The 72089-nt window shown below is 39.2% G+C and overlaps 2 protein-coding genes across 3 annotated transcripts in view; both read right to left on the reverse strand.

The window, feature by feature from the left end:
• Window positions 1-32533: 32533 nt before the first annotated feature.
• Window positions 32534-59500, reverse strand: LOC125692370 (ADP-ribosylation factor-like protein 8B). Of its 2 annotated transcripts, XM_048942819.1 has the most exons (7): window positions 59102-59496; window positions 54765-54845; window positions 40760-40833; window positions 39866-39959; window positions 37615-37682; window positions 35926-35996; window positions 32534-32983 (listed from the first exon to the last, which is right to left on the reverse strand). In XM_048942819.1, exons 1-7 carry the CDS (start codon window positions 59288-59290, stop codon window positions 32934-32936), a joined length of 627 nt encoding a protein of 208 aa, XP_048798776.1. In that variant the 5' UTR covers window positions 59291-59496; the 3' UTR covers window positions 32534-32933. The 2 variants fall into 2 exon arrangements, with proteins under 2 accessions (XP_048798776.1, XP_048798853.1); XM_048942896.1 differs by lacking the exon at window positions 35926-35996 and having other exon boundaries at window positions 59102-59500.
• A 9178-nt stretch (window positions 59501-68678) lies between these two features.
• SPAM1 (sperm adhesion molecule 1) overlaps window positions 68679-72089 on the reverse strand; it is a 5407-nt gene continuing 1996 nt past the window's right edge. Inside the window, exons 2-3 of the mRNA XM_048939577.1 lie at window positions 70636-70725; window positions 68679-69615 (exon numbers count right to left, since the gene is read on the reverse strand). Coding sequence (XP_048795534.1) covers window positions 68956-69615; window positions 70636-70725 — 750 coding nt within the window. The 3' untranslated portion in view covers window positions 68679-68955. The remainder of the gene's footprint in view (window positions 69616-70635; window positions 70726-72089) is intronic.

Raw genomic sequence — 72089 nt, forward strand, 5'->3', positions numbered from 1 at the left:
TGGATGGTACTATGGATTTAATATAACAGAATTAAAAAATATTACAGAGGGCTTAGAATCACTGGTGAGGTACAGAATCAGTGGATTACAATACAAGAGCATTTAGAGGAACACAGTCTGTGAGGATCTGAAGAAGCTGAATGCTGGTGGCATAGGACGGAGGTATTTGGGGCTGTACAAATTCCTCATGGTTTGAGCAAGGCCAGAAACAGCATGGAATCTGAAAAACAAGCAGTTACCAGAAGCAGTGCAGAGGTGAGGAAAAACTAGGACCAGCAACTTGTAAGTGTTTTGAATGAGTCACTGACTTGATATAGATTTTCATATGTGTTGTATTAGAATAACCTGGTCATTCATTTTAGTATTTTTAAAACGTGTGGAGACATATCTTAATAAACATTTTAGCTATAACAAATGACTACTTTCCTCATGCTATATATTACTGATCACTTCTTTAACATAAAAGACAAGTTTTTTGTTTCTTTAAAATATGCCTTATATTTATTTTATCAGCCATAACAAATTATACGATCTTCTGAAACAGCACTGTTTAATCAGGTACCACATAAGCCATACCTATCTATTGACTCTCATGTTACTGCCATGTGAATTTATAGAGAGAATGCTTCTACTGAAATATTGATATGAGACAGGTGATCACACTGATGACAGGTGCTAGAAAATCATTCTCATCTCATCTTCTCTCTCTGATTACAATTCCTCTTTCTAAGATTTTTCTGATTGCCTTTCATTGTTTAGCTTTATCTGACAATTGATCAGCATGATTATGTATATCAGTACACATTTAAACTCAATGAAGTCATGGCACCCCTACTTTAGCTGAAGTGACCATCAGATCAGGAGTAACATGGGTCAAAATAAAAACACCAAGGGATCCTTTAATTAAATTCAGACTCCTACCTCATGATCTGCAAACAGAACTGAGTAATTGCAAGTAAAGAAAGTAAAGCATAGCACCCTGCAAAGGAGGTTATAGACTCACTTGTATTCATTGTTGGTAGAGGACGCAGCTAATTCATCAAGAACACCATGGAGCACACATTCTTACAACCCCCTTAGCTGACAATCTTCCCCATGTATTCCAAAGTTTCTTCTGTGTCCCTACACCAAAGTAGAGTTGGAAAATTAGAAAGGTGATCAGTGCTGCTGAAAAGACTCTAGAGCTGACTGATGGGCTGGTCACAGCACCAGTATATAAGCAGGCCATCCTGCCGCAGGCTGACAGCTATGGAAACTACGTGTAATAAGCCACAAGTATTTCTATTCTTTCATGTTTTCAAATTGTTCCTTACTTATATGAATGTGGCAGATTTTTGCATCTGCAAGTGCACGTTTCTCTCTCTCAAATATGAAACCGGTCAGAATTACTGCCCTGAAACAATGGGCTGTCTGGACAAATAAATACAAAATGAGTGCCTGGCCAGAAATCACCCAGAAGGCTGATGACAGGACTCAGGTTGCCCCAACCCTACACCACTGCCCAATCCATTATACTGTCCTGCCTCCTGTTATCAGTGCTACCAGCGGCTCATCCATTTAAAATGAAATGCTATGCATGCACCAAATTTCCAAAGTGCAGACTATACAGTCTTTAGTGTCTTTACATACACTTCCCTCTAGCGTTAGAAGGGAGCAACTGAACGTACTTCCTGGAGCAATTAGCTTGCCTTCATTCATACACTTAATGTGAACGCCAAATTTCTCTCTACAGTGAAATAACATCAAAATAAATAATGCCTCAAGCATCACAGAAGAAAAAAAATTGAAAGAAAGGTACTATTCTTCACTGTCTTTCCTGAGCTATTTCAAAAAGTTGTGGGAAGCAATACAAAGTCAAGGTAAAAGATTCAGAGACAATACATTCTTTAAATTCATTCAGGAATTTGTGCACCACAGTTGTGTATTAATATTGGTCCTGACTTTCAATCATCAGCTAAAGGCAGCACTACTGATATGAGGAGTATTCCTAAAGTAGAATATGTTCATGACTGAAGATAAGTAAGGATGTGCTGACAAGTAATGCCTTCAGTGGAATAACCTTGGCAAGCCAAATTTAAAGGACATCCTTTGCAAGTCTCTTATTCTAGTGATAGTCAAAGAGGACACTCTTTGAGAGGAATGTGTTAAGCCATATGTTGGCTTCAAATTTGAGACATCACAAGATAGTCATGCTAACCTAAATATGAAGTGAAAAATAATTGCTAACCAAAGACTGAATTGAGAACAAGATTTGAATATTATGAATAGGGCACTTGAGCTAAAAGAGCCTCTCTGAGCAAAGTCAAATTTTCTGATGGGTTAGCAATATTCATCTAACACTTTCTAAATTTTCTCAGTAAAAAAAATAAAAATGTTTGAATCATTGCACATGAGACCAGACTGATCCCTTTCTGCAGTAATTTCTAGTTGGGAAAGGTTAACTAACACAAAAAAAGTATCAGCTCAGATGCTTGAAACGTTATCCTTATGCAGTGTTCTATATTTTTACATATTAATAATAATATAAAAGCTCTACTTAAGCACTTTTTAAAGTGCCTGTTCTCCACTTTAAGGTCAATGTGAAGTGTCCAGTGTTCTGCTTTTCTGCTTCTATTCCTATTTGGATTTCCTGTTATCTTGAATCCCTGCAGACAAATACGTTGATGTAAATTAGTGCAAAATATTAACAAGCTAGTGCTTGCTTCATCCACCTCATATAGCTAACAATGTCCAAAGAAGAACAAAGGCACATGAGATTTAAGTGCTCACACAATTGTATCACTTATGTATTCAGGAACCTGAATGCAACTGCTGAGTAATGCAGTCACAAGGAAAGATCTCTGGGATGTATTAAACCAATAAGGCCATAGCCCTGCAATTCTTATGACATGGATGCTTTGATTCCAGCTTTGAGGCTTTGGGAAGCCACACAGATACCATTTAATTGACAATTCAGAGTAGGCAAAGAAAGATCCAAGTTTAGGTCCTAAGCTTATATAATTTACCTGATTTTAAAAGCTGAAACGGTAAATAACTTTATTTGTGTCTTCTGAAAGAAGTCTGGGCCATAATTCTTCAAGTGAAAAATGTGTTTAAAAAGATTAAAAAAAAAACAAACAAAAACAGCAATTGAAGTCACTAATTAATTGAAGGACAAGGATTATATCAGAAAATATTTCTCATGAAAATCAGGGAGAGAATTCCAGACTTCAAAACACTGAGAGTGGCATCTGCTGCCATTTAACTTCTTTAAAAAAAAAATCACAAAGCACCTAAAACTAAATTTAAATCTTGGATTCCAATCACTTTTCTGGATTTTTGTTTTGACCATCAAGTCAAAGTGCAGTCCAGGGCTGTAACCACACAACTTTTTGTGCTTCTACCATTGCTGTTCCCCAGCATATCCATCAAGATTTCACCAGTAATTGGAAATTCCACACAGTTAAAAATGCAGATTTTCTTTCTATGAAGTATAAAATATGAAACTGTCATGAATTCTACAAATACTTGAAGCTGTTTAGGGAAAGGAGGCAGAGCTAGAGAAATTCATATTATACATTTGCACTTTTATATACACATTTATGAATAAAAGTGAAAAGGAACTGCCTAAAAAATATGGTGTTCCTAGATGGAAAATCAAGATGTTCACTTCTAGACACCTTCATGAATTCTGCCTAAAAATGCTACTGTCATTTCATAGTTTTCTCTCCTTACACAAATTGTATGGCATTTTACTCCAGGAATAATTCTCTTTGGAGGAACACTACTTGGAGGAAAGCCCTCAGCAATATGACGCAAGGCAAAACCTAGTGGACTACTGTGCATACACGTCAACAGTTAGCAAGGAAAACTGCTCTTGACAGTTTATTGTAGATCTTTTCCAGTTAATGACAAAATCTTTGGCCTTCACTGCATCTACCTTTGTTTTATGTGATGTGTGTACTCTGAATTTCTAATTTGTGAACTTCTGCACATAACTGGGACCATCAAAACTCCAAAATTTGTTTGAAGCAGTTCAGACAAGTTGATTTTTGCTTTGTGTAGTTTGCGTTCAGGAGAGATTCAAAGAAGACAAATGTCAGTTTGTTTTTATCAAACTTACTCAGATCATGTCATCTGCTGCATTCTGCTTAAGACATTAGTATGCTTAAAGTAAGGGATGCTTCTGGGTAACAGAGTATAAAAGTAGGTCAATACAGAAAGACATCCTCTAAGTGACAGTTTTATGACTTAAAGAAGTAGTAGATCCCAGGCTACATTTTTGGAATTCTAGTATTGAATTTATCAAGAAAAGATAGGAAAATAATGTTTGATCTCATTGGATTTGTTACCAGTAAGTTCATTCTTCATTCATTTTAGCTAAGATATTTTCTAAAAGTTTGGAGTGGGAAGGATCACCTCTGTATTATACCTTCTTTCCTCTTAAGGCAAGCTCTTGAATGATACTACATCTTCATCAAAGAGGAGTTGAAAATGACAAGTTTAACTATCTCTGCAAAAATTGTCAGAAGCACAACTGTTGTGTAATTAATGAGTTAATATTAATTTACGTGGTCAAATATAGGCATTGGAAAAGCAAATATAATGTTTCCAGTTGTTAAAAAACCTGCACTGGCTTTGGTAATGTATGGTTAAGGCCAATGGAGAACCAGATGGTTAAGTTACCTAGTTAGTAAATAATGTCAAGTTTTATTTCATCTGTTTTCAACTGCTAAGAATTCACAATGCCACCTCTTCTCAGTACCTATGGCATATTTGGAAGCATTACTAAGGGACTAGATTTTTAATTTGTTGACTGAAATTAATCATTTTAATTATACATTGTGCTATGAAGCCTCTTGGTATTGTTCTTGCTTTCTGCCTGTGACCATGATGAATAATGAATAGTGAATGACAGGCACCCATCCAAAATTTTAATCACTAGCAGAAAAATAACACTGAAATGTTCTAGGGATTCACAGACATTTGCATGCAATAGATTGTAGTCACAGTGACATTTATGCACAACGGACCACATAACCTCACTCCGCTCCACCAATTTAGGGTAGCCCCAGGCTGCAGTCTCCACTGCTTCTCAGAAAAACTGTTTCCTGACATTTGCAGGAAGTGTTACTCTGACCACTTCACCCACCTTTGGGCTCTTTTCAAATCAATCCATTCTATGAGTGAAAACAACAGTAGTAGAATCTCATTGTTCCTTCAAAATCCTCGTGAATAAGAGGCTTTCTTGTACAGTAGCAGAAAATTGAGACCGCAGGAAAGAGCTGTTGTCATTTCTAATGGCTATTTTTTATGTCGCATCTGGGTCATGGAACTTGCGTGATCTGTTCTCTTTCATTATCTGTAGTACAGTAAGTTTTCAGGGCTTGAAATAGAGCTTAATCCCACTGTGCTAGGAATAGCACTGACAGAGAAGACAATCATTTTACTTCAGAGCTTACAGTCTAAAGAGATAATTCTAAAAAGAAAGAGAAAAAAGGAGAAAGGGGAAAAGGGGGGAACTAGGGGAAAGGTGAGAAAAAGGGAAAAAGAAAAAAAGAGGAAAAAAAAAAAAAATTCTTTCCAAAGTGCAATTCAATCAGCTTGACAAAATGAATTAACAAAGAATTTTAGGAAACTTAAAGAAAAGTCAACTTCTGAATTCTTCTGTGACCCACTGAGCAGCAGAAGTTTTGATTTTGATTTCCAGTGTCAGAAAAAAAATGTCAATGGTTAGAAGTGGCTTCATTAAGAACTTTAAAAATTGAAAGTTTATGAACTACATTTGAAAAAAAAGTAACAAACCATACCATGCTACATAATGTGATCCTTTAAAAAAAGATAAATCTCTGAAGCTGGAGCACTCTATCCAGTGTGGAGTGCAGTATTTCTGGGGACAAGAAAGCCACAGACCACTAACAAAGAGTCCACTGAAGAGCAGTCAAATAAATATCTGTCAAACGCTTTTGGCAAAAACAAATTGTTTAAATCGACATTGACACTGATGAATTGTATGCAGGTTAACACACCGTTGTCTCACATAATGACCTCCTCAAACTGATCAAGTACAGCAACAAAATAAATACACAGAAAACGAAACAAGGCAAGCATAAGCTTTTTCCTCTGAAGAAGAGAAGGAATAGGCAGAACATTATGTTGTGAAATCCTAGAGGCTTATCTTGCCTGCCTGAGGAACGCAGGAAAAGGGTCTGGAGATAAGAAGCCAGAATAAACCTTCATCAAAAATGCATTGAACTGTGATACTGCAAGAGCTGAAACTTGGAAAATATTAAGAAGCAAAAGTTGTCAGAGAAGAGTTTTTCTTGCAAACTGCCCACTGGTGAGAACGTGTCCCTGTGAACTGAATGTCTATGAACCACAGATGTATTTTTCCTGTAGATTTTTGTCTTTTGCTGAATTGGTTTTCCTCATTCTGTGCTCTTGTCATTTGATTATTCTCATTAAAATATAAAGACAAGAATAACTGATCAATAATAGGATCATAGCAAATAAAACAGATATTTAGCAAAGTCAAGTTTCTTTTGAAAGCGGAGGAGGAGGTTCAATCTGAACAGCCTATGTAATGAGATTGAAAGACTTCTTGCACAAAGTTTTTGCTGAGGATGCTTCAGTAAAGAATTGCAGAAAATGATGCTGTAAGGGACCTTAGGCAGCCATTTCCTTTTCCCTCTGTCATATCCCCAAGCATGGTCCACAACATATAGCCCTCAGAGAGATTGGCTTAAACTGTTCTTAAAACCCTCAACAAACCTTGATTTCATGCCCTTCTGACACAGCCTATTGAATTCTTAACTCTCCTGCCTGATAAAAAATTTTAATCAATACGTATGTTAAATTTTATTTCCTTCAGTTTAAACTTCTCAGGCCTTGCCCTATCTCCAGTGTATACGTGAAGATCTTACTTTCTTCTGCTTTACAAAAAATAAACTTTAAATATTGTCATAGTGTAGCTGTGTCTCTCAAGCTGGTCTCTTCTATTTATCAAACAGACTTATCTCCTTCATTCCTTATCCACAAGTTGTGTTTTTCTGATTTTCCTTAGGATTTTCTCTGAAATGTAATCCAAAATCTCCATGTTTCCTTGGCCTGCAGTGCACCAAATGGATGCAGAACTTCAGTTGAGCTGTTATTTACTGCTTATTGGAATGAAAGCAATATTGTGTTCTCCAGTATACTTCATATTTATATAGCCTACTAAAATCTTTTTGTTTCCTGTAGGACTATGAGCCTTTCCTTATCTTCATTTTGTGCTATTGATTATTTCTACACTCATCTAATATTTTCCACTTTTCCTTACTGAATAGACTCCTCCTCTTTAAGAACATTTTTCCAATTTGATGAGATCATTTCAATTCTAGATTTCCAGACAGAGTGCCTTCAGCTTCTCCCAGCCTCAAGTTGTCTGCAGATTTCTTTAAAAAATTCTCAGTTCCTACTTTCAAAATGAAAATATTGAGTGAACTCAGGACAGAGCTTCATGGGACTCTACCCAGTCTGACAGTCTGACAGGTAACTATTGATAAATGCTCCCTGATAGCCTAAATCATCTTATTGTAGATAAGTTATCAGAGAATAACCACTGAAGGAAGAATTACTGAACAGACTCTGTGAAAAGGATAATAGCCTAGTATTTATGTAGATGTAAAGAAAGTTCTACAAAGGAACACCTGTTGTTATTCATATTGATCTTCTGTAATTCTTGTTTTACATCTCTAGGGTGTCTTACTTGCATTACAGTTAAAAATAAGATGCCACTGAATCAATGTATTCCTTTATGCATTTTCACCCTGTATACACGATAGCCACGTTTATTTGATTTATTATTCTCTCTGGTGGGCACAGCTCAGCTGGGAATGAGGTTTTAAGAGTTTTTATCCACTGGCTCTGCTGTTATTGTTCTAACCAACCTCCCTCCTGCACCATGAGGTGCAATTCTCGCAGGTAACATAGAGGGTGGCAATAAATCCATGCACTAGGAACTGCTTTTCGGGAGAGAATGATATCAGCTTAGCCATTACCCTTACCTGACTCCTGAACTCATAAGGGAGTCCTTCTGTCCGGCTGTAGTTTGGCAAACTGGAGGATGGTGTTTTGACACAAAAAGCCTGACTGGAAGTAACACAGTCCCAGAAGGAAATACTTATCATAAATCCCAACGTTCAACACTACCATGCACCCCCGTGCTAGCAAATCTCACAGTCCACTCAAAAAGGCAGAATTTTGAAATACAAAATTTTATCATGACACATGAAAGGCCCACAGGAAAATGCAACTCAGATAACTTTTTTTTGAGCATATTTTCTGTGCGAGGTTTTTGTTCCCCCATGAGAGAGCATGGATGAACCAGACTGAACAGGATTCAGACTAATGAGTCCTACTCACCTGTTCTTCCATCTCCTTCATATGGCTTCTTTTGCTACACAATCTGACAACAAGAATTCCTTTTCTATCCATCTGACTCTACTTTTCTAAGACAGTACTGCTGTTCCCAGTAACAGATGGGAACTGAAATGCCTATCTGCAAATGGGCTTAGGTGTTACAATGCTGAAAGCACCTAAACAGTGTGCAGGGAATATGAAGCATCTCCAAATAGGATTGACAGGAACTATTATAATGAATAAGAGAGCTGCCTAAGATAGCCGTTAGGAAATGCTAGAGAAAGGTTTGCATAAACTCATTCTAGATAGAGTTTAGATATCCAATTCCAGTCTCAGGGCAAGAGCTCAAATGTCTTCAAGACAAAATATCAGTCAGAACAGAAGTTCATATCCGAAGCTCTCTCATCAAGAGATCATCCCATACTGAAGCTAAGAGGGAGATGCAGATTTGATGCTCCCCTTAACCAACATCCTTTGAGATGACCAGCTGCCATACAGATCCCCAGGACTGTGCGGGACTGGGAAACTTCATAATTAAAACCCACATTTCCAAGATGTGAAAACCTAAATGTTTCACAGCTCACACTCTTAGACTAACATTGAGTCTTAAAGAACTTCATTTCAGTGCCAATAGCATTGATGTAATTTGGTGTTTTCCAGGCCTGTGTGACTAGCCTGAGACCACACAGCACTACCTAAAGGATTTGAAGTGTGTGTTATAAGATTAGCAGCAGTGCCTCATCCTATCTGACCTTTGTTAATATCAGACAGTTCTTTTATGGACACTGTAAGAGCTATCACAAACAGGTGATAGGTCCTCCAAATCAGAGTGCAGATGCAAGGGGCTGCCTATGGCATGGCAGATCCCAGTCCACGTGGCACCAAGGTTTCCTCCAGCAAAGGAAACAACCAGAGGAATCTCACAGGCCTCACCGTGTACAATTGCTCTCCTTCCTAGGACTGGTTGGCTTCCAGATGCTTCCACTACATGGCATATTGACCAACAAGCAAAACATATAGACATGAAACATGTAAAAGGAGAACTTGCTTCAACGGACAATGAGAAGGCTGAGGTACTAAATGAGTTCTTTGCCTCAGTCTTCACCGGTGGACAAGATTCCAGAACTTCTCATGTTCCCGAGCCCTGCATCCCTGAACCTCTAGGTGGGGACCGGGGCAACAAATCCCCCCCCACTGTGAGGACAGAGCAGGTCCAAGACCGCCTCATGAGACTGAATGTGTATAAGTCTATGGGGCTGGATGGCGTGCATCCCAGGGTTCTGAAGGAGCTGGCTGAGGTGGTTGCCAAGCTGCTCTCCATCATTTCTGAAAAGCTGTGGCTGTCAGGTGAGGTCCCGGATGACTGGAAAAAGGGTCACGTCACTCCCATTTACAAGAAAGGGAAACCCTGGGAACTACAGGCCGGTGAGTCTCACCTCTGTGCCTGGGAAGATCATGGAACAGATCATCCTGGATGACATGCTCGACCACATGAGGGATGGGCATGTGATCCATGACAGTCAGCACGGCTTCATCAGAGGAAGGTCATGCTTGACCAATCTGGTGGCCTTCTATGATGGAGTGACAGCATCGGTGGATAAAGGAAAGGTGACCGATGTCATTTACCTGGACTTGAGCAAGGCCTTTGACATGGTCCCCCACCACATCCTCATCTCCAAATTGGAGGGATGTGTATTTTTTGGGTGGACCACCCGATGGATAAGAAATTGGTTGAAAGGCTGCAGACAGAGGGTGGTCATCAATGGCTCTATGTCCAGGTGGAGGCCGGTAATGAGTGGTGTCCCCCAGGGGTCTGTCTTGGGACCGGTGCTCTTCAACATGTTTATCAATGACATGGATGTAGGAATCGAGTGCACCCTCAGCAAGTTCGCTGGTGACACCAAGCTGAGTGGTGCAGTAAACATGGTTAAAGGAAGGGATGCCATGCAGAGGGACCTCAATAGGCTAGAAAGGTGGGCCCGGGGGAACCTGATGAGGTTCAACAAGCAAAGTGCAGAGTTTTGCACTGGGGCCGGAGGAATCCCAGGCATCCATACAGGCTGGAAAGAGTGGTCCTTGGAAGCAGCCCTGTGGAGAAGGACCTGGGGGTCCTGATAGATGAAAAACTTAACATGAGCCAGCAGTGTGCTCTTGCGGCTCAGAGGGCAAATGGTATCCTGGGGTCCATCAAAAGAGGGGTGGCCAGCAGGACAGGGAGGTGATTGTCCCCCTCTACTCTGCTCTTGTGAGGCCCCATCTGGAGTACTGTGTCCAAGTATGGAGCCCACAGTACAAAAAAGACAGGGAGCTGTTGGAGAGGGTCCAGAGGAGGACCACTAGGACAATCAGGGGACTGGAGCACCTCCCCTATGAGGACAGGCAGAGGGAGCTGAGCTTGTTCAGCCTGGAGAAAAGAAGGCTGCGGGGGGACCTCATTGCAGCCTTTCAATACCTAAAGGGAGCCTACAGAGGGGAAGGGAATCAACTCTTTGAAAGGGTTGATACATGTAGGATGAGGGGAAATGGTTTTAAGTTGAGGGAGGGGAGATTTAGGTCAGACATCAGGGGGAAATTCTTTACCCAAAGAGTGGTGAGGTACTGGAACAGGCTGCCCAAAGAGGTTGTGGATGCCCCATCCTTGGAGGTGTTCAAGGCCAGGTTGGATGGGGTCCTGGGAAGCTTTGTTTAGCATTAAACACGGAGGTTGGTGGCCCCTGCATGTGTCAAGGGGGTTGGAGATTCATGATCCTTGAGATCCCTTCCAACCCTGGCCATTCTGTGATTCTGTGAAACATATTGGTGAATAATATCAGTGTTCACACATGATGAAAATGCAGCATCCCCAGTACACGGCTTCATGTCAGCTACAAAAAGGCACACCCTGGAAAGCTCCTGTTGGTGATCTGTCTCCAAGTAATTCCTCTCCTTAATTACCATTTTGAAGCGTAGTAAGACACATAGAAAGTACTTCTCATGTCCAAATAGATTCCTGGTGGCTACATAGAGGTTAAAATTCCTGTTTGCTAATTGCTCAATTTAATATTGTTAGCAGATGCATTTATGGTTTTAAAACTCATTTTATGATATCTAAGTAAATGCATTAATTTGGCAACTCTCTACTTAATTTTAAACAGCCTTAACAGAGTGCTTACAGTTGAAAACAATTCTTGTCAATGCTACATAAATTGGCTCATTTAAACTGCTATTTTTTGTGAAAGGGGCAATTTCAACAATTACTCTGCATTGAAAACAGCTTTTGTCACTGCTAAATTGAGTCACTTGAACTGTTACTTACATGTACTATAAAATTTTATTTACTGTCAAAGGATTTTTCAAGAAATTGAATTTTCATTGTAACTCCTACATTTTGTTTGGAGTGAAACGGTTAATTTATTGCTCTTTATTATACACTTCTAGTCAGCAACAAAGTGATTAGAAACACTTTTTTAAAAATAAAATGAATCACTACCTAGCTTTAAGTAAAAATCACTGCCATTACTCATTTCTGGTAACAAAAGAACTTTGGTTTTTTGAAAGGTGGAAGAGCCATTTATTGAGCTTTCAACATCTTCCATCTCAAAGCCCAGCTTCCCTCAGCACTTTGTAGCCATTTCCAGCAGGCAGACTTTGCATTCACTGTTTTTGACAGGTTTTGTTATTGACTGAACTGCCAGGGCAGCTGTAGATTCAGCAAATAATCCCAGACAAGATGCAAAATATGCAGTGTTCATTAGTGTCTAGTTAATCCATTAGGAAAGACAGCCCCAACAGCACTGACATCAGTTGTGTCACTGATACCTTACATCTTCACAGATGAATTCCAGTGGTTGTCAGAAGTGCCAACTTGACAGCTTTGGTGCCTAAAATCCTATTTGACCAGAAAGCAATAGGACACAGGCTGTTTTCCCTGCACTTCTCAGCCCACTTTGCAGACCAGAGGAGAGCTCAACCTAGATGAAGGATTTGTCCTCTGACAGAAGAGGGGAGCTTATGGCAGTCATGTGGTGGCTGTGCTCAGAGACATGCCCAAACTAGAAAAGGACATCTGAGGAGCAGTTATTTTGTCTGACCCTGGGGCTGGAGCTGAATTGATAATTTACAAAGTGAAAAATCTCAATAAAGAGACGGATTGTAGCAGCAGCATTTTGATACTTAATATCAAGTAGCCCTCCACTGTAATGCTAAACAATTATACTCAGATCAATGAAAGAGCCTGTATTTCATCTGAACTACAGAATCCTTACACAGACCATAATGTTGGATTTGCCCACCTGTACTGGAAGACAATGGGAAGATGCCTTGATTGGTGCATACGAGGATTTTGTCACCCTTCTAGGTCCCCCTCAATCTGATTTCCTCTGATAATTATTCAGATTATTCTACCTCCATACTGTGTAACAAGTTCTACTTCTTGCCCAAGGAGGTTGTAGATGCCCCATTCCTGAAGGCATTTAAAGCCGGGCTGGATGTGGCTCTGGGCAGCCTTGTCTAGTGTTTGGCGACCCTGCACATAGCAGGGGGTTGAAACTAGATGACTGTTACAGTCCTTCTCAACCCAGGCCATTCTGTTATTCCTGCTGTTTACACTCAGCCCTAAGAGCATTTTATCCCTCTGCTCCAAATGTGCCAGGACTCGCTCAGCCCACAGCTGTTCCACCTCTCCTGATGGTCAGTTTAACAGTTTGCTTCCAGCCTAGATATTTCCTGCAGAACCACACTCTCATTGATTTTCTGATCACACGTGCATTCTTCTCATATAGTAGCTGCAGCTTGTGCAGGGTACTGTCAAGCCTCTTTGTCCTAATCTTTTTGAGGCTGCTGTATCAGGGTTTTGCTGCAAATTAAGTACAAGTCTGTGTTTTCTTCAATGCTGTGGTATGAATGATTCTCTTGTGCTAATGGCAGAACTGTCAGAAACAGAAGAATCTGTTGTGTTTACTCAACAGCAATGGCAGCAAATTGCTATTATTCTGGATGGTTTTACAATTCTTTAATGCCATTATCTGTTTTGCTACCAGAATACTAAGTGCTTTTCATCTGGGTTCCAAGGATTTCTTTGACCTTCTTTGACATTTCTGGTTTTTTTTTTTTGCAACTGTGGCAGCAGAATAGCCAGATGCAGTCTTTCTTTCACTTTAAAATACATCAGCTTTTTCCTCTCACTTTGTAGGCATTCTGAAATAGGTGTGTTCAATTTATTTTTACTTACTGTGCACATTCAGGCATTTTCATAGGGTCAGACAGTTGTGTTTCTTTTTTTTTTTTTTAAATCAGTGTTTACTTCAAGATAACTACTAAAGTCTTACACTGTATTATGCGTATTAAAAATATTCTGTCATCTCCCATTGAAGCCATTCTACACCAAACAGAAAAGCTAGTTGGCATGGAAAACTTTTACATTAATTCTGAGTCACTAAGATGTCCTGCAGTTCCACAGTTCTCCTAATTTACTGAAGATACAGCACTCCTTTCCAGCCCATCAAGTAGCCCACCTGCATATCTCAGGTATATAGATTCCAAGCACTACTCATTAAGAAGTAATGGTTTCAGCAAGAGAGTAACTTGCATCAGAGCTGTGCTAGAGCGTGAGACAGATCTGAAGGATAAACCAGTTCACAATTTCAAAATTTTTTTTATCAGAGTATTCAAAAGATTCTTTTACGCTCTTATTTTTGATAAAAAGAATTGCATTGCAGTATCCCAAAGTCAAAAACCAAACAAACAAACAAAAAAATCACTTAATCTGCCAGGCACAAGACAGGAAGCTCTCTTCAAATGATCCATATATTCCTGAGGCCACAAGCCTCAAGAAATTCCTCTACTTACCCTGGTGCTAATCATCATCTAACTCCTCTGTATCACTCCTTCTGCTTCTAAATAATTACTTAAAGGTACCAATGCCTTCCTATTGAAATCTAGTAACCCATGTTTGTTTGTCCCAGTCCAGAATGCAGGCAGGGCAAGACACTCAGACAGCTTCAGCAGCACTGGAGGATGACCTGTAGCTCTCCACAAACACTGTGAAGCTACTCCTTTCCATCCTCCTGACACTGTACGCTTAATGATATTAGAACCATTGCCTGGCATGAGGAAGATGAGAGACCATCCCAGGCCATTCCCAGCATAGAGTTGATAAAGCTTCCCTAAATATTACGTGCTTGTGTAAGCGAAGGCTGAACAGAACTGAAAAAACAGTGAGTGCAAAGGTATTTTTGACACTGTTCAATTCAGACTACTTAGTTTGTGGTTTAGTACCATTACAGTACTTCATTGTTTCATATACTTATATCTAATTTAGATGAGGCCTTTCAGAGTTTTTTGGGTTTTTTTTGTATCTTTAGCAAGGTCAGTATTTTTGCTTTTAAGCATTAATTTCAATCTTAGCATTTAAGCTAAGCATTTCAAAAAGCAGATAGCTGAGAGCTTGTAAATGAAGGACTTTGATTATTCAATGGTTTATCTGCTGTATCTTTATTGGAAGTATCTATATTTGGAAGCCACTTCAGTTAAACAGGTAATCCAAGAATATGCTGGAAAACTCAAACAGGGACTGAAGAGACCAAAGTAAAGGGCAAAGAAGCTACAGAAATAGAAGTCCTCTCTCTGTCCTTGTCATAGCATACTTAAATGGTAAATGCTTTTACATCTGCATGAATGGATTTTAATTAAATGTATTCATAAATAGAATACTGAGATGACACATCTTGTTGCAAATACAATCTGTCAGCAAACAGCATCTGGAAGAGATGGTGCCCTGTCAGCTAAAGCAGCTCGAGGAAGCTTCAGCTCATTCCCATATGAAGACAAGAAGAACATTACCTCTGCTAACTGAAGGGATCTATGTGGTCCCACATTTCCCCGGGTTACACAGAAGAACAGAATCTCTGATCATACAGCCAGGCTGACTGCACAGCATTCTGGTAACAAATCTCTGATATCCTATGTTTATACCTACCTGAGAAGTCATCCGTCAGCATCTACAAGCTGAGGTAGGAGCCTGTCTTCCATTCATCATGTGCTAGACATGGTTAATTAAAAGAAGACGCAGATAGATATCAACAGTAAAATAAGGTGTCCATCTGGAGTGATTCTGCTTGCATTTTCACATCATGGACACCTGTTAAAGAACAGGATCATTCTGAATAATAAATGTGAACAAATGAAGAGATGGCACACTGTGTTCCAGTACCAGCACTGACTGTCACACTGTGCACACACAGCCACCTGCCACGCATGATGGGGGTGTTTTAAGTTGTGCCAAAAACAACCTATTTTCTATGTTGGGTTTTATTTTTTTAAATCATTCTTCCACACAACAATATTGTTTGTCTGACTGCTTGGAATTCTCTCAAACATCTAATATCAAACACTGCAGGTCATTCACTGTTAAGCACAAAGCTGTAGCTTTTCCCCTCAGTACCTGGTTTGATCTACCGTGCGTATTACCCCAGCAGGCCTTGCAAACCAAGACCTCTGAGCCAAGCAGTACTGCAGTAATGGCACTCACCATATCTGCATGGATAGAAGAGAGGGGAAAAAATAAAGCATGAACCTGGGCCAACTAGGGATCTGGCAGCTTCATTCATAAAGCCGTGAGCAATGAACAGTGACACAAGGGTTTTCAAGATTACTTCAACAATAAAGCTGCACCATTTGGTGGGTGTATTTAATTAATTCTAAGTGACACAGGCAATAGTTATGCATTTTCCAGAAGAGAGCTATTTACTAGGTACACCAGCTGTTACACATTACACAAATTCTGAGGGGGAGTTGCCTAGATTCACCACTGTATTCCTCTTCTCATTAAGAGAAGCAAGGTCCTTCCTGAAGGCTTTCTGAACCTTTCATCGGTTCCATTCTCCCTGGGTGAGGGCAGTGAGAATTTATCAGTGCTTTCACTTCTTCTTAACAGTAATCACTCTCCTAAATTCTTTGGGACTTTCCTTGTGTTCCCAAATTGTTTGACTGTCTTTCCTAACAAAACAAAAACAGAAACAAAGGAAACATTTGCCATATATGCCATACATCCAACCCTTGAAAAGATTGCTGTATGTTTTCAGAAGCATGCACAGATTAATAAATGCTGAAGCCAGAGAAGCAGGAATGAAAGATGTCATTCTGTCATCAGTGTCAGGAGAAAAATAAAGTAATCCCACAGATTTTAATCTCTTTTCATTAAGACTATTTCTTAACAGTTATAATGATTTACCCTTAGCCCTTTAGTAGGCTTTTATTATCCATCAGAAGTGTGGCTAAGTACCCATAACATTACCTGGAATCTAAAGTACTTTCAACTGATTTCTCTGTGGCTCATAAAGAGCATATTCTTTAAGAAGTAGGAAAAAAGCAAAGATCGCAACCTTGAGCAGCATTACATGAGCATGGCTATGTGTGGTTATGCTGCGCCCATTCTCGCAGTGTCACTTAATGCTAGAGTAAAATGCAGGAGTATGTGCAGTAGCTTTGAGAGACATTACTACTTGGACCCTGCATTACAGAGATCCTCACCACATGAAACCACTGAATTCAACTACAAAGGCAGTGTTTATGAGAACTGAGCCACAATGTGTATTCTATCTCCAGTTATCTAGGCACATCCCATGGGAGCTGGATCTTTCTATATTCTTTATTCATCTGGTGAGCTGCCAATTTGGTTCCCGGCTCCCATTAAGGATTGCTAAATGGCACGTGATATTTTTTCATGATTATTACAGCAAATAGAATTTTAATAGAGAAGTTATTTTCCACAAATTATACATTTCACCAGTAACCATAGATTTGAAATCATACTCCCGTTTCATTAAGTTACAGGCATACAGAAGTTGGACAAAAGTGATCCAGGCCCTGGGATGAGCAGAGAAATAGAAAGCTTCACTGAGCTAGGAGTCTGAGGAGGTTCAGTCTTGGATGGAGATAAAAGTATGATAGGAGTGATCTTGGTTCCTTAATGTTTAGAAAAATACACAAGTTCAGTGCAAGGCACTGTCACTTCCATTTCACATGTGGAGAACACAGGCAGATTATACCCCACCCTGAGTTTATGTCCTACAGTCAGACAACTGTCCTTTTAACTATAGCTCAAGCTATGCAGAAAACATGCCTACCTCCCTCAAATGTACAGTGCAGAGAAGAGGACTGCTCTGAACGCTTACCAAGAGCAATTTAGACAGCATGAACTAGAAGCCTATGTTTCCCAACTTCTCACCATGTACAAAGTAATACTACTTGTCCCCACAAGGCTAAGCAGGTAGTGACAGAGGCAGTCAGCTGCAGGCATCAAGCATCCTGCAGCCATTTTCTGGCCACAAACCATAGCAGGGCTGTGGCCCATCATCCTGTATGGCTGCCTCACATCAAGGAGCCCTTGCCTGAATCCATGCTGCCTCTAGTCATGAGGAGTACCTGCCCGAGTTCCCCAACCTGGGGTTGCTACCCAGCTATTGCAAGACAAGGCATTCCTGATGTGAACACTTTCACAGCTCCTTGTCTGGTTTGGACCATCAGAAAAATGGTGAACATAAGGTTTATGTGGGGAGGATGGCAGCTCAATAATCTGGCTTTTATCTAGAGGGTTACTTTCATGCTAGATGATGGCAAAGTCATGCAATATCTTGCACTCTTTGAGTTATTTCTGCTTCTGTCCTACCAATTTAACATTCATAAACACTCATACATGTAAATTATGACTCTGACCTGCAAGCAAGGCACGAGGCTACCTCGTACATCTGGTTAGTTCTGCCTGATCATTGCAAAAAATATGACTTTCCTTGACACATTGCAATATTTCCTCGATTGCATACTTGAAGTAGGAGGATTTGAGACTGTAAATAAGATCTTTAACATCTTTAATAAGCTCCTTCAGAGACTAAAATATATCAAATTATAAAAATTAACATTGACAATGCAAAAGTAAGAAGTAGTAAAATTAACTACTTAGAACTAATTCATATCAGAAATAGGATATGTCTCATCCCATAAGTAGTCAAAATCTTTTTAAGACAGTTTCATAGATGTTGAAACGCTAATTTTGAAGAGACTAAAAGAATCCATTTCAAAAAGTTAATTAGGTTATTTAGAAGTTTAAGTTGGGCATTTGTTTAATTCTTTTTACTACTAGAATAGTGGTGTTTCTCAGATCAATTTAATCTCGACTAACTGCATGCATAATATTGAAGTCCTTGCAACGTGAACCCAAAAATGTAGTTGCTTCTTTCTCTTATTCTTTTCCCCTACAGCCTTCTACATACAAAATTCCATAGACCTCTCTGGGGCATTTTTCCATCCCAATCTGCTCTGCCGACTGCAAAGTTTCACCTAGAACCAACAGGAAAGATGCAATTTCCAGAAAACTGAATCCAGTCGGTGAATGATAATAGGTCTCTGTTGCAGAGCAGCACAACCAGCAGCAACACAATGATCTGATGGCAGAGAAGCTACAGCTCTGAAAGCAACAGTTTATCAATGATCAGGTAAAAGCCCTAACTTGCATGATGTAAACTCTACTATATTAGCAGCCCTTCTAAGACCAATGGATTAAAGACTCTGCTTTTCCTGCCTAAGGTTTAGTTCTCCTACTAAAGGTGTTACTCTTATAAATAGACACATAAAGGAAAGGTTCCATTCTTTCTTTCCAGACTTCCATACTATTGCCTTCTTCCCTTCTCCACACAGAGAAGAGAGGAATGAAGCTCTTTCAGAGCTTATATTGGTTTTATTTTCTTTTTCATTTTCTGTATTGCAGCAGAAGGAATGCAGTTTGCTATTAGCAAAGGATGCACTCTTTTTAACCTACAGATGTAGTATCTCTCAAGAAACCTGTCTTTCATACAGCAGTATCTGACCTGGCTTGTTACAAACTGCACTGCGGAGAGAGTTGAGAAGAAAGCCACTTTGATAAAGTAAACAGTTACTTCCTTATGAATACTAACATTAAACAGAAAAAAAAACAAAAACAAAAAACAACCAGTTCTAACAATTGCCAAAGAGAACAGACGGATGCTCAGCCCCTACCAAATGTAGAGCTGTGAAGTATAACTTCCTGGGCAAATCCTGAACTCCATCTGAAATGGAGTTTGGTTACTTCGCATAACAAAGTTCGTATGTTTTTAATCTTTGTTGCTAATATACAAAGGCTTATCTGAAGGTAATGCCTTCTATTTTATGATGTTGGCCAGAGCACAATATCGAATGTTGACATTAAGGTTGAATGTTTCCAATAATACTCCATTATATTTAATTCTTGCACTCCATTTGTGACAGATAGCAGCTGAGAACTAGTTCTATCAAATAGCATTATTATACTAGTTGTATCAGTTCTAGTTTCCACAAAAATAAATAGGAGGCATTAATTACAGAGCAACCTACATATATTTAAAAGCCTACAGAACACCAAAAGCTTACCAGAGTGTCAACCTGATTTCTTTGTTGAGATAAAAAAAACAAAAAAAAAAAAAACAAAAAAAAAAAAAAAAAAAAACTTACTAGCTATTTGACTTACATGATAAGACGGGAGAATTTCAATTGCTCTCATAGATCTTGGCAAAACTGAGGGGGGTTTTTTTGTGTTTTTTTTATTTGTTTGTTTTTGTAGGCAAAGGCAATAGCAGATAACCAATTCTAAATTATCCATAGCTACAAACCAGCTAACTATAGAAAGATTTGCTCACCTATCCCAAGGATCAGGACTCACCAAATACTCCAAAGGAGAGATCTACAGGTAGAGACTCTTCCCTTTTGACTGCCAGCCTTTAAATGAGGCTTAAGGAGGGATGCAGCCTGGTTCTGGTTGCACAGGTGAATTGCTTTCATCTGTGCTCCCAGGGTTGGCTGTTTCCCTTCACCAGCTGCTCAATCATTGGTTCAGGCTGTGACTTAGTTGTTCCCACACAGTACCTTTTTGAAAGGAGATTTGTTCAATCTTGAAGCATTAACTTGGTGTCACAGACTTCTCAGAGAAGAGAGGAAAGTTAATTTCTCACTCACAAGACTTAAAGATATTCTATTCTGTCTGCTGGTACTTTGCTACCTGCTCACTTGGAGCAGTGGTTTCTGTTGTAATCTCTGTCTCAGTTTGTGGCTAAGTGGTGTCCCTGCTGGCTTCCCTGTTGGCTTCCCTGTTAAGGAAGGATCCCAGCCGTCAGCAGACACAAACTCGTGGGCCTGAGCTGATCAGTTACTGCCCTCAGTCACCATTGGCCCTGGGCTGGTTGGAAACAATGAAATAAAGACTGTGTTTTATAACCATTTATTATTTAAAAATATAATAAATGGCAAGTTGATATTTTGGAGTTCAGGAAGGGTTGCTTTGTATTTTGTATTTATGTCTTCCTTTCTTGGTTTCAAAGTGAAGGGTAACAGAAGTGACTTAGATTTGGAAAAAAAAACAAACAAACAAGCAAACAAAAAAGTAGTTGTGTGTACTCAATTTACTGGATTGGATTTCAAGTAACTGGAAAAACAGGAAGAAACAAGCCCTTTTTCTAAAATTCTCTGAAATATCCTTCCTTAGTGTTAGATTTTGTGAATTAATTCTAAGTAACATTTAAATAAGATGTTCCACTTCCACGTGCACAGTCTGGTACACAGATTCGCAAAAAAAGGGGACAAGAGGATACTTCAGTAGAAGTGAAAATTTTAGTAGTATTTCTGGTACAGATTTTATCTCATAGTCTGTTTGCTTGTTTTACCCACATGAAGAATTTTTTTCCCCAGTTAATTAGCTTCAGAAAACAGGAAAGATATTTTCTAATATATATGAAAGAAAAACTGAAGATGTTTCCCAGATGGAAACTTCTCAAATTCTGTGATGCCTCTTAGTTATTGGCAACTTCTCCATTTTCCATTTTCGAACAATTCCACATCTTCCCACCCACAGCAAAGAATTTTGACAGAGATTATTAAAGACATTTTGGAAGAAATCCTGCCTGTATTGAATTCAGCAGGCATTTTGCCAGTGATCTGAGCAATGTCAGGATATTACCTGGCTGCCTGTAACGCCCAGAGCTTTACAGTAAAATTAAACACATTCATTTCTCCCATCAGAGATAAATCTGCTCGCTATTCAATAGCGTGGTTTTTGGACCATGCAGAGGCTTAGCTTTTGAATTAAAGTTCCCTGTAGCAGAAAGAGAGAGAGATTCAGGCTTTTAAGGGCCCTTGCACAACACCTCATTTGTAGAGTTTACATGTTTTCATGGAACTTACGGAAGCCTCTTACACAGTCAATCAATTACAGTACAATGCTGGGTTCTGCTGGGTTTCATTGCACTGGGGAAGAATATAAGCAATTGGAAACATACTGGAATTCAAATCTACAATTATTATTTTTTTAACCTATATCCCCATTGTTCTTTCTTAACACTCCCAGGCTTATTATTTGTCACTGATTTCTTGTAATACACTGGAAATACATAGGTACTGGTCTCCCAAATTGTAATAATGACATAGTTGTCATTATTATTCCTGATGATATATATTTTTATTTCTGTTCTGATTAAAAGCAAACAGACAAAAAACCTAAGGGAATACAAAAACTCTTGGCCTGTAGGAGAGATTGCCAAGCAGAAGTAAGTAGAAAACACTTGGTCAAAATGAAAGTTCTGCTAGGATAGCTGAGTTCCCTCCTCCCTCAGCCTCTTAACACAGCAGTTTTCCAGAGGTGATGACTCATAGATAGGGACACAGAGGGCAGGCCCTCATGACTTCAAGACTGCCTGAGTACAAGTTAGTATTTATCTCCTTTATATTAACATCGGCGAACCTGACTCGGTCCTATTATGTTAGATACTATACATGCAGAAAACAGAGTGCTAAGGAGATCTTACAGAATAAAGCTGAACGGCTGCATGGAATGGTCACCAGCACGCATTACTCAGCACCAGAGTGACTACTCATCCCAGCTAAAACCTTGCATGTGTTTCTGTGCCCATGCTCAGAAAAAACTACTGCAGATAGATAGATAGATAGATAGATAGATAGATAGATAGATAGATCACCCATTTGGCTCATCTGTACAGCAGGGCACCTGTTGCTACACCATATGTTCAGAAATTCTGACTGAACTTCAGTGTGCATGCAGTATAACCATCCTGTGCACATCTAGGTACCTGTCTGCCATGATGGAGACTCTTCCAGATGTACTGTGCCTGAGGCCTGCAAAGTCCTGACTGTAGTTCTGACAGCTATTCAGAGAATTTATAGCTGTCTGTGAATTCTCAAGGAAAAAAAAAAAAAAAAAAAAAAAAAAAAAGTGAGATTCTGGAGTAAAACGTTGAAACTCAAGAAAAAAGAAAGATAATGGAATTTAACAGAAAAATAAATCTTTGTTCAAATTGTTTCCAATTAAAAGATATCAAGTTCAGTATGATATAGTGGAAGGAAGAAGTGTTAGCTTGAATACATCAGTGATCATAGTTTCAGAATGGCAGTAAAGCAGATAGCCTACATTTCATATTTGTTTATCAAAAATGTTCTGCACACATTCTAAATAAGTGATGAATTGTTTTGTCTGAAAAAGTATATGCAAAGATAATGCTGATCCATCCCAAACCTGTGGGCTTTCATTCTGCTATGCCTAAAGCACCAGCAGGTTCTGTCTGCTGTCTGTTGTGCAGAGTCTCTCACCATCAATTAAATCCTATGCCAAACTTGGAGTGCCACCAACACACTGCAAAAAAAGCCAATTCCATTGAAAGCCGCTCCTTTTCCCTTTCTTTGGTACTGTAGAGTGCTGCAAGAAGAAACAATTGCATTTTAAAATATATTTGTTTGAAGAAACCACTCTACAATTATCATAGAATTATTTATGTTGGAAAAGATCTCCAAGATCATCCACTCAGATTGCAAATATGATTTTATGTGTAAAATAATCTTACATTTTCAAGGAACTGTGAAGAACTAGAAGTCCCATTTTCATTGTTATTATCCAACTCAACTCAGATAGGAACAGACTTTACATAGTAAAAGTACAAGGAGTTCAACTGCTTCTGTGTTTCTCCCAAATGTTATATGTAAGGCTATGGAGTGTTGGTTCCTGTTCTTTTCATGGAAGAGGCAGCAAGTCTGCAAACTTCTGCTCTATCCAATAACCACAGGATGACAGAGTCGTATGCACTCCAACACACTGTCAAGCAGAGCCCAGTAAAGCCTGCAGGAAAAAAGAAAAAAAGAAGAAGAAGAAGAAGAAGAAGAAGAAGAAAAGGAAAAAAAAATAAAAGTAGCCCCACGTCTTAACAGAGATTTATGCTATTTTAAATAAGTTTATCTTGTTACTACACCTGAAATTCAGCTCAGATTCTTTCACAAGCACAAAGGTAGTGGCAGATCTCACTATTAATCTCAGAGGAGAGTGATGAAGGTACATCAGCTGGTGGCAAACAGAACAGAACAGAAGTGAATGATTCTGGAAAACCAATTCATCTCTCTGTCACTCCACCCTCCTAGCTTGCAAATATACAGCTGTAGGATCTAACCTCAAAGCTGACTGCATTATCAAGAGCAGGATGAAGTCTGTTTTACATGACTACTGGATCTGGGCAGGTAAGAATATATCTAAATATCTTGGTTTATTTTTCTCTCCCTGAAAGGAGAACAACACACAAATAACCGTGCTTACTGGGTTTGGTATGGTGCTTTTATCTGGAGAATTTCTTCAGATTAAGTTTTGCTGCATATGTTTTGAAACATTCAGCCTCTAATAGACAGTTGAAAAGAAAATGATTTTAACAAGCAATAAAACTGGCAGTTCATTGATTCACAAAGCAAATATCATTTCGCTGTGATTGCGAAACCACATCTGCTGAGTTTTCTTTGATCTTCTGTCTCTAAGTGTAACCCCAGCTAGAACAAATTAATGGTAAAAGATGTCTTTGGTACGTATCCCCTAGCTACCCCAAAGCTATCTATTTCAGTAATATCCAGGCCAGCAGTTTAATAAACACAGCAGGACACGAATGTCTCCAGGTACCAATGAAAATAAGTTTTTCCAACAGATAGAAAACAGTTCTGCTTGGCTATATCAGCTCTGCACTATATGTACATTAAAAGGACCATCACTTGTTGAAAAAGAGACTGAATCAAGTGGATAATATCCATGGGATGTCAGATAACAATACCAAGGGTATAAACAACAGCTTATGCTGGGTTGTTGAAACTTTCAAAACAAAATGTTTATCTGATTACAAAAGAAAAAAGAGCAAGTTATTGGTTTTGTACTCTGCAGATTCTGCAGCCTTTTTCTTCAAGGTAGACCTGGCAAGGACCCACGTAATGCTATTCTGGACATAGATTTTTGGAATTTCCATATTTAGTAAAAATGCCCGTTGGTTATGAGAGATTCATATTGAAGAGTTTTTCCTGTGGACTGGCAGGTTGATTTTTCTCTCATCTGTTCCATTTTAACTGGAGCCTTTACAAAGAGACTATATGTAGTTCCATGGAAGACTCTGGAGGTCTTACTGTAGACTAAGGCAATATATGCTTACATTATTTTTCACATTCCTGAATCTATTGTAAACAAAATATGAAGCTTATTTAGCAATGGATTTCACAAATCTTCTTGAAAATGCAATAGTGTGACTGCCCGAACACCTCACCTTGAAAATTCTCACACATTACATGCATACCTCACACCCTGATGTGAGTAAGCAAGTTCCTGGCATGCTGGTGGTCACAGGAAGACACGTCTATTTCTCACTCCCACACCAGTGATTTTCAAGCCAGCCAATATGAAAACAAGTCCATCATGTCAACACTCCCACCCTGGAGCAATGCGCAGAGGGTCAAGAAGTTGTTAAGTTTCCCAACCTCCCACTTCAGAAGGTGGTAATATATGCAGGGAAGGAATGGCTTGACATTTGAAAGTGACCTTAAAGAAGCTTTATCACAGGACTGGCTAAGATGGGAGCAAATAGAAACTGTTTACTTGCTATACACAAAACAGACAACATAGTTTGCAAAACACAAATCCATGAACATGCAGAAATGAAATGAGCATGAGTGTATAAGTTACCCTTGAGTAAGCAATTTAGCAAATTATCTGTTTTTCCCCACAACAGCCCTTCAGATCCTGCTGTGAAATGCTCAAACTTCACGTTGAATGTAATTAATACATTATTTTGTACATATAAATAAAAAATGCATCCGCTACCATGTTTGATGCGTGTTTGCATGCATTTTTATATGTGTATATATGAATCCAAGTCTGCTGCTTTAGACTGACAGCATATAGGACAGTAACAAATCATTTTGTAACAATAATGTTTGGGGTGAGCTGTCCGTAAACCTTTGCCTCTGAAAGCTGAGGGGATGAAGGCCTGGCTTTCCCTAGTTCTTGTCCCTTTCTCCCCTTCTGAGTAGTTCTTTTTCTCAAACAGACCCTACACAGTATCAATACCTTCAGAGACACCCACCTCACTTCAAGTAGGCTGCCTGTTGCCAATTGCCTGCCATCCTTGGGAAGCAGCTGATAGCACCATTCCCAGAAGGAAGGAAAAATCTACAAGATTAATTACTCTCCAGTTAAGCGTGGAAAATACATTTGCTGTGACAAATCTATCATCTTGCAGTATTCAAAAAGGCTGATATCTTGTGCTCTAAATGAAATGGCAGGGACTGTTCTGAGAAGTTTGAATCTCATTTTAGATCCCTGGTGCATGAACTTTGGTTGCCACCCATCCCTGTCAAACACGACACCAGGCTGCGATACAGGGTACCACATCCCCACCACCTCTGAGAAGATAGATTCTGGCAGAGAGGTGGAGCAAAGAGCAAAATGCCTTCTTCAGAGGCAACAGCGACCAAAAACCCATCAGCGCTGACCAGGAATGAGAGGCTGGGAAAGGGCAGCCCCCTGAGCCATGAGTGGATCTGTGCACACGGGAGGGCACAGGAGAAGGGCAGATAGCAGGAATTGAAGCAGACAAATGAGCATCATTAGTGAACAGCACAAGAAAAGAAAAAAAGGAAGCCAGATGAAAGGGATGAGGGCAACAGCCACATTAATCTTCACCCCTCTGTGTATCATAAGAATTTTCATGGTTGTTATTTTTGAGAGAGCAAGCTGTCAGTTACCACCATCTTACATCTGACATTGAGCTTCATTTCTCAAATGCACCACAGAGCTGTTTTGACAGTCGATATATTTAATTAGAAATAAGTTATCCAAGATTTCAAATACTGCATTATTATTTTGTTAGCATTTCCCTGTTTTATGCTAAGTTCAGCATAGGCTGAGCTACAGCTTTGAACTTTGTTTTGGCACATGTAAGACTGTGTGACAGCTTCGACTTTATTGTCAATGAAAACCAATTAATATACATCAGTAAGAAAAATCTTAGAAAAACAAGGTCCTTCTGGATGATAATCCCTCCCCTCAATAAAACCTTCCTCATTCCACAAATCCTTTAGTTCTTCTTTTTCATAGAGACATATAATCCACTTGTATTCTATAATGATTGTATAAGGGCAAAAGGGCTTTAATGACCTTACTATAATTTGACATCAAACGTATACTCAAAAGACAAAATTTTAAGCAAAGAAATTGCAAATATGTATACGATTAATTGCTAGATCTATTTAACAGTTTCTTCAAAATGTAAGCTATAAATGTATTTCATGTTCTTGGTTGGTTCTTTCAATATAGATCTTTCTGCGGATACTTTGTTAAATACTGCTTTCCTGAAGCACTGAAAATACAATTCTACCTGCACTTGTGGGCCATTCAGATCTGATTTTTGTGTAATCAATGCAAATGAAGCTTGTAATAGTATTTTGTCAACTGCATGAAAAATTGTTTTAGGACATTCTAGTTATAGGAAAGGTGAGAATGAAGAGAATTTGAGAATCATATCAGTGGATTTCATTCTTCCAATGCACAAAATGTTTGTCTTGTCTACTTCCCAGCCTGAATGGATATGCTAAGCTCACCTTCTGGCAGATAAGATGCCTAAGATGCCTTTTTTTAGAAGACCCAGGATATTAGCATCTACATGGATGATATCTGAACAGGCCATATGCGTTTGTTAATTTGTTAATGGCTGTGGACAAAACACAAAGCACTTCTGAGTGTTAGGCACACATTTAAAAATTGCTGTATTAACAGAAAAGTATCCCTAAACACAGAGATATTATGTTATATCCATTTCTTTTTCATTTATTGCATTTACATGAGAGGCAGACAGCCACCAGACACTTACAGATTTTAAGGTCTCTGATATTCAGTACAGATTAGTCTGTAAGCACTAAGGAAATTTGAGAGCAGGGTAGCCTGCCAGAGTCAGAAGTGAGACTTGAGGTAATAAAAAGGTTAAATGAAAAGTTCACTGTCTGAAATACCAGACTTCTTACAAGCAAAATTAACAGAATCAAAATCTCAGACCCTGGAGTTAGAAGACCAAATTCCTGAATATTTCACATCTAAGGAACAAAAATGTACTGTCTTCATTTCATTTTAGAGCAGACTTGCTTTACTGTGCCAGTAATTCACTGCTTTCAGAGATGAACCAATTTTGTACAGCTAGGAAATCTTACCTGCTGACCAAGACTCCACTGCTTAGGATGTCAACCAGCAGACTGGTAGAGTTTTCTGTCTGATACAAAGGAGTAAACTGCCTGATAAGCAGGTTGCATGATAACACCATTTCCTTTCTCTCTATACAGAAGGTGAGGTTGTAGAAACATGCAACTATCTTAATGTTGCACTTCATTCACCCTCCAGATTAATGCTTAGCCCCTGGATGACCAATGCATCCTCAATTTTCTGTGTACCAAGGAATGCATAGGGTGATGGTTTGGGAACTGACCTTTGGCACGTCCAGGAATGGGACACTGATCAGAGCTGGCACATACTGAAAGCTGTCTGATGTGGAGTGGTATCACAGGTTCTTAATTAATCTGACCTGGAAGCTTAATTTTTTTTGCACAGTATATAATATTGAAATGTTTCTGAGCCATCTTGATACATTCTATATGGAGCACCAACAGACCTCCATATGGCATGAGTACAGCAAAAATACAGGTAATCTGCATTAATCACCACAGAAGAGATGTGTTCTTTTTTGCTTGTGGCTGATGACCTTAATATGCAGGGAGAGGAGAACCTCCATAAGGAATTCTTTGCAATGTTATTCATGTTAGAAGGGATACTGATTCAAAACATGGAATGCTTGTATACTAGGGCTCTGTTCTTGGTCCAATATGGCTGTACCATGCAGTCTCCACAAGTGACAAGCCACAAACTTGAATTCTTTGTTCTTTAATTGATAAATATCTTTAAATACCAGCAGTGCATGTGGCTGCTTTTACACTGAAGGATATATTAGGGAAATGTATTGACTTGTTTTCCACTTCACTGAAAACACTTACTGCACAATTTACAGGTAACAATGAGCAGAGTCAGGCAATGCTGCTTAACAAATCCACTTACTTAAAGTGCACTTAACTGTAAGTACCCTATTCTTGAAGAAGTGTACTACCACATAGATGTATCATAATGCTTCAATTTCTGAATCTGGAAGGCAGATGAGCTACCCTCTTTGGGGCCCATTTTGTAAAATTATGTGCTCTAGGTACAATCTAGTTCACTCACTGTCAAAAAAAAAAAAAAGAAAAAAAAAAAGCATTTTCTAAAGGTATTACTGTGAGCCCCAGGGTTGAGTTGTCTCTGGCAGCGAGGATTATGTATTCAGAGATGACAAAAAAATCACCTACACCTTTCTTCAGCTAATGAGGGCAGGCCTCCATCTCCACCACAGCACATGCTGGACACTATAACACATCCCATAAGAAGCAGAATCTCCCAGAAGAGCTGTTCTTAACTGAGGGACTAGGTACACTAGGTACAAATATTTGGATGACTACCAGATGCCATACCTTGTCCTCACTGTCCTGGCCTTGGAGAGGCATTAGGAAAATCTGGACAGATCCTTCTTGATGCCGTTCTGATCATGGAATGGCACAGGGCTGGATGTCCACCCTCTTAAAAGCTGTCCTGTAAATCTCAACAACAGTGATCCCAGATCCCTCCTTCAGCAGCTGGAGCATACTACCATGCCAGCAACGTGTGCCTGCAAACAGAAATTTACTCAGCAGCTACCAGAGCCTCTAGCTTCCCACCTGCATACCCTACAAGTTTGGAAAGGAAAAATACAAATGTGTCCTGCTCTCTGAAGACATTTGAGTAAGACAGGTCTGTAGAAAGATCTGCATGCTGTATGGACTGCCATGTATAGACTCAACGCATGGACCGGCCTTGACAACATGGAGTAGAAAATTAATCACCAGAACCAGCCCCTCACCTATATATCACCTCCCATGTGTGCTTTTAAGCTGTGAGGTTATGGCCTGAGACAGGCAAAGTTTGTTCTGTAGGGCCTTGCAGGATCACTTTGTGTGCTACAGACTGGTCTGTGTCATACCAGGAGGCAGGAGAGCCTGGATGGAGATGCCACCAAGGGTACAACCTGTTCTATTTCACAAGCTTCAAAATGCCTTTAGGTCATTATACTCAGTTCTAGTATTTGTTCCATGGGCCTGCACAAAACTTGTTCAACAGCCACTATGTACACTCTATCCCAACACACACAGAGAAGGTACTCAGTTTAGTGTGCTGTTCAGGTGAGTGCAGTACCAATGTTTCACAAAATGGCTTATTGAGGAACAAATTATATGAGTGTCACTGATCTCTGCAATAAATGTAGATAGTTTCATAGTGCATTTCATAAAACAAACAAACAACAAAAAAAAAACCCACCAACTTGACTTTTATTTTTCTTTTAATATCACTTAGCTAAAATGTTATGTTCACAATTGCTCTCTACAATAAATTCAAATGGAAAAGAAATGTGAAAAATTAGATCTCTAGCAGGAAAAATAATGAATAAATAAAGAGCTGGATGTAGAACAGATGGATGGCACCTGGCTCTGCATAGCCCTGGGTGAGTTACGTCATTCCTATACAGGAAGGAAGGAAAACACATCTGTGTCACTGTTGCACTCATACTATTTTAGGGCTCCTGAGATTGTGGGGTCTGGAGCTATTAGATGTGTCTAAACCAAACGTAAGTTCTCATTTCACTGTTGCCTACGCACCCCAGCTTTGCTCCCATGGCCTGGAGGACGCTGTCTGTGTAGGTCAGATTACAGCCATCTCATGTGCCTGGGGTCAGGACAGCTGAGTACAGCACATCATGCTGCTCACCACCCCGCAGCAAAGCCAGAACACAACAGCAGCCTCTACTGCTCCAACTTGCAGACAGCTTCTCAAGAATACCAAGAAGCAGAAAGCAATCCCAGTGTGGTCATACCAAATCTTCCCTTCTGAAACACACCTCAAATGGTACCTATACAAAGCACTATGTCATACACTGCACTCAGAGCAAGTGGACACTTGCAAGTGGGCACTGAGACCCCTGAGATCTGTGACCTTCGGTGCAGATTTTCTGCAATACTGCCTCCAGTAGTCTAGAGTGCTGTAACATTTTATGACCATATGCAGTTTCAGAAATAGGATGTCAGAGTTGACAGTCCATCCTTCCTGCACAGCTATTGACTGTGACAGAAAACTCATCTTGAGTTAAGCCCATTTTGAAAGATGATCTGAAGGCAAGTCACTGAAAAACACACAGGCTGTTTCAAATGCAAACAGCGAGGCCAGCGTCTGTGCTCATTTGCCTTAGGTTCAGATACAAGGTCACACAGTAGGAGAAAACAAAATAAGAATCCGCATATGCTGCATAATGAGATGATTTTAATAACAAAATAATTCACTCTCACCTCATATTCAGAGATACATTCAATCAGTCTGAAAGGTAACCTCCGATCTCCATGGTCTACCTTGCGTTTCCCCTGGTTCAGGTAATGTGTACACCACACATAGGAAGTTAACTTCTTTGGTCCTCTCACACAGAAACACTACTTGAAGCAAAGCAAGGGAAACACAGCAGCCACCACTGCCTTTATTACCAGTGCTCGTTCCAACCAACCAGCAAAGACCAAGCTTCTCTATGCCAGAAAGGGCCTGGTATGTCATGTTAGTAAGGTGAATGGATTAAACTGTTGTCAAAAATCATAACTCAGGTAGGACACTGAGACCAGCGGTAGAGAAAAAATAGGCCTTCTGTCCACACTTTTGCAGTAAGGCAAACATTTACAAATAACTGCTATGCCCTGCCTATCATGCTTACAGTACCACAACCCTGTCACATTCAAGAAGGATTTTATCAAGGCTGTTCTGTTTTTAAGCAGCTTATCAGAGTCACCTATACAAAAAGCATCTTCAGACTCGACAAAACATGTTACAAGGTTTGTATTTTATATTTTTAACTACAAAAAACCAGCATAAGCTACCTCTAACTTTTAATGCTTATAGCTGTTCATTCATCTATCACATCTTCAGATCAGTATCTCCGAACTCTGCCCTCCTACATCTTCAAGTGTCCTTGAAACATCTGGTAATGAGCACCCATCTTGTGTGACTTTAAGTCTATCTGTTATTTGTTGATATGAATGTTCCATATTTAACAGAATTTTCAGACTCTCAGAATTCTCAACAGTGCATGTAAGTGAAGGTATTTGTAGGATGTGAGCAATGCAAAATTTAAAAAGTGAATTGCTCCTTTAATCTGTTTGAGAAAACTAATCCTACTTCAGCACCCAGATACACTGGTAAATTCTGCTAGATTCAGAATGGAAGCAGTAATCAATTCAAACACAATACAAATGCTTGGAAATACAGTAAGTTTGGGGGGCAATAACATCAGTTGGTCCATAAAGAAAAACAGTGCATACTCTCACCTGCTGTATGCACTCTTACCTCTCTGAGAGGCAAAAACTTCCACTGCAGCCCCTGAATCTTTCTTTTCCCAAGAGAGCATAAGATTGCCTGGAATTTATTTTGTTTTTCACTTCCCAAGGAATATTCAGACGAATCATTTATTTTTGTGACTGGAAAAACTGGCTAACTACAAATACATAACTTTGGAAATAACTTCTCACCCATCACAGTATTTGAAAGTGCTCTCATTAACACCATTTTGACAACTAAGAAGCTTTTAAATACGGTTCTATTCGATTATTTAAATTTAACTACAGGCGTTAATAGGAGAAACATTCTGTTTGAATAATTGAATGACACCTTCAAAAAGAAAAAACAGTCATATCTGTTTCCACTGTGCAGTTTATTCAGTTTAAAATTAGAAAAAACATAACCAAACAAAAAACACTGTTTGATAATTCACATGCATAAACTCAAACATCTCAGCCCCCAAAAGCACCAATTTCTTTCCATCCTGTATTAAGGCATTCAGGAATTTCATCTAGGCAAACAAATATCTGTATTTATTAAAAAAAAAAAAATAACAACAACAAAAAAAACAAAAAACAGAACCGGAATGGAGAGACAAGCCATAGTTTAGTTTTATTTCCATTAACAAATATGATCAAAGTGAGTCCTGGTAGTATGCAGCTGTATTCTTTTATCTTTTCAGTTGTATATAGCTGATAGGAGTCAAAGTGATTGGGAAAGAAGAGTTATCTTCAGCAAGTTTGTTTTGTTTTCTTCAACAGTGTCTTGATTTGGAGTGCTGAATAAGCCACTGCAACGTTATGTCTGCCAGGATAGACAAAACAAAATGAAAAACTCAACAGTCTGTCTGCAGAGCTTAGAGGGACAACACAGCACAAGCAGGTTAATACAAATTTAAAATTAAAAAAAAAAGCAAATAAAGAAAACTCAGTAACCACAGGCCTTCATTCACACCTGATTAAAAACTGAGCACTCAAGACCACATGGTTCTTCTGTTGTTTTTTGTTTCTAAATCATGAGCATTTTTATATTCCTAAAATACGATGACTGGCATCAAATTTTCTACGTTACAGATAAAGAAATGTTGGAAAAGCAAAGATCTAAAATGACCATAGAATGTACTGTAAAATCCAGACTGGAATGAAATGCAGTATGAGAACAAAGGCAGAAACACATGACCAAAAGAGAAGAGGACAGGCATCTGACAAGGCATTAAGAAGCCATTTGAGTAGATTCTAGGAACCCAAGGTCTCTGAAAGACATGGAACACTGGAGTAAAATTTGACAGCTGAAATTGATCCCCCTCCTGATACTAACTTATGCACTGGGCTGAAGACCGCAGTAGTTTACAAACTGATTCATGAGCAGATCAGTTGTTTTTGCCTCAAGGCAGTAACATCTGTTAGGGTGGTAGGAAGGATGCCAGGAGGCAGGAACAACTGTAGCCCTCAATTTTAATTTTTTTCGCCCTATTTGTGCTAAATCCTAAATGGCACTCCAGGAAGATCAGCTTAGGCACTGAGGCAGACAAAAGCATCCCAGAGCATCCAAAGCTAATAACTATGTACTAATCTTCCCCAGTCTCTCAGGACACAGAAATTGACAGCCTCAAACAAACACCCCTTGATGAGGCTCGTTAGTTAGGTTACAGTTTGCACTGAAAAATGACTCTCTCGTTCAACTGCATTGACATCAATCATAAATGTGGAGCAAGAGGACAGCTCCCACTTTTCTCCTTAACAGAACTGTATTTTCATCATTTTAATAAGCTAAATACATTTTCATTACAGTTTTTCATCATAAATGATATCTACTAGTCCTTTGATCTCCCCAGGTTATTGCTCAACCTCTTTTCAGTTTCCCAGGTCTTCCTCAAAAAATGGCACAGAATGAACACTGTGTTCCAATAATGCTCATGCAATTCCAAATGCACGTGATATACATCATCCAATCTTTTTTGTTTTTAATTTCCCTGTGCAAATATTCAGAAACCAGATCAGCTTTCCTAGGCACGATGTTACATTGGAAGATACTTGACTGATTCTCAGCCAGGACTTGGGTTTTTTTTTGCTTTTTTTTTTTTTTTTTTTTTATCTCTCAGGACTCCCACAAGTAAGTGATCTATACTGTTCTGCATTAGTGATCATTCTTTTCATTAGTTTCCCATTTGCAAATTTTAGCATAATTTTTTTTTGCACGCTTTTTTCCTCACAGCCATTCACATAAATGAACTAAGATTAAAACCTATTTTCTCCAGAACGCTGCCAGAAATGATGCTGCCTGATACATTTTACAGCTACATTATCGCTTCGAGATCCTTCACTGAAGCCTTAATGATTTGATGAGGCTCAGACACCGCATTTATAAAACTTGAAGGCGAAGATGGTACTTAGGTGAACCGGGGAATACATTCTGAGTTTTGAACAAACCTGTGCTTACTTAACTGGGAGCCACGTAATTTCTGGAGCCATCCAGTTTCTGGTGTTCTCCACTCAGTTTTTTCTTGCCTACCCTGTATTTTACTTTCTTCACTTTGTTGCTAATTTACGCCTGCCTCCAAACTCAGTCTGTCCTTCACTTCTGCAGATATCCCTAAGCCTATTCTTCCCAAGTTTAACAATACATTCTGTGCATTCCCCTTACTAAGAAATAATGGTTACAACCCAAGCTGGAGCAAAACCAGGTCCCCTTCAAACCAGTGCCCCCAAAGCCTACACACCACATCCAAGGGAAGAGATGAGTGGTCTGCCTGACACTGCCTAGTACATTCCTGCACTTGGCTGAAGTCTCCCTAACTCTCTGAAGATCCGGTATGATAGCACAGTCACCTCACTACTCCACTACCTGGTTCTTCCTGCCCAAAGAGAATATTTTCCCTGCTACTGCTGGCTGTCCACCAATTTTCACTCCCACTGTCTCTCACTCAGCTGAGTCCTACAAAGCTGACCAGCTCTTCCAAAGAGCCTGTTTTCCTCAAGAAGCAGCTAAAATATCTACTAGTTTGTACGTGTCCCAGTAAGCACCACATGTCTCTCTCTGCACAAGGAAGATGGCTGCCAGGGCCGGCCCACCCTACCTTTCCTCCCGCTCACTGCAGTCTCCAAGTAAGCTCAACTGTCACACAGGATAGAGAGGAAAGGGGAGAAAGGGGAGAACATGACAGAAGACAGGAACAGGAAAGTGAAGAAAAGAAGAAAGACTGAGAAGGGCAAAAAGCAAAGGCTAAATATGAGACAACTTCATGTGGCTTTTACAGGTGCCCAACAGATTTTAGGGTAAATTCAGCACATCTTCAGTAGTACAAAAGCAGTAGCCACTCTATTTCAGGAACACCCTATAGACGTGTGCATATAAGGTTTGCTTTAAAAGAAAGATCACATATGGAGAGAAACACTTATTAAAATTTATTAAGTACCACCTAATAATTGGAAGGCCTTCATACACAGTTACTATTTCTTTCAAAAGCAGCACAGTCTTTGTGAGGGGTTGAGTCCGTTTCATTTTTAAACCCACTTTTCCAAGACCTTTGCCAAATTTATTTCTCAACTTCCTAGGAAGTGATTTTTAAATTAAATATAATTATATATTAAAAGATACACCACTGAAGATGGCATTTCCAACAAAGTCTTTCAAAGTAATTTGAGATTTTCAAGCACAGGTGGGAGCTAAATATTCAAATATCATTAATGTTTCTAAACATCTGATCCAAAGTGTACAAGACAAGGCTAAAAGAAAAAGAAGCTTACCAATGTTATCCTTCTCTTTACAGGAAATAGAATAGCAACAGATTTCTCTGTCCTGAATAGCTGAAAGGTTTCTACAGAACAAAAAAACATTTTAACGTCACAAGAACAGGCAACAGAAATTTCCTGCACTTTATTCACTGGGTTAAATTCTACTCTCATATATTAAATTTTTAGAATATGCCATAGCACGTTAAATTATTATTTTTTTAATTATAAAGACATTAAGGTTATTAAATTATTTCAAACATTTAAGCTTCTCATTAAGTTAATGGAATAATGAATAATAAAAAAGCAGAATTCAATGAACTGACAGTAACAGTCCGCACCAAATAACAGCACTTGTTTTAGTGTTCAAAACTTTTAGCTCTATTAACAAGCAACAGTATTCAGCATTATTCTTCAGAAAGCTTACTACATCATATACAAAGGTAATAGATCCAATTCCTACTGAAAGGACACCTCTCAGTTAGGAAGATATTGTTTCTTAATTTACTTCAGCTTCATTATGGGAATCTCCCTATTCCTCCTCAGCATTTCTGAACACTTTTCTATTTTTTTCACTTGTTTATCCTCACACAAGTGAAAGGAACATGCAGGAAACAGATGATGCTCATGGAACAGATGGCAAGTAGAAGCACTGAGAAAAGAAGAGTCTAAAGTTTTGCAGAAAAGCACCAGGAAGTGCAAGCTGAACAGGAATCAGCAATGTACCCTTACACAAAGAAAGCCAAAGATACCCTGGACTACGTTAGGAGTTAGTGTGGCCAGTAAGTCAAGGGAGGTGACCATTTCCCTCTACTAAGCACTGATGAGGCCAAATCTGGAGCTCAGTGTTTGGCTCTTGTGTCCCAAGTAGGAGAAGGACAAGGAGGCTCCAAAAAACAGACTACGAAATTATTAACTAGAGCATCTCTCCTATGAGGAAAAGCTGAGAAAGTCAAGGCTGTTCAGCCTGAGGAACATAAGGCTTAGGGAAATGGTCCTGTGTAATGAGCTCTTAGGAGCCCAGTTTGAGTAGAGGACCTCAACTAGATGATCTGCAGTGGTTCCTTCCAAACATTTTGTGATTCTGTTTCCTAATTCTCCATTGCTCAGCCTTTGGATCATCCTTCTAAACAGAAAGCTTTGTTTCACTTCCTACTGATTAAAATTAGGTGATCTGAGATACAAAAATGTATTCTGCAAAATTATTGCTATACCAACCATTTTTACAAAATTGTGTACTTCATTTAAAATTACCCTTGCAATGCAACAATTTAACTCAGTTTCAGTTATACATGAATATATGCTTAGGATACATGTCAAAAATATCCAAATTGTTCACATTTGTAGACAATAGTTTGAAAAGATTCTGCTGTAATGCCATTTGAGCACTAAACTGCCACTACAAAGTACTTTGGGAAGTGATCCTGTTACTATCTCTAGCAGTTCTACCTTCAGCAATGAGAGAACAAGATTATGTGAAACAACTCTGCACAACTGAAATCATAACCAAGAGAGGTTCAAGTCTCCTGCAGTCAGCTATCAGCCTAGATTGCTATTTCAACTGCCAGGAGCACCTGAAATGGAGCATCTGAGAATGCAAAATGGAACCTCTTACAGTTCACTATTGCCACAGACTACCAAGCACTTTCCTTTATATATCTTATTTCATAGTGGTTTAGCTTTTTACACTGACCAGCTACTTACAATTTCTCAATCAACTGTTTTTCATCCAGTGCACCTGGGAGGTCTCTTTTATTTCCAAGGACTAACACCTGAAAGAAATAATTAATATTTATATTAATCCATGGGCAATAACAGTTTATTTCTGTATTTTGTCACTTATTGCCAATATATAGGATCTTGTAGCCAAATATATATATATGTGTATATATATATATATATATATATATATATAGTATGTACATATACATATACATATACATATATATATACACATATAATGCAATAGCTGACATATTCAGATTGACCAATGTCTGTGTGAGCAGCCTGGAAACATCCTTCCCAGCCAGGTACGTATCCTCTGAAAACTGAATGTGTTCAATCATCAATGAGTGCATCAGTATCAGAAGTTCCCTACACAGACTCCTTTAGCATGAAACATAAACTTGGAAAATAGCATTAATCACTGCACTCAGGCCACCAGTAGACTCTGAATCTACAGGACCAGATCAAATGTATGAACCCAGCAGTAAACACTGAATCCTCAAAATCACCTAATTCTCTCTCCAGTTCTGCTTCCCTGGTTCTCAATGTAGGTATAATGAAGGTATACTAATCAGGCAGCCAAACCACAGCTCACCCCTATCCCAGCTAAATGACTGATTCCTTTCCCTCCCCTTTGAATTCCCATTATAAAAAAATGCAAACAGCAACAATTACAAATTAAGTCTGAGAAATGCAGAAAATTTATTAAACAGATGCTCAGACTTAAAGCCTCAAGTACAAGTTAAAGTCAGATGAATGGTTTGAGTACATTCTAAGATAAAGTAAGCAACAAAGGTTTTTTTAATTATAATTGCATCACTGTTTTACAGATGTGTTTCAATTCCCAGACAAATAAATGATTGTCTCATTAATTCCCATGCAACTGGAACACAAAGAAACCCGTTATTTATACTCTCAGATTAATAAAGTTATCTTAAAATTTATAATGCCAAAGCCTAGTTAAAATAAAATGGAGAAAGTTCAATACTAGTGACTATCTATTAAATAAAAATAAGTAAAAAGTACATTACTGCACTGTGCTGGCCAAGCTGGGCAAATGAAATGTGGCATCATAACATATAAAGCCAAAGGAATTTAATTAGGTAGTTCTGATAGTGACCTATTCTGTCAAGGAAGGGACAGCGAAAATTAAAACAGTCCATACAGAGAGTACAGAAAAACAATATCACCCACCATGACTGTAGATTTCTGTAGGATTTGTTCAGTATTTAAGTAACACATAAAAACAGAATAATAGCAAACTTTATAATAAAGATTAAGAACCACTTGAAAAACTCTCAAATAAATGCATTTGCCTAGTTTTATCCTCTCAGTGACTTCATGTGAACTTTCTGTCCACTCCTCCTCAGATGACTTCAAGCATTTGTACTGGGCTGAGCATCCACACGCTTGCAAAGAGGGTTGAAGCAAAAGCCATTAAGCTGTCAGTAAGTCCCCTCTAATTTTTAAGTATTATTAGTTTCTTTCTTATGATCAAACATAATAACTCATTCGGTGATGTCAGCACTGAGGTCAATGCTAGATTGATTTATATCAGGTCTCAAATGACACATTACATTTCAATGAATCACTGATAAAAGAATCATAGGATGTCCTGGGTTAGAAGGGACTTTATAGACTACGTAGTTCCAAGCCCTGTCATGGGGTTCAACCTCATTTTTGAACAACATTAATCTCTAACTCCATAATTCCTCAGCAGAATTTCAGCATTCTGACACCTCATACTTGAGAACCATTATAATTTTGCATTTTTTCAAACATTTTTATTTTGAAAATCCAAACAGTCAGGGAATAGAAGTCAAGATAGAAAAAATCAAGCTCCTCCACAATCTCAGGAAGCAGAGGTGACTATGTTAGCATCTGACAGAAAAACAAATCTCACATGTCTTAAGATACTGCCACAAACATATTTAAGTCATAGGTTTAAACCCAGTTGACAAGGGGACTGTCTGGAAATAATTATTTTCTGATAATGCCACATGTGAAAATGAATTCGTTCCAAATCTCTTCTGACCTTTAGACTAGAAATGTACAAACACATTGCAGCTCTGATAAGATGCTAAGTCCTGTGAAAAAATATTACAAAGTTGTATCAAGGCTGCATCAGACTTAAGCTAGTATTTTCTAGAGTCCAGGAGAGCACATTCACGAAGATTTAAGACTACGCCATCTACGGTCCGGTAAGAACAATAAAAATCAAAATACGTACTGGAATTCCATGCAATTGTGGTTTATCTATCAAACTGTGCAGCTCATTCTTTGATGCTTCTACTTTTTCCAAGTCTGCTGCATCCACCATGTAACTGCAATAGGAAAACAGATATTTATGGTGTTGTCCTTCACTTACAGAAAGCTGCATTAAAAGTTCAGTATAATTTGGCAAATGTGTTCACATTGCCAACAGCATTAAACCACTCCTCATTTGTATAAACCCTGCAGTTATTAATACTGGAAGATACAAAACTGGAACATGCAATTTCTTATATATCTGGAACACAGGATGTATAAAACATTATTTGTATTGTCTTGGGTCCTCTCACTGAATGGTTTGACAGATTTAAGCATCCTATTATAGACTTTTCTAGAAGCATCTGTTTCCAGCAGCAATATTTTTTTCAATTAAAAAATCTAACATCAGCAAAGTAGTAAAGAGTAATGGATAAATGGATGGAGACAGTGGACTCTATTAAATACACTGTTATCTGAACCTATATCAAGTGCTAGGAATCAACAAGAATATGACAAGCATAGGAAATAATTTTCTGTCAGCTGCATAACATGTATCTTTCATCCAGATGCCAGAAAAGTCAAGACAAGTCATTCTAAATGCAATAAGTCAAGTAACTCTCTATTACAGTCCAAGTTGTTTTTTTCTTAAATTCTGCTTTATGCTGATGTAGTAGCCAGCTTCCAAAAAGAAGGCTGCTGCATATTTTACGCTTCCTTCTTGTTTTCATGTTACCACCAGGCTCAGTTAAACATCTCACCATAAGAGAACAGCAGCACAATTAAGAAATGGGTAAGTGATGGAGATGGACAAGTGTGCAAACATATCCGTATTTTAATGTTAAAAATATTACGTATTTTAACATTAAAAACTTACACAACCGCATTGACTCCCCTGCAGTAACGCTCCCACATGCTTCGAAATCTTGGCTGCCCTCCAATGTCCCATACCTGGAAAAGATAAAAACACACCAAGTCCAAAACTCTTTTTGAACTATACAGCACTAACAGAAAAGAGTGTAACAAAAGAAGTCTTCCATGCAACATGCACATTGAGTTTACACTGCCTGACTGTAGTTCCTAGACTGTCCTCAAGAAAATATATTCTCAGCTCCTTCAGTTCTGTGACTGAAACAGTTCCCAGTGTCTACCAGGACACTTCTGCCTTTTTCCATTAATAGGAAAAAAAAAAAAGAAGTCTGAATTGTTTAAATACATGGTCCATGACCCACAAAAAATGGCTTACTTGAATGAAAACATTTACTGAGCTGCATTTTTTATGGGGCTAGGGAGACCTGAGATAAGAACACATCAAGCCTTCAGTGGGATAAAGGAGGATACTAATAAAAAATTGGTGAGAGAGTAGAGCCAGCCCATGTAAAGGACTGTTTATCATAGGGAACTCCAGGACCTCAGCTCTCCCTTTTGTTCATTAGATGTTCATAAAAGGCACAGGAATTAGCTGATTAGAACCAGAAAACAAACAGCAGGGTAAGGTAGGCCTGAAGTGATTAATACGTGAATCTTAAGAAAAGGAAACCTAACTTCTGCTTGGGATTTCATAAAGCTCCAATCCTGCAAATGCTTATGCCTACTATTAACATTGGACAATCACAGCGAACTCCTTATCAAAGGGCTAGCACATTACTCTTCTATACAGGAATTACTTCTCCTTTGCTTGCAAAAAAATTAGTATTTTTGGTGGATGCAAATAAACAGCTTCAAAGATCCAAGATCAAAATAGCAGGGAAAGGAACAATTGTGAATGCAAGGACTACATGTTGATGCAGCTGCTGCAGCTACATCTAAAGGCTGCAACATCTAACTTGTATTACATGCAACATGCCTATTAAAATATTAATGAATACTGAAAAATAAAAGGAGTGGATTTGTTCCTATACAAAAGACTTACCCCTTATTTCAAATGATTTAGCTATCAAAGTTATATGTTCCATACATCAAAACTAGGAGGCATATCCATTACAGCCCAAACTGAATTTGCAAGTAATATGCATAGAAGCAAAAGTTTATGCCTTCCAAATTTCCTTAGGAGTTGCTTTCACATTTATGCTTTCTAAATCAAAACAGATTAAAGCTGCTGTGACAATATAAAACAGACAATATACCCTTGGATTAAGGACTTTTTCAATTAACGTGGACTGTATTTTTCCTTCCACAGTCCACAGATCACATTCTATGACTGATAATCTTACCACTCCTCTTGGCATAACATTAGTACATCACATAAATGTACATTGTCTTTGATCCCTCTTATAAGATTAAGAATTTTACACATTAAAGAGAGTTGGGTGAACTTCTGAACATGAACTGAGTATCAATTATGATCTGCACTGACATCTGAGGTGCTGTTTCAGAAGTCTTAATAAAATAAACCTTTTAGTTTTAAAGCTTGAAAGAGATAAGTACCCTGTTCAATATTATAGTTAGATGACAAACCTCTCATCAACACTAATTACTCAAATAATTCTTCAGGACCTTGAAACTAACTGTAGCCATCTGGTGACATCTGTGTGTCTGGAGAAAAAGAACACATTACTTTCTTGGTAGATCAGAGGAGAAAAGAAGGGGCAAAAGGATAGGGAAGGCCAGTAATAAGATTAGATTTCTGGAGACTGATTGCCGTTACTCCTGGTAGCCAGAAAAATCCAGAAGATGTGGGCTGGACTAATCACAAAACAAATACAAGATAATGAAATACTGGTTCTGTCCTTGTTTGATGATATACTATATGAATAATGTGTTAAATCACACTGCAGAACAAGTGTTATTCTCATTAGGAGAAAGAGTCACCTTGAAACAACAGAAAGATAAGTCATTTCCAGTTAGTTTCCCTCACAAGGCTTACAGTTATTCATTAAAAGTACAACACGAAGGACACGAGGTGTTCTTAACAGTGTGCAAACCAAGTTTCTATCATTGCATTACGTTATAATTACCTTAATCAGAAAATGAAAATTAACTGATGAAGTAAAAAATTACCTCCTTATTTATGAAATTAAAATGTTGCTAGGAGTAACTTTCTAATACTCTTTACCATATTGAATCTCTGCCCTAAACCATTTTCACTGTACATCAAACAGACAGAACTATAAGAGGCATTCTTACATTCAGGAAAGAGATGTGCTGGCATTACAGATGTTTTCATGCATGAGCTCTGCATGCTTTGTATGTTACTTATTTTTGTATCCGAGTATGTAATACACAGATAAAACATTCTGGGAGAGGAGGGAGACTACACCCTACCAACAGAATATCAAGTTAGCTGTAAAAAGAAAAGTTCACTATATCTTGATGGTTTTAAAAGAGACTGGACTTCAATTTCTCCCATAGTTTTTGTTGATCCCTCAGGAATAAAATTTTCACAACGTATAATAGGTAGTTTTATGCACAGATCAGCTGATGTTAAGCACAAAATGCCTACATAATGACCAAAACAGATAAGAAGTTTCTTTGATATCCTTTGCCATTCTCTCAGAGGAGATTAACATCTTAAGTTGTTCTTTAGGCTAAATCTCATTTCTATGTATTTCTATATTCCTATTCCTGTAACATTTTATAAATCACTGCTTTTTTTGTTCCCATCTATATCTGTAGAACAGTAATTCCTACCATGCTTGCAAGTCTATACTCTCATAAAGAAATGTTTTAATTTGTAAACAAGATTAATCACTGTACTTCAGAATCGCTATTTACCACAATCTGCCATAGCACAATTACCTGTTCAGTCAGCCTGTTTTAGAACAGGAAACTCTCTGGGTATGTCTCTTGTTCATACGGCTTTAAGGCTCCTCGCTAAGACTGCAGATATCAGCTACATTTAAGGAACAAATATTTTCCTTTTGCACAGAGGTGTATCACGACAGTCGAGAAAAAAATGCAGTTATGGATTACATTCAAAGGTTTTCAAAAGCTTTTCTTTTACGGGGAGGCTCATTAACACTCTAGCTGTGCTTCTTATAATTAGCTTATACTGTGGGAAAATTTGACAGTTATTGAGAAAGTTGCAGGAAAGGATAAGTAGTATTTTCTAAATGCCAGTTTTTTGCAGCTTTTCTTTTTCTGCTGGGTGGGATTTATCTTGCAGACAGAGATGAGTACAGTGATACATTTCTGTCTTCATGTTAATGCATGGGCACTAAGACCTCACTGTAGGCTGACAGCTGTTCATCTATTCAGCTGACCAGAAGCAATGTTTTCTTTAGGATGATAGTATTTCACTCTAGGCTTGCCAGTAGTGACTAGAGCTTCTTTCAATATTAAAAGAGCTTAATCTTCATGCAGATATGAAGTTGATGGCATTGAACCATCCTGATTTGCAAGCTGAATCTGACACAATAAGTACCTGAACATAGAAATATATATTTGATTGGATGTAGTCAGAAACTATTAGCCATAAAACCTAACCTAAACAAATAGATGAGAAAGTTTTAAATACAGAAAAATATTTGGGCCGAATAAGGTAGCATGAGCAACATTCAGCAACATGTTGTACATAGACAAATCCGGGTATACTGACACGTGACTTAAAAGAGCTCACACATATACAGCAAGCACAGTGACAGCATTCATAGCCAACTCACTGTGGAATGGCAAAGAGTAACTGGAAAGCAGGGAATTCATTTCCTGCAATTTCAGCCTGCTAAAACGTAGGCATCTCATCCAAGTTACTAGCAATCTGAAGCTCCCTGAGGGCACCTAAAGCAGAAAAAGATGTCATCTGTCTTACCCACCTCACCTATCAGGTGAACCACTCTTGCAAAGCACCCACTGCCTTCCACTGAGTTTAGGCAAATGGCTCCAGTTGGCTTCCTCCTTTTCACCTGGCCAAGATTAGGGGAGACAAATCCTAAACGGTCACCTATTCTAGAGTGGAATGTTCACTTGGTAACATTCTCCTTTCTTGCCTAATAAACGGGAAGAATAAAAAGAGCCAAATCAAGTACACTTTTTAATAAATTGCCTTGTGGTTACAAAAGTATAGAGCCTTACTTGTAGAATACTAACCATGTAGTTCATTATGAAAGTGAGAACACACTCATAGTTCCATTAATTGTAGTTAATATCTGTCTACTACGTATTTTGCAAACATATTAGCAGTTGCCTTAGAGCTGAAAAAAAAAAAGGCACTCGGCTACAGTTTCTGCAGGCAATACTTCCCAGAACACCCTGTTCTCTGAAAACAGCCTTGGTCCTTCAAAGAACCCTGTCAGCCCTCCCTGGTGATAATGCCCAACTTTTTAACATTTTTGCAATGAGGTAATTTATTTTAGTCATGCCAGTCAGAAAAAAAATGTACTGTATGCACAGTTCACACCGTTCATAATTAATTTAATCATGGCACTGCACTGTCAGCAGAGAACTAGAAACAGCACAAAATGGCTGAAGAGACACAAGGCACAATGTCTGCTGGACTTTAAATAGGACACGGAAGCAAAGTCTGTTCTCAGCAACCATTTTCTGAATTTAGTGCTGCTTACAGCCACGATGTGTTCTAAGGCAGGAATGCACCAGGGAGCTTAAGTTTAGAGATAAGACTGCAGCCCCCTTAATGAAGATGTAACACATTACTAAACACAAGAAGCCAATCCATCCTGACCTAAAAACTGTGTTCTCTGCCAGGCAGAAAGCCTTGATTAAAGGTGGGTGGTCATAAACAATCCTCACAGGATCACAAGCCAAACTCCAGGCATCAAAATCCAAGAGATTCTGGTGAAGGTCAGCATACAGAAGTTATAAGCTATGAGCAGAACCTGCGTTTGGAAGACAGCAAGGAGACCAGAGACAAGGTCACTGCTAGCTCCTAACAGCGGATCGATAACTACTGCAGTAATTATTAATTTTACTTGCTCTTGAGGAACATACAACCATGAAAGCAAAATGAGTACGTGCTCAATAGCAAAAACTAGTGGAATGTGCAACAGAGCATATGCTGAGAAAACTTACTCTAATACTGGTAGACCAGACAGCAATAGGACATTCTCCGATGCCAGCTTTAACTCCACTGAACTCCCACTGTCTGTCCCCCTTGTTCTCTTACCTCTGGAATAAGCAATTATGACAGATTCTCAGCATGCATCAGAGAGACAAAGCTGCTGAGGAAATAACTAATCAGAAGTAGCATTTATGGTCCCCAGGCGTCCCAACAGTATGTTGGAATAGAATATATGTTTATATAAGTTACAGAAAACTTCAAGCTGGGAATGGATAAAAGAAGATCAGAATACTAAATTACCTGGACCAACTTGAGAGACAGTCTGAAATACAGCAGCTGAGATTTAACATGCGCAAGTTCAACATCCATATTCAGAAAGAAGGAACCAAATACACCAACACAAAATAGGTGATAATCCAGTAGATCATTACGTTTCCCAAGAACAGAAAAATGAGCAGTGTTTTTTATGGCTGCCAGACACAGAAGAACAAAGCAGCTCAATCTATTATGATGACAAATCATTCTAGAAGCTTTTTTTAACTCAGAGAGTTAACTCAGAGAGTTTTTTTAACTTCAGAGAGTGAAAGTGCATAGCATAAAACAAGGTATACCGTGGAACCCTCTTCATGGAACACCAAATTTTAAGAAACAGTTATTTAGAGATATTTGGGTAAACACCTGGTTCATCTCAGAGCACAAGGCTGGTTTAGACAATTGAGTCAGCTCCTTGAGATCAACTGTTCTCATTTTTAGGAGTCCTAACAGTTACTTTGAATGTCCAGTGAGATATCTGAGGACTCTGCCTTCTGGTCGCATGCATTTGCCCAACCACTGAACACCTTTCTGCCAAATACATGATCCTAACTCACATTACTTTCTGAACACAACTGAGCACATACACAGCCTCCAAGAATTCTCTGATGGGATGGTGATTTAATATTTTCCATGCCCTTCACTGGAATCCAGCAGCTTCACATCCCACTAGTACTAGTAGACTGAGACACTGTAGTCCAGGCATGGCTTCACCAATGCAGAGGAGATGAAGGTTTCCCCTTCCTCAACCTCCTGGCAGTATTTCTCCTCATGCAGTTCATGAACCACTGGCCTTCTTTGCTGATTCATGGTCAAGTTGATGACTACAGGACCCCCCATGTCCTTTTCCACAAAGCTGCTTTCCAGTTGTCCGGTCCCCAGCATGTCCTGGTGCCTGGGGTTGTTCCTCCCCAGATGCAGGCTTGGGACTTCCCTTTGTTGAAGTGCTTGAGGCTCCTGTCAGCCCATTTCTCCAGCCTGCTGAGGTCGTTGTACATGACAGAACAACCACATGGTGTATCTATAGCTCTGCTCAGTTTGGCAGCACTGGCAAACATGCACAGGCTGCAATCTGTCCTGTGAGACATTAATGAAGATGTTAAACACCCCCTAGTCACTGACTAGTGACTGGACTTTCTAATGTGATGTGATCCTGATTGATTTGACATTAGACCAGAGATAGTATGGTCTTTTCAGATGGACCCAAACTGGAATACTCCAGTACTTGCAGAGAATCTGCTGGAGCTGTATCAGCAGTACAGTCACAGGGCTATATTATAGCATGACACGTGAGATGGTGTAGCAGCAGCTGTTTTTTAATTGTAGGATGAAACATTAAAAAGCAGGAGGATTATGCATATCTGCCAAAACTTGAAAACAATTATTTAGAGGAGGAAGGAATGCAGCAATGAAGGAAGCAAGAGAGGAACACACTGAGCTAGGATCCTTCTCCATCACATCAGAGCAAACAGCAAGCAGCAAGATACCTGGCTTGGCCCTCAGGTACTTGCCCAGGCTGCAGCTGCCATGGGAAGAGGCTGGCCTCTAGCGGTGGCAGCTGGGGTAACTGCAGTCCGACCTTCTCAGCTCCAGTTCTCACCAGGTTGCACTACCCAGTGGAGTGCAGAAACCAACTGGTGGTACAACTTTAAGACAGTAAGTTTAAAGCACGCTGAAACACCAAGGAAATTGGAAGTTGCTTTTTTCTGTAGACATTTCTTGTGTTACAATGTTTCTTTTTTTATTTCTTATGCTAGAACTCATTCTAAGATTCGTTAGAATCAAAGGTTGATTAGTTTGAGTTTCACAAACATTTCAGAGAACAGTTAGCAATGTGAGTCTTCTGAGTCTCCCAAAACACGGTATGTTAAATGTTCTATCTATTCTCTAGCTTACTGAACAGTAAACCTCACCAGAGTAAAAGTATCAGTAAAGTGCTGATCCAAAAACAGAGCAATACCACAAAATCAAATCACTCTGCAAATGACAAACTTTTTTTTGAATTAAAACCTCAAATTATTTCAATCATACAGCTTCATCAAAAATAAATAAATAAATAGATAGATAGATAGATGGTCATCGGTTTCACTATGAACTTCATAAGAGCCTTAAGAGATCTATAAGTTGAAGTACATTAAGCATTTTGATACTGGAATCCTGTAATTTAATACTTTGACCACAGCCTTAAAATCCACTTAGCTTCCTGCTTGGACTCTAAATGGTGTCTGCTCAAACATTTCCTCTTTTCCTCCCATTTTGTTTTGGAAACAAAAGGTACTAAAGTTTGGCAGTACATGGTTAGAGCTGAGAGCTTTATGATTTTTATCACTCTCAACCACATGAGCCACGTTACAGACCACATAAAATTGGCAATCTCCATTCTTTAGGCCAACATAAATCAGTATTTTTCTTCCCATGTGGTTCAGATAAATGCTTATACCTAAGTATGCCAGTCACCATACTTTTACACTCTAGGATGATAGACTAAATACAAGAGTAAATTCACTGGCTTCTGGAAAAGACTGTCAAAACAGAAATAAAATAGACTGTTGTTTTTGTTGGTTTTTTTTTAATAATATAGAATCTAGAGACAGAACTGCAGTCAAGAAACCAGACAACGATGCTGCACCAGCACAGTATTTCCTTCTTAGTAGCCTAAATGAAAATATGTCAAAAAACCACAAGAAGGATTATTACCACCCAGGATTATTACCACCCTCTTTTTGGTGGTGTAACTTTCTCATCCTAAAGTGATAAGTCCTAGTCTTCCACAATGCCTTTTTTTTTTTTTTCCCCGTGATGACTTTTTGATACAGATTGTTACTCAGTCTCACTCTTATACTAGGTTTAATTTCTTCTTCTATGCAGCATACCAAGATCTCCAAAAAAGGTCAAATGCAACAATCTATCCGCATACCATGAACATTGTTCCTGCCACATTTCAAGGACTTCACAAGTTTAGTAAAATAATGCTTTATCCAAGAATTTTCATAGTACCTGATGGCTGTATTATCATAGCCATTTGGTACTTGAGAAAAAATCACGCTTTATTGCTGACACATCCCCCTCAGTATTCTCCAGTCATCAACATATCAACAAATTACATCACTCTTCTCACAGTGAAATAATTTTTAGAAATTGTATCTAGCAATTGGTAAGATTTTAACAATTTATCTAAACACAGCAATAGTGACTTGGAAGTACTTCTTGACAGGCTTTTAGGGAAGTAAGCTTTTAAGGGAACAGCCATATCCTCCTCTTTTTACTATATACTACTGTCGCTGAGAGACAATTAGAACTTGTTGGGATCAATTATTTTCCTGTGCATACTGGTTTCCAAACTAAATACTGTTTTCAAATCTAGTTAATTTACAATAACGTTAGCATTATCCTTTTATTCTTACCAACTGTACTGTAAAACCTATTGTATGACTTTTGGAATCGGACACAGTTGTACAGAAACTCACAGATATCTCATGCTTGCATGATGTTCATCTTGGAATATCAATTCTGGCACAAATTATTAGTCTTTATTTTTGCACAGGCTTGGCAAGGAGTGGCTGAAAGCTGCCTGACGGAAAGGGACCTTTGTGCACTCATGGACAGTTGGCTGAATATGAGCCAGCAGTGTGCTCAGGTGGACAAGAAGGCCAATGGCATCCTGGCTTGCATAAGGAATGGAGTGGAGAGCAGGACTAGGGAAGTCATCCTGCCCCTGTACTCGGCATTGGTGAGGCCTCACCTCAAGTACTGTGTTCAGTTTTGGGCACCTCAGTACAGAAAGGACATTGAGGTGCTGAGAGCAGGTCCAAAGAAGGGCAACAGGGCTTGTGAAGGGCTTGGAGAATATGGCCTATGAGGAGAGACTGAAGGAACTGGGGCTGTTTAGTGGGGGGAAAAGGAGGCCGAGGGGAGACCTTATTGCTCTCTTCCAATACCTGAAATGTGCTTACAGTGAGAGCAGGGTTGGTCTCTTCTCACTGGTGACAGGTGACAGAACAAGGGGAAATGGCCTCGAGTTGTGCCAGGTTTAGGTTGGATATCAGGAAACACTTCTTTACAGAAAGGGTTGTTAAGCACTGGAATAGGCTCCCCAGGGAGATGGTTGAGTCACCATCCCTGAATGTGTTTAAAAACCATTTGGATGTGGTGCTCAGGGACATGATTTAGTGGAGGGTTGTTAGAGTTAGGGTAGTATGGTTAGGTTGTGGTTGGACTTCATGATCTTTAAGGTCTTTTCCAACCTGACCAACTCTATGATTCTACGACTCACTATAAATGTGCTTAGTCTTCTGAAACAGAGGGAAAGTTCACTTAGGAAGACAAAATTCCTGCATGCCTGAAAGAACAGTAAGAAAAAATTTCCTGTCCGAATAAGTGAAACTTAAAAGACAGTTTGACTTCCTAAACGAGAACAAATAGCTTTTTCTTGTGAGTCTGCATTTGCGGCTTCATATCACAGTATCAATCACAATTCTGTCACTGGTCTAGTTCTCACAGACATTGGCCATTGATGGTTAAGAGACTAAGAATGCCTTAGGATGCATCTACACTTGTAAGGCAAGTACCTCTGGTTGCTGTTGCAAATACATTATCTTTATTTGCTGTCATAGCTAGCACAAGTTCATTTTTGTATAATAAGTAGAATAATAAAGGAGAAAATCTATACAATTAGCACATCAATCAGACTTTTGGTATTGACGGCCAATGACTTTTTCATAAATTCTCTTTTATAGCTAATATGAATTATGAATAAATTCCAAGGATTAGAAAAGTTTAAAATCATTCAAAGTTCATAAATTCTAACACTATAGCATTCAACATTTAGTTTAAAAAAATACTGTCACAATCATACAAATTCACAATCAGTCTACGTATGCAAATTGAACACATAATTCTGGCAGCCCTCTAGCCATAGTCTGTGTTAAATGTACTTATGAGTTTATAGGTGTCAGGGTGGAAGAACGAAGGAAAATGTAACTTTCCTCAGCAACTGAAAAACTGCTTTACTCCTCTCTCTCCACATTCTGTCTCTAAATATGGAGCTCTGCAACTAAGACAATCTACCCAGATTGCCCCCAAAATGCACATCTATACCCTGCTTTCCCACATCACAGTGGCAACCACGTAGCTGGGGCTATACTACTTCAATAACTTGACTGGGGGCAAACTAGTAAAGTTGCGCTGCTTTTGTTCTGAAGAGGTTGCTTCCAACTACCTCAGTTACACTGATATTGCTTTGCCATGTGATCGCTAGCGCAGATAGAATGGAGTACTAGGGTGTATGAATAGGTTTAAAGTAGAATGTAAAGCCTCAAACTACGATCTACTTAAGCTGATTGTAAAAGGTGACCTTTAACCTCCACCACCCTCACCTGACTCCCTCAGTTTTCCCAGAAGTAAGTCTGGTTTGTCCTCACTGTAAGGAACATCATTTTCAGGTTTAGAAGTAGGCAGAAGAGCAGGTGTGATAAAAGGTTATTTTTTGATTTTTTGATGAGGGACTGACTTTACCTCTCTCTACAAGAAATATAGTTTGGAAAGAATTTGGAGCCTAAATGAAAACTATTTAGAAGCTCTGATTTTGATTCAAAAGGTAGGGGTTTTTTTTCTCCTTTGGGAGAAAACAAACAAACGGGAATGCATCGAGCTGCTATTACATTTGAGCACGTTCTTTCTACATCCGAGTTCAAACCTCTGATCAGCAATAGCAGATGGCTATTGGAAGACATTTAATTAACAGAGGCACTCAAGACTAGTATTTCTTTTTTCCCCCTATCACTCACTGACATCCACTCCTGGACATCTGCTGCTTTCTCTTGAATTCACAGGAGCCGTTACTTAGAGGAATGAGGAGTTTATGGACTGACCTTCATGTGTATGCACAATGGGATGAGTCACAAAGAAACAAGGCAGTGAAAGAAGGGAGCATGTCTAACTAAGATAATGACTGCGATAAGATTTGGAGGGAAAGTTGTTCTGGGAGTCACTGAAAAATGCCCAAAAGACAGCACAGTCACTGGTCACAGCCAACACAAGGGTAAAGTCCTGTTCGATAAACTTAATCTCCTTTTATGAGGTTACCCGCCTACTGGACCAAGTGAAACCAGCTATGTAATCTTTCTGAGTTTCAGCAAAAATTTTGACACTCATTTTCACAGCATTCTTCCAGAAAATAAAAATTCAGCACACAGCTGACAAAAACATAATGCAGTGGGTGAACAACTGGCTGATGGGTCACGTCCAAAGGGTATCAGTAAATGGGGTTACATCAAGCTTAAAGCCAATCACTAATAGCGTTCGGCAGGCTCAACTTCAGGGCCAGTTATCTTTTAATATTTTCATAAATCACCTGGATGTAGGACTCTAATGCATACATTTTAAGTAAATTTGCAGACAGCAGTAAATTAGGAGGAGCTGTTGGCTCCCTTGAGAGTAGAGAGGCCTTGAAGAGAGATCTTGACAAACTGAGAGAGCTGGATAATCACCAACAGCATGAAGTTTAACAAGAGCAAGTGCCAGATTCTGCATAAGGGACAAGGCAACCCTGGATATACACGCAGATACATGAATATAAGGGTTTGCTACACACATGACTAATACTGAACTACATGAAAATAATGAGAAATTTTATCTTTAGGAATAAACCATAAAACTGAGAGCCACTGCACACTTCAATTTCTAGAGCTCTCAACTCACACCTGATTTCTTACTTACATAAATTCTTTGAGTCAAAAACTCTTTTGAAGGTTTTCTATCAACGTTTCAGAAAATTACTCATGTAATTCCAGCTTTTTGTGCTAATATATATTTTAATAAAAACATGATAAAGGTATGATAATTTGTATTTACTTTATTAAATTGGACACTGCCATCAAATATTTTTTTGTCCTGTGATGACATTCTTCAAAGGGTTTGGCCACCCAACAGTGACTTTTGCAGTGCTCATCACACAACAGATTTTTTAAGCCCACAAATACACAAAAACCATCTTTACTGAAACAAACAAGCAAACAAACAAAAATTTAGGCTTCTACCAACCATCTACTCTACAGGAAATATCAGACTTAAAAATACTTCTATAATTCTACTTTGTCTTCCTGCTCTACCAACTCTGTGATAAAAGTATGGTCAGATTCTCCCTCAAAGCAGGCTGTATTCACGTACCGTAGTGATTGTTTACAAAGACACAGAACTTAGGTCATCATAGCAGTAATGATTCTCCTCCATTTCACATTCTATTTTGTTTTACATTTTACCCCACATCATTTTTAAGCCTTAACAGCCTTTACTGTGGACCTAGTTTTTAGATATTCATCATCATTTATTTATTTCTGCCAAAATTTCCTGTGAAATTAAAATCAGGTTAAATCATGAACAGTATTAAGAGTTGTTATTTCATCCAAACCTGATGTGAATCTGAAAGAGAGCTTACTAGAAAGAGGGTTGGAGTGCTGCAAGTAAATAACTGGATCTAACATTGGATCCTTTTCAATGTATTTCAAAAGTCTGGCTTTAGTAGGCACTATAATATACAGGTGTTTGTAGTGCATCTAGTGATTATCTTACATCTGTTTAACATAGAAGCAGATACTCAATTTAATGTTCAGCTGAAACTCCCTACAGTCACGAAAGATTTTGAAAAAGCATACCAAGAGAGTAACACCAGAAAAAGGCAGTCACACTATCTATATCCCTACGGTCATTTTAGGTTTTGGATGATGATTATACTTCAGCTTTAATATCTCCCAAGCAACAGAAGTCAGTTTTCCGTTTTATCAGCCCGTACTTGCTCATTGTTTAAAGTGAGCAGGTAGATAATTTGCAACTGCTTATTTTCACATTACAGGTGCTTTTAGAAAATCATTCCTAGGTACAAGAGTCATGTCAACCCAGAGGAATAAGAACACCCTTAGAACTGAGCAAGAAAGGAGAGAAAATGAAGGAAAAGAAGGGAAAAGTCAAGGTAAAAGCAAAAACCTACATTCTCTTCACCTAATTTTAGATAAAAGTCATGAATTTGAGCTAGACTAATCAATCTGATTCCTTTTATTATCAAACAACAGAGAGAGCCTTAATGCTAGTAATTTATCTGTATTTTGATGCCTACACTATGAATTACAATCAAACTGGCAGCATCCATATCTCTCCACATCTAGAGAGAAAAGAGGCACTAAGAGATGGTGCAGACACAACTGACTTAGATTTTAAGTACTGTTTCTTGATAGCTAACACAGTGTGAGCTAAAATGCATTCTCCACTGAGCTTCTAAAGTTAACAGGAAAGTTGCTCTAGATTTGTGAGAAATGAGAAGAGAGTACAAGAGTGGCACCTCCAGGTTGTTCACATGGCTCCCCAAGTATCTTGGAATTTTATGACCTTTCTAATCCAAAGGAGAGCCAGGTTCCACCTGGCACGGATATCATGAAATAATATATATTCATGTAACATAGAAATGTATAGCTATGTGCTCTTAAAAGAATTTCTGAACTACAAAAACAGATAGGTGATCCTTTATCACCCGAAAAAAACAACTTTGCATACAGTTTCATTACAAATTCTTATCGCACTCTCTTTTAATTATACATTCTATATTAATGCAACCATGCACACCTACCTTTATGGTAACGTTTCCTTTTGTTATTTTTCTCATATTGAAGCCTACTGTGGGAATCATATCTTCTGTGAACTGCCCTGACTGGAATGCAAAAAAAAATTATACATATTATAAAATAACTGATACAAAGAAGCTGAATTTCTCATTTGCAAAATAAAATTTTTATTTTAAAACACAGTAAAACACCACATTAATTTTCCACAAGAGAGCATTGGCCAGAACTTCAATTAATGCATTGTCACGCCAAGGAAGACTGTTCATTTCAGTCCCTTTAAATGATCTTTTATTCTCCTCAGTGACTAAGATCACCCCAGAAACCACGAGACTTCAGATAATTCCTCATCTGATTCTTGAGCAAACCAGAAAGCAGGGGTGTCAAAATATAATAAAACTGACTATACTCAAATTTTTCCCCATCATTTTGGATGGGGGGGAGGGGGTTGGACCCGATGATCTCTGGAGGTCCCTTCCAACCCCTACAATTCTGTGATTCTGTGATTTTCACTGCTATTGCCAAAGGTTTAACGTCAGATGTAACAAATGGTGAAGAAGTATTCATTTAAAGAGCACTCTGAGCTTCTGAATAGGTGAACCTGAAAGAACCTGAATAGAAACCGGAAAGAATGTCACTGAGACAGGAAAAATCAAGGAACAATTCAGTATACCATAAACCACAACAAAATGCTGAATGCCTACCTCCAACCCGCAGCAAAGACAAGTACGTCTACAAGATAGATACTCAACAGTACAACAAAGAAACCTTACAAAAATTTACCCACTGCATAGATAGCTTTTCACGAGAAAGGTGACACTCATTCAAAATGCATGACTTATAAGGGACTGAACCTCAACACCAGTGGTGCATTAGGACATGACCAAGGTTACTTAATAACTCTTTCTATGCAGAGGTCCAGGCCCTGCTGTCTGCAACGCACACAGTAGTCCTGGTTTTCTAATCACCCAGAGAGAAGGAGCATGGTGCTTCCTGGAATTGCCACCACCCTTTTGTCTTTATCTTCCCACATTCCCTTCATTCACCTCAGCATCCTTTATAATCTTTATTTTTTCAGCATACAGGTATACAAATGAGGGAAGCAAACATCCTCCAGCAGGGCCCTCCCACTCATGAAGCAGATGATCAGAGCTGCAAGGTGCAGCACAGCAGCAACTCATAGCCCCGTAGTGCCACCAGCTATCCTTAGTGCTACTGCTGATCACTACATGCTTTCTGCAACTGCTTTCCTCACTCATGGCAGATTGAGAACACACTGCACCTCTGCTTTGTGACCATTAAACTAGTACTTTTAATTTGGGATTAGAAACATATATAGCCTTTGTCAGCTATGTGCTCTTCTCAATGATTTGGGGGTTTGGAATTTGATCGCTTAGGCAAGAACCAAATTCCATCAATTACTTGTTTGATCTTAGCACTGCGAAATTCTGTACTACACATCATCCCCATCTTCTGCTGCTGGAAGTCTCTTTTTCTTCTCCTTCCTTGCTTCGGTGACTTGTCAGCAGCAGCAGCAGTGAAGACAAATGCACCAGCACTCTCCTACAGATCCACGCACCCAGCAGAGACAGAAGTTTCTAAGAGGATGCAGTAAGACAAAGCCAATCACTACCAACCTGCTGCAGTGGGTTCTGGCCTATTTGGTAAAATATATAGTATATGTACTTGCGGAGGACAAAATTTGTGTGGACATACACACACCTCCTAGCACATAAACTGTGGGGATGCAATATCACTATTTAGCAACAAGAAAGCCTGGAAAAAACAGATACCCAACTTACTAAGTTATTGTTTAGGCAAAGCATAAGAAGTCTGGATTCCATTTTGATCACAAAACATACACCACATTCAATACACTAAACTGGAAGATAAAAACAGAAAACAATCCAGTTTGGAGGATAGAATACAGTATATGAATGTCTTCTCCTTCAACAGTTTTAATCTTCTAAAATTTTCTGTTCTTGTTGAGTGGATCCAGCTACAAACTATGCCCTATGTTTACAGTTCCTTATTTTCCCACAAAATGAAAAAAGGAAATGAGTATTTTTAATCTTTCACCCATATTAGCACAAAAACCCAGATTACTGTGTTGTTTCAATTGCTGTTAGCACCATAAAGTAAAAAGTTCAGTTTTGCTTAGTGGCAAAGTTTTACATGACAAATGAACTATTTTCCTGAATATTCATGATGTACAATTTCATTGTTACACTTCAGTGAAAGCGATTGTATCTTAACAGAAATGAAAATAATGAATGCAAGAAGATTGTAATGTCCATTCTAAATGCTGATGAACATCGAACTGAAAATGAATACAGTCATTACACCTTACACAATCAAAAACAATGGGGCAGATTCACTTCAATACATCAGTGTGCATCCACAGTAAGAGGCAGTGAATTTATCCAAGGTTTCCACTGTTAACCAAGAACTAAATAAGGCTCTATCAGGGAGGAGACTGTTCTAAAGCATGTTTATTGGATGGTAGCGTAAGAGAGACTCAGAACACTACTGCACAGTGGGAAAAATAATTATTTCCTACCATTTGTTTTTATGATCCACTGAAGTATGCAATGAGTTCAAGTATTCTGTTTTCTAATTGCTATTTTCCCCCTGTTGCATGCTAATCACACACAAACAGATGCCCATCATCAGTCTGCTCGCCATCCTCTTATCAACTGACACCTACTGCCTTATCCTAAATCATTTACTCCCATATTCTTCAACCACCCTCCCTTGGTGTTTATCAGGGCACGTGATCTCCAGATTAAAAAATCCAAAAGCTACAAAAACTGCAATCTGTGACATTTCTCAGATCAGAAAACATGGATGCCTTGCAGAATATTCTTTAAAGAGATGCTGACAAAAGTAGACCTGCAGAAAAAGGGAGTGTTATCACATCTGGGTTAGCATGAGAAAGACAAACATGTATGTTATTCTACAGGTGTAGTCTGAACGAGTGGGCATTTACAAGCATAAAGTCTGACAATGCACACTACTGTTAGAGCACTGAGGTCTCTGAAATGCTGCGCTCTCTCCTGCTCCCTTTATTAAATCAATTCAAGAAACAATACAATCTATTATGTCTCCTCCTCCAGCAAAGCCTGCTGCAGGAAGCACGCTTCCAATGGATTACAAGAGTACAGAGGTCTATGCTACTATGACCACCTGAAACTAACAAAAATGCGTATTTAATCTGTTTTCTGTTTACTGACAGATGTGCCTCAAAGCACACTATCCTTGCTAGCTGCACTTTCGCCACTCCATTCCTTTTTATCCTTTCTCTCAACTTCTTCACTCACACTAATTCACCATATCCTTTTACTGCCTGTAACACACACGAAGGAAACAACAAATGCCCTATGCTCACGTTCATCACTGTCTCCCTATCTATGACTACAGGCCCTATTCCTGCTTTTGTCCAACATCTGGATGCTCCCATCTCGTGACAGGTGAAGCTGCAATACAGTGCAGAGCTGATGACCTCGGAGAAAACGGCACCGTTGACAAGCTTCACGATCAGCACAAACCCTACGTAATGTGCATTCCTTTGCAACCTTCTGATGGAAAGCTTTGGGGCAGATAGAAAAGTGCACCAGAAGGATGGGCAGCACATCAACCAAAGATGAGAGAGTATTTCAGCATGGAGACAGAATGGAAAATGTCATGGTAGATGTCAGTGCAGATGCTGAACAAGGCAGCAAGGCCATCCCATTGTTACAGTGGGAAGGGAATGGTGTGCCAGACTTGAATGCTAGGGAAGGGCTGGCCATCAGGGAACTGTGGGATGTGATGCAGCTGGCGGGAGAAACCAGTAAAGGGAAAGTTAAGGCCCTGGAGGAAGCACAATGTATTACTGATTAATTTGGAATACACTGACGTGAGCGGTAAGCTCTCACTGACGGGTGAGAATTTAGGAACCTGGTTTGCGACGGTCACGTTGTGCAGTCGCGACACACGAGGCATCTTCTTCCTCTCCTGTGTAAAATGCCAGCCGCATCCGAGCCCGGAGGCCACGCTCGAGGCTGCAGAAGGCCCGCGGTCCCTGACGGCCCCACCCGTCCCGCCGCGCACGGCTGCGGGGATCTCACGACAGCAGACGGCTCCGCCGCGGAGACGCAGCCCGCACTTGTTGCTGGGGAAAACGGAGCGAAGGGGCCGGCCGAGTCGGGCCGTGGGGCCAGACCTCCGCCCGCTGCGACGGGGCGGCCGCCGCAGCCCGCCGCCCCCCGGCTGCCACCCGCCGCGCCCGCCCGCCCCAGCCACTGCCCCTGCCCCTGCCCCTGCCGCCGCCCCAGCCCCTGCCCGGCGGCGGCGTGGAGCGTACCGCCAGCACGGTGAGCAGCGTGGTCTTCCCCGAGTACTGCAGCCCCACCAGCGTGAGCTCCATCTCCTCCTTCCAGAACAGAGAGCGCAGCCACTCCAGCACCCGCGCCACGAGCGCCAGCATCCCGGCCAGCGCCCCCGACCTGCGGCAGGCGCCCAGCCCCAGCGGCACCGCCTCGCTGCTGGGCATGGCGGCGCGGGGCGAGGCCAGGGTCGGCGGCGGACGAAGCGGCACGGAGCGCTCGGCGGTGTCTCACGTGATGGCGGCGGCGCCGCCGCCCTTCTGCCACTGCCACTCGCCGCAGACGTGGGAGGGGTTTGGCCCGGCCCAAGGGGGTCGGCGGGGAGGAGAAGAAGGCGGCGGCCGCGGCTGGGCCGGCGGCCGGGGAGGTGTTTGCGGCGTGGTGTGACGGATCCCGCCCGCGGCGAGGGTGGGGCCGTGCCGCGAGATGGCGGCGGGGCCGGGCCGGGCCGGGCCCTGGGAGGGTGAAGGTGCGGGCGCGGTTGACTGCGTGGGTTACGGGCGGTGGGTTCAACGGAGGGGCTGTTGCAGGCTGCGGGTTGTCTGCCCGGGACCATCCGAGGGCACGGCATGAGAGCTGATGGACTCATCTCCTCAGAGATTCCATGTTGTAGGTCCGCCTCTTAGGATGACAGTTCTCACAGCTTCAGTACTCCCACTCTTCCTGTGGAAGTCTGTTGCTTGTCCTTTGTATTGGGAGAGACTTTTAAGTTCCAAGGCTTACCACGTCTTTGTTTGGTTCTTCTCTGTCAGCTCCCTTCGCGCACTTTCTTGTTTCAACAGGAGATGTTTAGTTGGTTGCTCTTTGTAGTTGTCAATGACAGGATGTGCAGCATTGCAGGGAATTGTCTTTTGCCTGCGCTGGGTAAATGATATCTAACACACTTAGACAGGTTTGTTTTCCCCAAATATACAGAGCTAACAGTCGGAATCCCTCTGCCAAGCTCAGAAGTTGTCATTTAAATTCCACGTGATGCTTGAGGAGGTTCCAGTTCTGGGTTCATGCATATATAAACTATGCACTTACAAATTTTATATGGATATTTCTATTTTGAAACCTAGTATTTTCATCAAACTGTTCAGATTATTTTTTTTTCCATGCTCCTTGTGGGGGCTGATTTCATCATTTTAGAAAATGCAATGTGTGACGAAGCTCACTGGTTACACCTGCCCAACCACAAAAACTTGAAGCTCTTGTGGCATTACTGTCAAGAGCAACTGGTCTGGGCTATCTATAAAGGTGACTGATTTTTATGCTTTTTCATGCTCTGGTTGTATATACAGCCAAAATGACTCATAATGTATTTCTGTGATTTATTTATTTATTTATTTAGATGCTTATTTACCCTTGTAAAATTAATTAAACATCTGAAAAAGAAAATGGAATGGAGAACTGGCCTTGCCTCCCAGCGCTGATGCTGGGGAGTTGTTTTTCATTGCTTCTTTGTATTAAAAGTCTGGAGGAGTGCAGACATTTATTAAGTGATGAGTCCCTAACAAACAACTAGTGGCTTTTTTTTTTTTCCCCCAACTAACCTAAGTTGTTGCCTTTGATACAGGTAATCTCTTTGGTTCAAAGCTATCCCGTAGTTTCTGTTGAACAGCCACTTTGGGGGCAAGTGCTGGGCTAGGAAAAGCAATCATTAAATCTGCTACAATCTTGCTTATGTCAATGGGAGTTGCTATTTCTAATGCTTATTTTAATGATATTTTCATTGCTTTGTATGTTTATGAACTAAATTATCAAACAGGATATTTGTTTCAGCAACTGAAGCAATTGTTTGCTCATACCTGACTGTCGCTAAGGGTTGTGTAATTTAGTGTTTTCCTGAATTGTGGAATTTTTATTAGAGATTTGGCAGTTGCGCTAATTATTTCTATTTATTTTTCTTACGGTCTAAATCTTTTATGCTAGATAAAAGATCAAGGTAAAATGGTAGAGCGTTAGCCTTAAAGATTCATAAATATAAATGAACAATATGGAAGTCATGAAAAGCTTACAGAATAGAAACAAAGTTGAACTGCAACAACCAACAAATATATAACTAATTATTTTTCTTAAATGGAGTTATGTTCTAAGAAAAACAACTAGTGAATTTAGTTTCATAACTAGCTAAGAACCATAAACTTTGCTTCTCTTCTGCAGTAACCCCTATTTTCCTCTTTACGTCCCCTGTGTTACCTTCCTCATCCAGAGTTATACATGCACCCGAAGCAAACTGCCTTCAGCAGGTTGAATGCATGGCGTCCAAGTGGTTGGCTCAATGTAGTGGCTTGTTGCTCCCTCAGTGGAGGGTCTAATTCGTGTTCCTCCCTCTTTTCAAGCCACCACCTCCTCTTAAGTCTGTAGAAACTGGACAGGTGAAAGCTTCAGCCCGTGCTAATTGAAATCCCCCTGTGGTTTTAAAAACACTGTGAAAATGGATGTCAAGACAAAATCAGAAGACAAAAAAAATTCATGACTGTTTTTTTCTTAGGTAAGGAATTAAGTTATAAAGTGGTGAACAGTTAATTTTAAAACTGAAAAGATAAAAAGCTTTGGTGTTTTTGATTAAAGGTAGAACTGCAGATGTCACTCTTAAAACTGAAACAGTGATTGTGTCTTTAGGCAATTTCAGGGCACGGTACGGATCTTGAAAATTGGTGGCATGATAGGAAGGGAGGCGTTTGATCAAGTCCTGTATTAGATAAGAGGTTAGCAGAAATCAGCTATTTTGCTTGCTTCTTGGTAGCAGCCAATTGGCCATTCAGTGGGAACTGGAGGCATGAGTGAAAAAGCTAGGGTAGGAAATAGATTATTCTGGTTGGATGGGTAAAAGTATTTCAGGAAATATTTCATAGAAAAACAACTCTTCTTTACTTTTCTGCCATATATTTTGTTATTTTAAAAAACTTGTTTCAGCCAAAGCAATTATTGATTTTTTGAATGACTAGATTAAATGCTTCTGGCAGCATCAAAACTGAAAATGTAAGGATTTCTCCCATATCTACGTATCACTCAGCTCACAATGTGTGGAATAAAGATAGGCCATTTGTACAAGTAGTTTCTGAGAGTGAAGTGGTTCTGATTACTGCATGGGGAAAAATGCACATAAAATAAATCAGTCAATATTTTTCAGGAATTCTAAATTCAGGAATAGTGCTTACAGCTCACAGTTAAGCTTACATAAGCAATATGTTACAGATACAGTGGCGTATTGTGGAAAAAAGTATCCTCACAAAAGACAGCAGAGGAAAGGCAGGTAAATCTTCAGGCTAATTCGGTTACACACTAACTGAAGTCTTTCATGATGTCTAGAGCATCAAAATATAATATATTAAAAATTCTTGGTGTGTTTGCCCAAATTCAAAGTTCTGTTATATTTGAAATCTCCCGTAACACCCCTATTTTTGTGACAAACTATGGGACTATGACAAGCAGTTCTTTAATTTACAGGCTGCTTGATGATAGCATATTGCATGAGAATATTGCATGTGAAAGTCTTACTACCTTGTTACAGTTAGCATCTTCAAGGATATTTGTTCTTGCTATTGAAAGCCTGACCCAAGACACAGAAGGCCACCATTCATTATCCCCCGTGACTGTAGGCAGGCCACTTAATCTCTCCAGGAAACATTTAACTGCTGATAAAACATTTCATTTTTCTTTCTTGCCTATAGAGATTTACACACTTTGGGACCGGCTTAGCTGTGTTATGGCAATGCATAGCATGTGCTATATTGAGTTTTTCAAGTTCTCTGTGAAGTGAAAATAAAGCAGCTTACTTTATTGTGGAGACTTCCTTGTGTTATAAAAATGATAATAAATGATACTATGTTTCAGATGATGATAATGATACAGAAAAAATTGATCTGAATGAATGCATCAGATACAAACATTTGATCAGTACAATTTGATGGGGACCCACAAGTCTGGTTCTCAATATTACCAAAGAGATCAGATTGTCTGTAGCTTAAGCCTGGCTTTTAGTGACAGCTGTAGATCTTAATGAAAAGAAGCTTTCAGCTGAATGAAATGTTTAGAGAGGAGAGAATGAAGTGATGTCTGCCTTTGGTATTTTCAAGTTTGTCCTGATATACTAGCTCTTTGGGGGGGGTGGGGAGGGAAGTAGAATAAACTATGCATCTTTTCTGCTTCTGAGGCACTGCGTTGGTAAGACGTTGGTCTACCCTTTGTAAACCAGAGTCAAGCAGCTCCTTTGAGGATGAGAGAAAGACTGTATTGAAGGTCTCTGTAAAAGCACTGTAGCCCCCGTTGGTGTCCATGGGCATTAGTTGTGCCCTCTGCTGGCCGCAGCCTCAGAAATGAGTGTGCCTCTGTAGTTTTTCTCACTCCAGGGAAGAAAAACGTAAAAAAAAAATTAGGTCTGGGTTGTTACAGTAGCAGAGTAGGGCAGATTGAGATTTTTAACTGAAAAACTCTGTGTTTTGGATACCTATGTTTGGTATATTTAGCATGATAACTGAAACAGTGCAATGGATTTACAGACAGGCAGCCCAAGTCTGAACATTATTAGTCCAATGCCTTTAAGAACTTGTTGGAGTCACTAGGGTGCTTCATATTTTGTTGTGGCATTAATATTGTTGTTATGTGACTGCAGACTGCCCTTACCTTCCTTTAAATGGGTGGTTGTAAGGTGCCTGCCTCAGGAAATCATCACTATACACTGGCAAGCTGTCATCTTGTCTCAACCTGTTACTAGCCTGGGGGAGCAGCTTGCTCCAGAAGGAGATTGCCAACATATGGCATATTTCTTCTGCAGGATCTTGAAGTTCTGTTGCATAAATATATTTTCTGAGATGGAAACAAAGTCAGAGAAAGGTGACTGCATATTGTTTGATGTCCAACAGTGGAGCAGAAACAAAATATTTAGTATTCAAAGCAGTGGTTCACATTAATCTTCATACTGTCTGTTTGGGTCTGATTACTAATCAATAAATACCTTATCAGTTGTAAACTAAGGGATATACAAGCATACACTGGAAAATGTTATCTAATTACTACTGGCAAAGAAGAACTATAATCAATAAATAGTGATGGTAGGAACACATTAGTGAACATAATGATATCCGAAGTTAATCCCTTAAGGATGCTAATATTGATAGGTGTCCTTTATGTCCCTGTCCTTTTCTTTCTCATATATGATGATGGGAAAACAGATGCAGGAAGTTTTTGCAGTTCTGAGTACTACTGACAACAAAGAGGAAAAGTAGCTGCTGAAGGTTCAGAACACCTACAGAAAATAACTGTTCTCTAAAGACTTAGATCCTTGATTGACAGACACAAAAGCTGAGGATTGTCTTGAATTCTTCATGTTTACATAATTTTTCCTAAAGAAAAATATCATTTCAATGAAGTATTTCCAGCAAATTAGAAGGATTTGCAATAGCCACATTGCAGGAAATATTTAGATGTGATAAGGCATGAAGTCAGATCAGCTAACCTTTTGAATTAGTTTCTAGCCACCTGTACACTGCTTTTGAGTAAGATGTTTAAAAAAAAAAAAAAACTACCTACAACAAAAGGATAGTAATAATGAGATTATTTTTTCTTTAAGAAAAATGAAGTCACAGTTTAATAAAGTTGCAGTTACTTTTAAGTGCATACAATGTTACTTTGGAATTAAACAAACTCTGCCCTGAAATCTCAGGTCAAATATTTGTATTCTGTATGCCTGAAGGAAAGAATTTAGTTGCTCATTGGTGCTTTGTAACTGAATATATTTCAAAATTATGTGACTGTCTGCTGTCTTGTTGCTTGTATTAATACTGTGATGGATAGAGATACCGATACACACGTAGTAGGAGTCTAGGAGTGTCTAGGAGTTGCATAGTGTGCATTGTACTGGCTTGAAATCTTTGACACAATTCCTTTCTTATATATATACAGCAGTACATTCCAGTATGTTTCAAGGATTAACAAATTTTCCTGGATGCTTGGGATGCTATCACATCCTAGGCTGCTTGCAAAGTTGTCCTACTGGCCTGTCTCTCAGAATCTCCCTGCACATTCTTAGTTTTCAAACTGAGAAGCAAGGAAATGTATGGCAGTTACTAGTCTGTGGCTTCACTTGTGTTCAGATTCTGTGAAAACCAACAGTCATCTCCTGTGAAAGTGCCAGTATCTTTGGCTGTCCCACAATAAGCAACACAATAAGCCAGATCCAGATCCTTCAGATAGAGAAACAGAATTTTAATGAAAATACTAGCCAAATTTGTACACAATGAAGAACGGCACTGAAGGTGGTTGAATATCTTTCATTTTTTTAGAACTTTTCATCAAACCCGGTTTTGAGTACCCCATTCCTTGAGTATAACCAGCCTGAGTTATGCCTGGAAGGAAGAGGTACAAAATGATGAATGGTAACCAAAGTGGACAAATGCTCATCTAGTATTTAATCTTTTGAAAAACACAAGAACATAAGAAACTGAAACTATAAGGCTACAGAGACAACGGTGATTACAGGAAATGCAATTAATGGAAAGTGATTGGTTTTTTTGTTTGTTTGTCTGCTGTAGGAGAATACAAGTTTGGCTTGGAACGTAAAGTAATCCCCAGCAACAGGAGTAGCTCTACTTTTCTTTCTTTTCTCCATCCTTACTCCATGAAAACTCTTGCTGACTCCATGGTGACTCTTTGACATAGAAAGAGGAAAGACAAACGTAATGCAGAACACAATAATATGCTTGGAAAATACTCTAACTATACATGTCAGTATACACAAATTTCCTTATTGTAAGAAGTCTGTAGGATTTAAGCATGAGTTTCAGGTACGTTTGAGTAACACATAGATTCAAAATGCTTGGTAAAGCATTACCCTTCAGAGCACAAGATAATTGCTTATGATGGAGCTTAGGAAGATACGTTTCTGTGGAGAGTTTTTGTGATGGTTTGCTGTCCTCTCACTTGTCTCATACTTTTGTAATTCTAGCTGCTCTCAAGAAAAAATTAAGTGAGATCAGATAAATGTATCTAATCTAACATATCAGTTATTGTGTTCTTTTATCTTTATAGTGAGCATTGGGAAAAGGCTGTCTATATTAAATAGCAAGTAGATAAAAACTGTGGTACAGAAAGGCTGTCCATATTCCCTTCTGATGTACCCTTTCACTTCTGCAGTTCACTTCCTCTTTACCCACTGGGAAGTTCAGATGATTTGTCCTAACTCTTATTATCTTCTCTTTCCTACTTCTTCCCTTGGGATTTCACAACAAATGCTCTGCTTGCTATTACTTGGCTGATAGTCGGTAATATTTTTGGCAAGACTTGTAGATTTTGTGATGCTGCAAGCTCACTTATCACAAAGTAATACAAATTCAGTGTCTTGAAGCAAGCTAGATATTTACAAAGAAGCCTGACCTCAAGAAACTTTTCAGTACGTGATTCAACAACACAATGCAGCCTTTGAACTAAAACTCTATATGCCAGCACAAAGTGTTAGCCATGTTAAAGGATTCTGCTAAAACAAACCAAAAAAATACTTTGTATAAGTCATACAAAGTATGCTAAGACATTACCAGTGAAGATTCCAGGTCTTAGAAATTCTTTGATAATTATATCAAGCTCAGCATGAAGCAGAGGGACTTCAGGTGTGGCAATAATGCAGTAGGGCACCATGGCTTTTGTTTACCCAAGGTCAAACATCCATTAAAAGCTGGAGGAACAAAACCGTATTTTTACAGAAGTAATTAAAAACCTGCTGGCTTCTTTTGTTCTGGACAGTTTGCTACAAATACATTTTTTACTTTTTAGTCCACTTGTGACATTGATGGCAGGAGTAACTTTGATTTGTGGGCTCAACAGTGTAAGTGCAACGAGAAAATCATTACTTCCTCCTGATAACTTGCTGTCCAAAAGCCATTAAACATTATTTCTTCTTCTTAAATCTAAAGTCTTCATCTATTTTTCTGCACGTTATGACTGACAACACGAACATTTGAAAGCATTAGATCTAATACATATTTTCTGCTAGACTTAGGCATTAGGTTTTTGCAAGTAAAGGGCTGCTATATTGAAATGACAGATCATTCTGTTATGTTGTATCTATGCGAGATGATGATTTATTTATGCAGATTGTGCCTAGCTCTATGGAGACATTTTTAATCTACCAGTGCCAGCAGCCACTCTTTAGCCATTAGAAGTCAAGCCTTCTATTAAGCATCTGAGTTAATAATTTGGAAATATTATTGTATCAAATGAACTGCAGTTAGTTGCTTCTGAATGCTTCAACTAGCTATACAGAAATCATAACTAGATTCTTGATGTGAAACTGGGAGTGATTTTCTTCTGAGGTTTATATGTGACTTCAATAAAATAATATTAAGTAAATAGTCTTATTGTAGCTACACAGATGCTATTGTAGCTACACGGAGTGGCTTTTGGCAGATCATAGGCTTGAATAACTGATTTTCTCTGAATTCCTTCTGAATATACCAAGTCCTTTCCTGTCTCTTGAGGAAAACACAAACTGCCTAGCCTCTGCATGACAGCTGAGCATCTGCAGTGAAATCATAAATTGCAACTCATAGTTCTCATCGTTTGCTGTTTCTGTTCAGAGCTGAAAGAAAGTGGTTTCACACCGTGGCCTTCACAGTGTCCTGGATGATGTGCTTTTTGGATGATGTGCTTCTCCAGATAGGCGTATTTCCTCTATTACTATCTTTCCTGTCAACTGCAGTCTGCTTTTCTTTCTTGATGGCACACATGGACTGCTCTTGCCAAGAAAGCAGTTGGGGCACAGAACTTTCTACATGCCAGGGGAGGTAGTTTGGGGTTTTGTGAGCAGAATGGATAAAAAATCTGACATGATTGATCATAGGCACTGGAAATGAATAATGAGAATCCCTGATCCCCAGCATCACATCTGCCACTGTTCAGTTTTCATAAGGAGCAAACTGTTTTCCACGAAATAGACTGAATAAGAAATAAATCAGTGTAGAAAATGTCCTATGCACTCAGGCTGCTGTCCACATGGCACAGAGACAGTCACATGCACTTTCCAGGGCTTGCTGACCAGAGAAACCAGGACTAATAACCTGTGCCATTAAGGACTGAGGAAGCAGATCTGATGAGTTTTGAGTATTGGCCAGGCAAAACAACTGAGAGCCAATAAGAAAAAAAGGAGAGAGCTTGGCAGAAGACGAGGAGAAGAAAGAAGGAAAGATTAACTGCTACAGCTCCAATTTTACATAATGAAGTTGCATTAGTTAGAAGTCAATATTTACCTTAACTTTTGAAGAGTTAGGAGTATATTCAATTTAAAGATGAACCACAGTGTGCTTGCAGATATTGTAAAAAGTTTTTTTAAAAAAAAAAATTGGGGTGGTGGGTACCTTCATCATAGAAACCTTATGTTGCAAAGATCCACAATATGAAGTTAAGCCAAATATTTTTAATAGCTAGTGTTGAGAGGGAATGAACACAGAGCATTAACTGTTGAGAATAAAATCCAGGTTAAGATGGATTTAGCTGACTTAACTTGAAGTATACAAAGTGGTACTATTCACAAATGTGTTCTTCAAATGCAACTGTTAAAAATGTCAACTATTAAAAAACAAAACAAAAAAAGTGTTAAAAGTGTTCCTCATGCTGAGTTATCATTTCAGCAGGTATAATCAGTGTATACAGACCAGTATATTTTTGGCACAAATAGTAGTTTATAGAACTAAACTGAAGAATTACATTCAACCTGAAGTGTTACACAAGGAATAGAAGAGGTTACCTGATACAGATAAGACCGCAGAGTTGCAGCTGTTCTACACCTTTTAGGAATTATTTTTCTGTGCAAATTAAACACAGCCAAGAAAAAAATATTCACACTTCTTTAAGTCATTTATATTAAGGTTCTCAGAATTAGAATTAAAAAAAAAAGATTAAATATATTTATCCTATAGGATGTAGAACTACCAAAACTACAAGTATCATTTGCTTCTACATCATATCTAGTGGCTGCTGTGACAGTGTTATATTCTGCAGTTGTTAAATGCAGTATATTACTTCCAGTGGCAGGCTGGAAATCACCTATTTCAGGATGTGTAGATAATGTCACCTTACTCTGAGAGGCAAGTGGAAATACAGTTCTGTTAGATAGGTTCTTTTCTTTAGAAGAGTCTATATTAGAAAATGAATTTGAGGATATCTGAATGCAAATTTCTTCTGAAATACACGCACGAAGGTAATGGATGTCATTGATATCGACCCTGGGTTCACAGCTGTGCCCTGCATAACAGTGGCAGTCAAATTTTTCTACGAATGTCTTCAGATCCTGAAATGCTGGTTGCCCTTGCAGAGTGTATTTTCCATCCTTTGTCATTTGAATGGCAATATTCTCTGGATTCAAGTGAAGATAGTCATTGGAATTCCATTTTTTCCGTGCACAGGCACCAGAGTCTTGGCATACTACCTGGCTGCAGATTCTGGCTGCCATTGTGACGTTGATGAGGTAAGGAGTCAAAGTCTTCCTAAGGTAGTTGTCCAGAGTCCTACAGGTGTTCTGTAAAAAGAGCATCATATCTGAAAAGTTTAGTACAGGAACTATTAGAATGCTGTCTTTATAGTAAGAGTACTGTAGTGGATATGAGTAAATGTTTTTCCTGAGGTTTTAAAAACAGTTGTAACTGGTTTCTAGAAGCAGATTTATCAGAGAAGTTGCTGTATAATCCAAGGATCACAATAAATTTATCTTAGGTGGTTATTGGAGATATTACTAAAAGCACTTCTAGAAGATAGTAGATGACTTTAAGCTTTCATTTTATCTGTGTGAGATTCCCAGTTGCCTTTTGAATCAGATGCATTTTAAAAAGCTGTATGAAGGATCAATGTTCCTTTTTATGTGTTTTGAATATCTTGAGGGAAAAATAAACAATAAAACCAACTCACAAAACAGTCCTTCAGCCTAAGCAAATATTTTTTCTGTTAATTCACCTTGTGATAATCTTCAGTTTTCTTCTGAATAGCTGGGCTGCAGGAATGGGGAGCTCTCATTGCATTTTTGAATGGAAAGGATTTTGGGAGTATGGTCAAATTAAATGTATACTAAGAGAACATCTAATTGACCATGAAGTTGGCATGTATGCTGTATATGCTTGTCAAACAAGAGGTTTGGGGAACTGTTTGTTTCTGAAGCTGTATGCTCTTAGGGCATTTGTCTAATACCACACATCAGTAGACAGATAAAGCTAATATTTACACTGATAGACATCGTTTCAGTGAATCTGAGGTATATGCAGTTGTTTGTTTTTCTTTTAGATGAAAAGCCTGCCTAGAAAATTTTGCTTGACATCTTAGAACACAAAAAGTACAAAAAATTGAAGCCTTATTCTAGTAGTCAGTGGCAATCTTCATTAGCCTCAGATGGGCTTGTTTTTTGGTTAGTGAAGACAGTAGATCTGCTGCAATATGAAGTCATCGCTTTTAAAGTAGAAGATATGATGTAAATAATTGTAATCCTTTTCTGTATCCTTTTCACTTTATTGCTCTTTAAAAATACCACATAATAACTAACCTCGCATACCTTACTTTGTGTTAAATTCATATCACCCCAAATCACAATTCCAGAAGCACCCAGTGCAGCAGACTCGCCAATGGTATTTACCAGGTCATCCTGAGAATAAATGAGGAAAGAATCATACCAGTGTATGTAAGCTATAACATACAGGCTGAAGATAAAATCCATGTAGTAAATTACATAGCCAAAATAACTACTCTGAAGACAGCTAGCAATTATACACTATGCAAACATTCTGCTCACAATAACACTGTTTTGTTCTGGGATGGAGTTGAGCAGGCAGTACTGGAAAATATTGGCAACTGTTTCCAGTTTATACAAGGTTCTGCTCTGAAAGTAATGCCTCTTACTTTATTATGGTGGCCCATGATATCAGAGGCAGATGCTGGTGGTATGGCAGCAGAGCTTGCACCTTCCCAATAATATTCCATTAGATGTTGTTGCTGTGTGACAGATGGCAGCAGACGGGCAGTCTGACAAAGTGCTGTCTGACACTGAAGTGCATGTGAAGCAAAGGTGTGTCACTGAATTTCCCCACACAGAAAAAAATTGTACCCACTGACATTCACTGATGCTTGCTAAGCATTTATGGAGACCAAACAGTGGATGTGAGCACAGTGAGGTGGAGGGTGGTGTGTTTCAGCAGTGGCAACAGTGACAGTGGGTCACCTCTGCTGGTGCATGTATTTATGAGCTCAGCATGCAGGCTCTTATTCATTGCTGGAGTAAATGCACAAATACTGGTGGTGATTATGTTGAAAAAATAATGTTTTGTAGCTAAGAATTTGGTCTACCAAATAGTGTTATTGTGCTCTTTACAGCTGTTGCGGCTTCCATGGAAATAAACAGAAAGCATTGCTTTTGGAGCAACCTATGTATATGGTAGAAAGCCCATATACCCCACTAACCATTTTAATTTTTATTCCGCTATATTGTTTTCTGACTGCTTGGAGCTGGTGGGAGCCAGTTTCAGTAATGCTGCCTGAAGTGCAAGCTAGAAAGCACAGATGTATGATCTTTTTAAATTGAATTTAATTTCAGTTCTCAGAAAGTGCTGGAGCAGAAAAGTAGCAAGAGCAGAGCTTTCACCAACAGGAATCTCTTTTCTCAAGAGAATGCCTCTGACCTTTTACAGAGATTGATCAGGGAAATTTGTTTCTGTTCACTTCTCTTTCTAAGGGTCAGCTATTAGCCCAGTCCTAATAAAGCATTTAAGCCCATCTGGAATGGGAGAGGGCTATAGACAGAAAAAGAACAGGGGGAAAAAAAATCTTTGTGAGAGGCACAATATGAGAAGGCAATATGTGAGTGTTGGAGGATTTAAAGAGAGTAACCAGGAACCCAGGAGAACTGACAGAACCTCCTGCTCCTCACAGGTATGCACAGAGCTGGGAGCCATGCTCAGTAGTGCTCTGTCCAGTATTTGGACACAGTTATAGTTACCAGATAGTTACTAACCT

This window comes from Lagopus muta, chromosome 1 (genome assembly GCF_023343835.1).
Source record: "Lagopus muta isolate bLagMut1 chromosome 1, bLagMut1 primary, whole genome shotgun sequence".
Lineage (NCBI taxonomy): Eukaryota > Metazoa > Chordata > Aves > Galliformes > Phasianidae > Lagopus > Lagopus muta.

Bases quoted from the DNA above. Each gene is read 5' to 3' on its own strand.
- LOC125692370 (XM_048942819.1), bottom strand. From the start codon at position 59,290: ATGCCCAGCAGCGAGGCGGTGCCGCTGGGGCTGGGCGCCTGCCGCAGG. The intron at 40,834-54,764 runs GTAGGTGTGCAT...TATCTTTTCCAG, and splicing joins AAGGAAACGTTACCATAAAG to GTATGGGACATTGGAGGGCA. The intron at 39,960-40,759 runs GTAAGTTTTTAA...TTCCTATTGCAG, and splicing joins AGGGGAGTCAATGCGGTTGT to TTACATGGTGGATGCAGCAG.